Source organism: Neomonachus schauinslandi, chromosome 5 (genome assembly GCF_002201575.2).
Source record: "Neomonachus schauinslandi chromosome 5, ASM220157v2, whole genome shotgun sequence".
Classification (NCBI taxonomy): Eukaryota; Metazoa; Chordata; class Mammalia; order Carnivora; family Phocidae; genus Neomonachus; species Neomonachus schauinslandi.
Window position 1 is genome coordinate 161,616,217 of NC_058407.1, and position 71,479 is coordinate 161,687,695.

General features: G+C 43.9%; 2 protein-coding genes across 3 annotated transcripts; both read left to right on the plus strand.

Moving 5' to 3' along the window:
• The first annotated feature begins 7,628 nt into the window (after positions 1–7,628).
• On the plus strand, positions 7,629–42,527 carry TMEM248 (transmembrane protein 248). 2 transcript variants are annotated; one of them, XM_021700367.1, is made up of 7 exons: positions 7,630–7,891; positions 29,094–29,270; positions 33,591–33,876; positions 35,365–35,515; positions 37,483–37,666; positions 39,082–39,225; positions 39,802–42,527. In XM_021700367.1, the coding sequence occupies exons 2-7, from the start codon at positions 29,112–29,114 to the stop codon at positions 39,820–39,822; spliced, it is 945 nt and encodes a 314-aa protein (XP_021556042.1). In that variant the 5' UTR covers positions 7,630–7,891; positions 29,094–29,111; the 3' UTR covers positions 39,823–42,527. The 2 variants fall into 2 exon arrangements, with proteins under 2 accessions (XP_021556043.1, XP_021556042.1); XM_021700368.1 differs by lacking the exon at positions 39,082–39,225 and having other exon boundaries at positions 7,629–7,891.
• On the plus strand, positions 31,958–32,254 carry LOC110589764 (non-histone chromosomal protein HMG-14-like). Its single transcript, XM_044915698.1, has one exon. It carries the CDS (start codon positions 31,958–31,960, stop codon positions 32,252–32,254), a length of 297 nt encoding a protein of 98 aa, XP_044771633.1.
• Positions 42,528–71,479: the final 28,952 nt, after the last annotated feature.

A 71,479-nucleotide genomic window follows, 5' to 3' on the forward strand; every position in this document is an offset into this window, starting at 1 on the left:
CCACCAATTTATATACTAACTCTTCCCAAGATCTCAGAGAACTGAGAAAGGAGAAAATGGTAGGCATTGGAGCTTTAGTCCTTGGATGCTGGGAAGATGAGATTTGAGAAGTTCTTATTAGGGACAATATGAAAAAGAGGAGAGGATGCTTCAAGTGGGGTGTGGCTGTTAGGTCGTCAGTTATTGGGAGATTAGGATGACAGCATTTCAAGCTACAATATTTTATTCACGTTTTAACAATGTGTCAATTCGGGTGCCTGGGTGGCTCAGTTGGTTAAGCAACTGCCTTCAGCTCAGGTCATGATCCCGGAATCCTGGGATCGAGTCCCACGTCGGGCTCCCGGCTCGGCGGGGAGCCTGCTTCTCCCTCTGGCCCTCTCCCCTCTCATGCTGTTTCTCTCTCTTTCAAATAAATAAATAAAATCTTTAAAAAAAACCCCAAAAAACAATGTGTCAATTCCTGAGCAGCCATGAATTTCTAGTGGACCGTAAGATGCAACAGAATTGCCCTGAGTTGGCCACAGCCTAAAGCAGGGGTCAGAAAATATGGCCTGCAGCCAAATCGGGCCCACCACCTGCTTTTGTAAATAAGGTTTTATTAGAATACAGCCACTCCCATTCATTCTGTGGCTTTCACAGTACATGGCAGAGATGAATAGTTGCAACAGAGACCATATGGTCTGTAAAGCTTAAAATATTTTTTTTTTTTTTGCAGAAAAGTTTGCTGACTTCTGGCCTAATGTATTACAGTGATTATTATTTTTTTCTTCTAAATTTTTATTTTGAGAAATGTCAAATCTACAGAAATATCGCAAGGATACTATAATGAATATTTATATGCCCTTCTCCTTGATTCAACACTTAACATTTTGTCACATTCGCTTCCTTTCTCTCTCTTAGGTGCAGATAACTCAATCCTTCTATTTTGTATAGATCTAAATATATATATATTACATTAGTATGTATCTCCTAAGAATAAGGACAGTCTTTCTTTTTTTTTTTAAAGATTTTATTTTTTATTTATTTATTTGACAGAGAGAGACACAGAGAGAGAGGGAACACAAGCAGGGGGAGTGGGAGAGGGAGAAGCAGGCTTCCCACTGAGCAGGGAGCCCGATGCAGGACTTGATCCCAGGACCCTGGGATCATGACCTGAGCGAAGGCAGACGCTTAATGACTGAGCCACCCAGGCGCCCCAAGGACAGTCTTTCATGTAACCACAGGAATTTAACATTGATGCAATAAGCAGACCATATCCAAATTTTCCAACCCAGGGCCCCCACTCTTTTTATGTCTTTTACTTTTTATTGTGGTAACAACACAACATAAAATTTATGCGCTTCACAAATTTTTACGTGTGCATGGTTCCTGTGCAGGATTAATCCTTGCTTTTAGTGGTCATGTGTCTTTAGTGGTCTTTAATCTAGAACAGTTGCCCAGCCTTATTTCTTTTTTTTCTTCAGCTTATTAAGATATAATTGACAAATAAAACTGTAAGATATTTAGAGTGTACATCATGATGACTTGATATACATCATGGAAGGATTGTTTCCTGTTTTCATGAGATGGATGCATTTGAAGAGCATGGACTAGATATTTTACAGAATGTCCCTCATCCTGGATTTGTTTGCTCATTTCCTGAGGATTAGATTAGGGTTTTAGCATTTTGGCAGGAATGCCAAAGAGGCGATGGATGTGTCCTTGTCCCAGTGCAGTCCATCAGGAGCCCAATGATTGTTAATGAAGCCAAACCGCCCGGATGGCGGTAGTCAAGTGGGTTTGACTTGCTCAAGACCCAAAGTGACAGGACTCAACGTGGCGATGCTCACAAATCTACAGTTTATTCATGGAAAGGGCACAAAGGTGGCGACAGCATTAGAATAAGGAAATGTATCACAACCAAAGGCCGTCTTATTCCGAGGATCTGGAAAAGCCAGGTGCAAGGTCCTATTACCCCTCTCTCGGTTCAGGAACAACCTACATGTGCACAGAACACTCTGGAACAGGCACTCTGTTCATACAGAGAATTCGAGTGTGCACACAGATTCCAAATGTTTGCAGTAATTTGGGGGGGGTGGGTTGGTACTCATTTAGAGAGCTGATCCATCTAATAATACTACAAGCACAAACATTTTGTACTTGATAATTCTTTTCCTCCCTGCTCAATGACTATCTGTACTTTATGGCATACTTCTGTTGACTAACCCATAATTAATCTATTTTTTATTATTTTGTCCCTTCCAAGAAAATCTACCTTTTCTCATGTACCATATCTTATTTCTCATAGGAGTATAGGTCAGAGGCCTTGTCTCTATTATTTCATGACCAAATGTGAAATGCCAACGGAAAGACAGCCACATTCCTATTCTTCCTTGTGGTCACACAGACTTCACAACTGTTCACCGGTTGTGAGGACATAGACCATGCCCAGAAGGTCATTAGGTTGGATATTGTCAGCTCACTTATTTTTTTTTAATGTGATGAAATATTTACAACTTAAATTGACCATTTTTACGTGTACAATTCGGTGGTATTAAGTACATTCACAGTTCATGCAACAATCAAACAAAACTATCCATTTCCGGAAGTAGCTCATCATCCCAAATAGAAATTCTGTAGCATTAAACAACTCCCCATTCCCTCTTCCCCGCACCCCCGGTAACTTCTATTCTACTTTCTGTTTTAATGAATTTGCTTATTCTAGCTGCTTCATGAAAGTTAAATCACAATATTTGTTCCTTGTATCTGGCTTATTTCATTTATCATGTTTTCAAGGTTCATCCATGTTGTAGCATGTATCAGAATTCCATTCCTTTTAAAGATGATATTCCTTTGTATGTATATGCCATTTTGTTGGCCTATTCATCTGTTTCTGGACATTTGGGTTGTTTCCACATTCTGACTACTGCAAACAATGGTATGATGAACGTCGATATGTAAGTATCTGTTTTAGTTCCTGCTTTTAATTCTTTGTGGTGTGTATACCTAGGATTAGAATTGATGGGTCACATGGTGATTCTACGTTTAACTTTCTGAGGATCTGCCAAGCTGTTCTTCATAGTGCTCAGGTCACTTGTTGGCTCTTCAAAGAAGAGGAATTTTTGGCAAACAGAGTTCTTTGCTCCAAGGACCATCTGAGTCAAAGCTAAGAGACCATATTTATTCTCTTCCTCTAAGTTTCTCACAAGGCATGGAAATTTGGTGAGATTTTCCCTTTTAACAAGCTATTCACTCCCTTTCCCCTCAGGGAGCAATCTCATCTTCCATATATCATTAATCTGAATCCAGTCCTTTCTGAAGGAAGGTCCTGTGGTTCCCCACTATGCACGTAGTCCTGTTAGTAGCAACGGGAGATGGGGAAGAGCCTCCCCTTCAGTTCATCTTGAGGGTCTGATTGGATCAGTGCAGAGAAGTGCAACTATCCCATCCACCAGGCTGCAAAACATCTCAGCAGTCAGCTCCACTGCGGCGGGGTGTGGGGAAGGGACAGTCCGTCCTGTCTATCTCTTTGAAATCCTGCAATTAGGTCCAAATCTATGGACATGATATCTTGTTGTGGAATATTTCCAGCCTCTGGAGCCCTTCACTGAAGTTCCAGTGCAGACACGACCAGGTCCAGTATTGAGGGAGGAAAGGGCACAGTAAGTAAGACCCCTGGGTAGGTCCTCTGCTCGGGCCCCTCCCTTCTGCCCTGACTCCACCACAAAAACATGGCAGGTAAGGGAGACACCCACCACAGCATACATTTACAAATCACATATTCCAAACAAAACAAAACAGAAATCACATATTCCAATTTTTTTAAAAATAGATTTTTTCTTTCTTTTAAGAATTTTTTTTTTTTTATTTGATAGAGAGAGACACAGCGAGAGAGGGAACACAAGCAGGGGGAGTGGGAGAGGGAGAAGCAGGCTTCCCGTGGAGCAGGGAGCCCGATGCGGGGCTCGATCCTAGGACCCTGGGATCATGACCTGAGCCAAAGGCAGACGCTTAACGACTGAGCCACCCAGGCGCCCCTAAAAATAAATTTTATTTATTTCAGTGAGAGAGCGAGCGAGCACGAGCAGGGGGAAGGGGAGGGGCAGAAGCAGAGTGGGAGGAGCAGAGGCAGAGAGGGAGGGCAGAGGGAGAAGGAGAAGCAGACTCCCCACAGAGCAGGGAGCCCGATGTGGGGACCGGTCCCAGGACCCTGAGATCGTGCCCTGAGCCAAAGGCAGATGCTTAACCAACTGAGCCACCCAGGCGCCCCAACATATTCCAACTGTTGACCAGATTTTAATTTTGGTCCCTTTCACAGCAGCATCCCCATGGCCCCCTGAGTTAATTCTGTTGCCCCTAAGGGCTTGTTAGCAGGCCTAGGCAATACTGCAAATGTGCTCCTGTACCCAGGAGACCTACAAAAGTTACCTCTCCACCCTTGGCCATTCCACCACGTGTTGGCCTTAAGAACCACCCTGGGAGTTGGGTCAAGAGACCCCAGCCTTTGTGTCAGTCTTCTTCCTCCATTATGGCCTTGATTTTTTTTTTTTAATAAGGAATGTCCTTAAATTTAAAATTTGAATTTAAATTTTAAATTGAAATAATATTGGGCGCCTGGGTGGCTCAGTTGGTTAAGCGACTGCCTTCGGCTCAGGTCATGATCCCAGGGTCCTGGGATCGAGTCCCACATCAGGCTCCCGGCTCAGTGGGGAGCCTGCTTCTCCTTCTGACCCTCTCCTCTCTCTCCCTCTGCTTGTGCTCTGTCAAATAAATAAAATCTTTAAAAAAAAATTTTTTTTGAAATCCTCTGTGTGGTAGTTGGGGTAAAGGATTTTGCCTCTTTTACACCCTCCTGTGGTCTCAATAGCAAAGTCATATATGGTGCCAGTGCTGGTGGGACTCGGACCACAGCGTCGGTCGTAGCCTGGGTGAGGGACATCCCATCAGGAAGCTTGATTCTGTCGTTATGCGGGGAGCTCAGGACTGCCTACACCTGCAGTGTTTTTGAGGCTTCAGCAGGTGTTGACAAGGGAGGGGCACTGATATTGCCCTTCTCTTAATCCATTCTAGAAGTCTAGGGGCTTCCCCTTGAACCATCCCCACAAAGGTATTAGCTGATATTTGGTGGGCCCAAATATTCCCCTTTAGTCAGAAGTGTTCAAAGCCCTCGTTCTAAAATTCTCAGGAGTCCTTTTAACAAAGGTTTATTAGAATGATGTCTGTAATGATCTAGAAGAAAATGCTTCAGCTCCTTCACTGAATAACCCCTTATTTCTAAATTTTTTTTTTTTAAGATTTTATTTATTTGCGAGAGAGAGAATGAGAGACAGAGAGCATGAGAGGGAGGAGGGTCAGAGGGAGAAGCAGACTCCCTGCTGAGCAGGGAGCCTGATGTGGGACTCGATCCCAGGACTCCAGGATCATGACCTGAGCCAAAGGCAGTCGCTTAACCAACTGAGCCACCCAGGTGCCCTAATCCCTTATTTCTATGGTTTCTTGCCCTCATCATCTTGCCTCACTTGAATTATCTTCTTTGTTGTCATTCACAGAATTAGCTGATTCATCAGATATTACAGTGCCAGCTCCAAGGGGCAGAGCTCACCGGAGGAAGATTCCAAACTTACTTTCATCTTGCTGATGCTCAAAGCAGCAACCACAGAACTGAATTTTTAGCTGACCTGACAGCAGTTTGCAGTTCCCTTCTGGTCCATTTTTCTGGCTCCTGAGGTTCAGATTCTTTCATTTCCAGATTTCACTGAAATGTTTTACTGCTAGTGTCTAATTTCAAAGCCTGAGCTACTTCAAACCAAGAGTAACTTGTTCATTTTGATCCTCTTTATCAGAATCACCCTTTTTCTTTCTAGTAATGCCCTAGCCATATTTTGAGTTAAGAGTGAGTTAGGGTTTTGTTGTTGTTGTTGTTGTTGTTTTCAGTAAATCCTATATCTGACACCAGCTTCTGAGATGGTTTAACAGGCTTTAGTTGCTAAAGAAGATTCCCAGGATGCTAAGTGACAAATACTAACAAGTCTAGTTTATTACAGGAAAAAAAATACAATATAGAAGTAATATCTTTTTTGTTCTTTTTCCTCAGTCTACAAATTTAATAACATTCATTTTAAATATAGCAGTAATCTTTAAATAACAGATAATGCGTCACAGCCAAAGGCTGTCTCATAGCAAGAGGCCTGCTAGAAACGCCAAGCACAGGGGTCCGTTACCCTACTTCTGTCTGAGCCAAGACAGAACTCACTTTCACTCCTGGAGCAGGAACCAGCGACATGTGCACGGAACACTTTGGAGCAGGGAGCCCAAAAGAGAGTCTCTGCTAGTTTCTTTTTTAATATTTTGCTGGTCACACAGGCATATTCCTGCTATGTAACTAGCCCCAACTGCAGAACCCTTTGGCTTTTATCAACGAATAAAGCTGAGAAGCTCACATAAACTACTCTGAAGCTCCTTGAACCCATGGATTACAAAACAATACTGTTAAATCAGTGTGCATCATACCTTGACCAGGGATCAGTACCCTGCAGGAACTTTGACAAACAGCTCAGGTCCTACCACAGTTAGCTCTCACAGCACATAACTTCTCTCTGGATAGTGCTTTACAGTTTACAGAGCAGAGGATTTTTACCAACTTGACTAAGCTGGTATTATCATCCCCATTTCAGAAATGAAGAACATGAGGTTCAGAGTAATTGTGACTTGCTCAAAGTACCTTTGAAGTACCCTGTGGAGCTCCTTCCCCATTCTAGTCTCTTAACACGGAACATGAGGTTTGCGCATCTTTTTCTCATGGGTTTCTTTTTTTTTTTTTTTTGAGTGCTACCAGTTATGCATGCATCTCTAAACAATATGCTGATTAGATTATGTTTGGGGGATTTTATATAATGGAATTATGCTGCAATGTATCATTTTGTAGCTTGCTCCCCCAGCATATTGTAGCCTTAGGGTGAACCTGGCTGTTGTCAGCTCTTTTCAACAATTTTCATTGTTGAAATTGATTATGTAAGAGTATACTGAAGTCTTTTTTTACATTTGACCGTATGGGCATTTGGTTTTTTTCCCTCAGTTCTTAGTGACTACAAACAGTGGTGCTATAAACATTCTTTATTATGTCGTGTGCAGATGTGCCATTGTTTCTCCAGGGTAACAGATTCTCCCGAAAGGATGTACATCTTCCAGTTTACTGGATAAGGCCAAATTACTTTACAAAGTCACCGCATTAAATTATACTTTCATGGGCAGTGATTAATCCACGAGCACAGACACACAGCATACACACCTATGTATGCACACATCCTATACTTAGAACCATCACACACCATACCAAACACGCGCACAGATCCACCGACGTGCACAACACGCGGCCTTCACAGAACGCACACCGACACACAGGTTCACACACGCGCACCCCGCACGCACGCTTTCCACAACGCCACTCTTACGACACTACGTTCACACACAGACACAGGAAAGCACGGCACGCACTCCACGTCTGGACGCACACAGCCCTCGTACTCACACGCAAGCCCCTCCTCACGTGACCCCACAAGGGGGCGTGGTCTCTGCCGCCCGCGACTAAGGAATCTTGTCCCGGCCGCGCCGCCGTCGGGCGCCAGGTGTCGGAGGTCACGGCAGCGTTGGCGGTGGCGTTTTTTCTACCCGGAAACCACGGCTGCCGGACCCGGAGACGAGTCTGTGTCGCCACGGCGTGAGCCGGACTGGCCTTTGGTCCTCGCCTGGGCCCCGCGGAGCCCGACGCCGCCCCCGGCGCGGCGGGGAGGATGGTGCCGAGCGGCCCCGGGCCCGCCGCGCGCCGCCGCGAGTGAGCTCTGAGCGGCCGCGGGCGTCTGCCGACCAGCTGGCCCGGCTGGGCCCGGGGCGCGCCGCTGCCCACCGGGGCGGGGTGAGCCGGGGCCGGCGGGCTGGGGTCGGCGCTGAGCGCGGGGCCGGGAGGGGGACGCGCTGGTTGGGAGCGGTCCTGCTGGCCGGGTATCTTCACCGCCTCTCGGGGCTGCAGCCCCCGCCCCAGTTGCCGGTGGGGGTCGCTTCGCATTAGCCCAGGTCTGGCCTGCTCCGCCGGCCTGGGCCTGGTCACCCGCCACCGGGGTGCCCTGCCGCCCCCGAGATGGCAGGACTTCCCACGTATGGACCTGAGGTTGGATAATTTGGATTTGGCACGGGGAACATTTTGGTAGTTTGCCATTTTTTGACTTTGGGTCGTGTTTGCCTTACTTCTCCATTTGCGAAGTATACACATTTCAGAAAGAAGATGGGAAGGAGAGATTCGCCTATGTGCAAAAACTTTGAATAGTGGTATTTTATGTTTCAAGCTTGGTAAATACGGAGAGATGGGGCGGATTATTATCTTCACTCATATTTTCGTAAATTAAGGAGTGGCTTCGGGGTAATTTAGAGGCACATAGTTTTGTTTCTCTTGATAAGCACCATTAGGAATAAAACCAAGCCTGTTGTGCTGTTTTGAATTGTGTGAACAGCGTAACCGGGGGACAGCTGGTGAGGGGGCCTTCGTTGAAGAATCCGTTGCCTGTAGTTTAGTTGTCAACTAGCGGATTACAGCCCTCGGTGATGAATGGGGAGCTTCTTTGCAGCCTGCTTTAACGCAGGAAAGATTGCGGCTCCTCCTGAACTGCTACTTTCCTGCCTCCAAGGTGAGCCGCTGTGGGAGGTAGTGGGAGGAAAAATTCCAGTGCTGGAATTTGATTAATTTGATGACGAATGTTTAATAAATTGTTTTGTCCCTGAAGCTCTCTGGTCAGCTTGGGGTCTGAGCATTTGTGTGCTGTCTGTATATGAAATTGCTTGAAGGGTAAGAACACTTTCCAGCTTCCCCATTTAAGAAAAGGAAATTGACCTGTTGTGCAGCTGAGATGTACTTCATGACTCCAAGCATGTTTTTTTCCTAGGATAAGGAGGCATTGTGTTGACTTCCTAGTAAAGGTGTGGGAAGAATTTCTGTGGCCTAATTGAGGTGGACTGGAAGCGGGGCTGCCACCGACGTCTGGGTACTGAGATCCCCAAATGCTGATTGAGCTCACCTCTATCTGGGCTGTAGCTGCAGCTGCTGCAGGGAAGAGAGGCAAGACCTTGGTGCAAATTGTTTCTGCCCTCAGGGAACATACTTAGGGAAAGCAATAGGCTATAAAAAGTGGCAGGACGCGGGGTGCCTGGGTGGCTCAGTCGGTTGGGCGTCTGCCTTCGGCTCGGGTCATGATCCCGGGGTTCTGGGGTCGAGTCCCACATCGGGCTCCCTGCTCAGCCGGGAGCCTGCTTCTCCCCCTGCCCCTCCCCCTACTCGTGCTTTCTCTCTCTCTCTCTCTCAAATAAATAAATAAAATCTTTAAAAAAAAAAGTGGCAGGACGCAATTGCCATATGGAGATAACAACTATTAGGGGTTTTGTTATGGTTAAGCTTCATAAAGGAAGGTGGCTGGACAGTGGGAGCCTAGAATCATTGGCAGGGGAAGTCGGTTAAGGGTTAAATCCTTTTCTTCTTTTTTTTTTAAGATTTTATTTATTTATTTGACAGAGAGAGACACAGCAAGAGAGGGAACACAAGCAGGGGGACTGGGAGAGGGAGAAGTGGGCTTCCCGCGGAGCAGGGAGCCCGATGTGGGGCTCGATCCCAGGACTCTGAGATCACCACCTGAGCTGAAGGCAGACGCTTAACGACTGAGCCACCCAGGCGCCCCATGCTTTTCTTATCCTTATTCTTATTGTTTTTTTTTTTTTTAGGATTTATTTATTTGGGAGGGAGGGAGAGAGAGTGGGGAGAGGGAGAGAATCCTCACGCATACTCCCGGCTGAGCATGGAGCTCAACTCAGGGCTCCATCACAGGACCCTGAGATCATGACCCGAGCTTAAATCAAGAGTCAGATGCTTGGGGCGCCTGGGTGGCTCAGTTGTTAAGCGTCTGCTTTCGGCTCAGGTCATGATCCCAGGGTGCTGGGATCGAGCCCCACATCGGGCTCCCTGCTTGGTGGAAAGCCTGCTTCTCCCTCTGCCTGCCACTCCCCCTGCTTGTGTTCCCTCTCTCGCTGTGTGTCTCACTGTCAAATAAATAAATCTTAAAAAAAAAAAGAAAGTCCGACGCTTAACTGACTGAGCCACCCAAGTGCTCCGGTTAAATGCTTTTCTAAGGTAAGACAAAAAAAACACAGGCTACCCAGTCTGGCTTCTGGTAGATTTCTGGGTTCTAAAGAATTGTTTTCATTTGGTGGGTTTCTTTTGTTCTGTTATGCAGCCAGTGACACAAAGCAGTGCTTAACTTATTTTAAGGACAATGAAAAAGATGCTGATTGTGATTTATGTCTGGTATTAACAATCAGGAAATTAAATTTGGTGTCTGCAAGTTGTTTCCGTGCCTGTGTTTAGTTCGCAAGAACACAGCTCTAGTATGGTCTCTGCCACTCTGGCAACAGCCAAGTGATGGATGGCAAGCTCTTTAGCCAGTTCCTGAGTGTGTCTACTGACATCTAGTTCACTTCACAGACATGTGGTTTATTCCTCTTACCCAGTATTGTCAGGAACCTTTGAAGCCATTCAAGTAGGATGCCATGTAATTGCTTCGCAACATTATGACTAGTCTCAGGACCTCACTGGCTTATCCTTTTCTTTAAACATGCTCAGGACTGCACCCTCTTAACTTTTTAATGCTTCTTTTAGACTCTTCTTCCATCTCTACCCACTGCTCTGTCTCCTCGTTATAGATAAGCATCTGAAAAAGAGTGGTTTTACCGGGGGCCACAGCATGACATTAGTCCAGGGATGGACAATCTGCATGATGTTTTTTGTCAATAACATGCTGCAGAATTCTGTTGTCATGTAAGAGGGTTTTTAAAAAGGTAACTTACTATGACATTCCAATTAAAATGAAAAAAAAAAAAAAAAGAATATGTGGAACTTAAGAAACAAAACAGATGATCATAGGGAAAAAAGAGGCAAACCAAGCAGCAGACCCTTAATTATGGCGAACAAACTGATGGTTACCAGAGGGGAGGTGGGTGAGAGGATGGGTGAAATAGGTGATGGGGATTAAGGAGGGCACTGTTTTTGATGAGCACCGGGGGATGTAAGTGTTGAATCACTAAATTGTACACCTGAAACTAATATTACTATATGTTAACTAACTGGAATTTAAATAAAAAACTTAAAAAAATAAAATGAGCACAGTATCATAGTGATAAAAAAACGAAATGGAGGAAAGAGAGTTTTTAACAAATTGATTTTCCATGTTGGATTTATTTTGATAAATATGGAGATCTTTAAATTACTTTTCCCTGGTACAAATTGAATAAATTTGACAAGAGGTCTGTAGTTTGTGTATAATTACAGACCTAAGTGTAGTCCTGGGGACCATACAGCAACCTTTGGCAATGAGAGTCTGCAAAGTAGGGTCATTTGCCAGTTGGACTTTTATGCTGTTTGGTTAAAAGTGCTGTTTTCACAACATCTTCCAGTCATTATACTGAATTTGGATGTTATAATTTCATATTGCATGTTTAGTGTTGATTTAATCTTGTCGTCACTCATGATTTATTTTTTTAAGTATCTGTTAATTAAACTCCCAAGTCATTAAACTTTAATATGGGGACTTTTAATTTGGTTTTTAAGATGGTCAGCAGTGGGGCGCCTGGGTGGCTCGTTAAGCATCTGCCTTCGGCTCAGGTCATGATCCCAGGGTCCTGGGATCGAGTCCCACATCGGGCTCCCTGCTCAGCGGGAGGCCTGCTTCTCCCTCTCCCACTCCCCCTGCTTGTGTTCCCTCTCTCGCTGTGTCTCTCTCTGTCAAATAAATAACAAATCTTTAAAAAAAAAAAAAAAAAAGATGGTCAGCAGTTTAAAGAAATTAAAGAAAAAAGATAAATTATTTTCCACTTTGGAACTATGGTGAATTAATTTTTTTTTAAAAGGAAGAGGGACATATTTGAGTTTACCATGATTTTTATATTATCACTTTGAAAATGGAGCCAACCACTCATTAATTATAAGTGAGTGGAAGTACAGCCTGAGTCCGAATTTTGAAAATAAGTCTGGTTACAAACATGTAATTATGTCAGCTCATGTTGTTCCTTTTCTTTTTGTCTTTGAGTACTGGTGTTGCCTAAAATGCACGCTTAGTAACTAAAACTTTATGCTTTCTATTGTAATTTGTCTTTTGATCATTTAAACTTGTGAGTTAATGTGAAAGTTTTTTCTACACTATGAATTATATTAGCTTGAGAAACAAGAAGCCATTGACAGAAGATTCTACTCATCTTTGCTTTATACTCTAATTGATGAGAGTTTTGAGATACGAATTGCCTTGCTTATAGAGATGGAAAATAAGTTAACCATTTTAAACTTCAAAAAAATCGATCTTGTGCTTTGATTGAAGTCCATGACTAAAAACACTTTATATATCCATGGCATAGGAAAATTTTGTTTGTTTCTTTTCAACTTGGCATTGGACTTGACACCTACCTATCAGCGTGGTATTGTGATTGATGACACAGCTTTTGAGGTCAGATGAATTAAGTCAGAGTCGATCTCTGCCACTTATTACCTTGCACAAATTACTTAACCTCTTTTGACTTAGTTTCCTCTTCTGTAAAATCAGGATAGTAGTATCCACCTAGCATTGTTGTGAGCATTAAAAAGTACCATGTAGGTAAAGCACTTGGCATGGTACCTGGCACAGGGCATGTTTTAAGTAGTTGCTGTTAAAAATGATACTCTCTCCTTAGCACTTTGTAGTCTGGTTGTTTCTTCCTTCCTCACATCACCATAGTGAAAGGACTTTCGCTTGTATCACTGCTGATGTCTTAACCACAGAATTGTATGGATACTCTTCGGTTTTTATCTCATTTGTTGGGGGTTGACTAGGGTTGACTCTACCCAAATCCATAACATTTACTGGGAGGCAGTAATGTGCCTAATGGTTAATGCGCTGGCTCTGGAGGCTGACTGGATTTGAATCCTGGTTCATTTACTACTGTATGGCCTTGGCTAAGGTAGCTAACTTACTCAGGCCTTAATTCCCTCATCTGTAAATACAGATGTTGTGAGGATCATATACAATATGTGCAAAACTCCTAGAACAGTGTGCCTCTCACGTAAGCAGTGGGCGGTCGTGTCAGATGTTCTTGTTCAGCGTCTGCTCTGTGTGAGGCCGGGCCTGCCGTAGGGGCTGCAGAAGCATCAGAAGCGGGGCAACACGGGCAGGATACATTCAGCTTTCAGTTTGGCCGAAGGAGGCAGAGCAACGGCTGCTTGTGAGCGACATTTACAAGGCGGGAGCTGCTAGAGTGGTGACTGTAAGGGGGGGAGAGACCCCGGAACGGCTGACAGTGGTCACTGGGTGGATGGCTGCGTCTGTCATTATGAGGAGGAGCTGATTTGTAGAAGTTTTGGCCTGGTTGGCTCAAGGTAACCTGTGGGCCAGCTAAGTAGAGAGCTCCCGTAGGTGGATGTTTGGATCTGGGGTGGGAGATAGGTGTGGAAAATTGACGGGAAGCTGTGAATGGTGTGTCTGCCGTGAGGAGGACAGGGTGGCCAGATCTGAGCAGAAGGAACTCCCTGGCCGTGTAAGACGTCGTGCCCCAGTGTGTCACATTCTGCAGGGAGGTGCGTGCGGACTGCAATTCCGACTTTGGCTTTAGCATCTGAGACCTCATTGGACGCCTGGAAGTGTTCCTTTGTCTTCATCGCTACTTACTTGCCTCTCTTGAGGGTCTGTTCTGTCTACACTCGCTGCTTCTTGGTAGGGGAGGAAGGGTGGTAGCTGGGTGCTTGAGATCGCCCAGGGTTTCTGTGATGCCAGCAAGTGCCCTCCTCTCTGCTAAGTGTTGGATGATCTGGTATCACATCCATGAATGCTCTTTATTAGGCTCAGGATATTTGAGGAATGCTACTTTAATTTTTACATTCAAAGCGGGCCCCTCTCCCACGTCCAGGTGAGTTCCTGCTATTCTCTTAGCACAGGAGCAAGGTATTTCCTGGGGTAGGCATACAGAACAGGCTCTCCAAGACTCCCCTCTCATCCTCCCTGTGGCATCCCCCCGCCCCCGCCCCCGCCAACTCCTAGTCTCTTCCAAACTTTGAAAAGGACGCGACGTTATAGAAGAGGTTTAAGGAATTTCCCATTTAGCTTTAGGCCAAAAATCTGGTTTAAGGTGAACGGTGGTTTTGTTGTTCACGTAGAGTGAACTTTTTGGTCGGGTCACAGGTTGTCGTTTAGCAGATCTTAAGTTCTAGTTTTAGATTATAGTTTTAAACTTGAGCACATAGCTCTGTGGTATACTTGGGAGAGAGGGAGACCCTGTGAAAGGGCTCGTTATCTGGCATAATCAATGTTAATTTCCTTTCTTTCTAATAAAATGCTAAATCAAGATACAAAATTACATATTTCAGTGGCACTGGTCCCTTGGGCAGCCACCTTCTTTGAGTAGCTCCTTTCTCTTGTCGATTTCCTCACTTCTGACCCTATCACATGTCCCCTTCATTTGAAGCAGTGGTGTTCACCTGTTGCCTGTCTCCTCATCCTTGTTCTTATCTCCTTCCCATTTGATTTCCCTCTGCCAGAGTGTGGTTTTAAAGGTCACCAGTGATCTTGCCAGGTGGAGGATTATGCAAGCCCAGTTTCAACTAGGTACTTTTTATTTATTTATTTATTTTTTAAAGATTTTATTTATTTGACAGAGAGAGAGAGACACAGTGAGAGAGGGAACACAGCAGGAGGAGAGGGAGAGGGAGAAGCAGGCTTCCCGCCAAGCAGGGAGCCCGATGTGGGGCTCGATCCCAGGACCCTGGGACCATGACCTGAGCTGAAGGCAGACGCTTAACGACTGAGCCACCCAGGCGCCCCATCAACTAGGTACTTTTTTTTTTTTTTTAAAGATTTTATTTATTTTTTTGACAGAGAGAGACACAGTCAGAGAGTGAATACAAGCAGGGGGAGTGGGAGAGGGAGAAGCAGGCTTCCCGTGGAGCAAGGAGCCCGATGCGGGACTCGATCCCAGGACCCCGGGATCATGACCTGAGCCGAAGGCAGACGCTTAACCGACTGAGCCACCCAGGCGCCCCAACTAGGTACTTTTTAAAGCACAGAGAGACTCAGATCCTTTCTTTTCTTACTCCTTATACTTATTCACCTCTCAATACCTGTTCCTTCTTGAAGCTCTTCTCTCCTGCCTTTCAAGACACCTTACCATCCTGGGTACCTCTTTGGCTCATGGTCACCTCCTCCCCTCTGTGCCCTCCACTGGCCTCTCAATCTCTGCCCCAATGGAGGAGCCCACACTTGTCTGGAGAACCTCTATGCACCACCTGCCCCAGGAGCCCACAGTACTGGGTTGTCTGGAGGAACCTCACCTAAATATTCTTTCTTCATTTATTTTTGGTTTCTTACAGATCCCTCTGAGCACAAATCACTGCAAGTTAAGCTTTGCCTTTCTTTAGCACTGGGACGTATTGGAGGACCATCCTGTTTTCTATTTATTTTTTTTCTAGTTTGGTTTTAAAAAGTTCTGTTATTTATCCTATTTATCACCTTCATCATTTTTTAAAGAATTTAGTTTAGAGAAAGAGAAAGCATGAGCGGGAGGGGTAGAGGGAAAGGGAGAGAGATGCTCAAGCAGGCTCCACACCTAATACGGAGCCTGACACGGGGCTCAATCCCACGACTCTGAGATCATGACCTGAGCTGAGACCAAGAGTTGGACTCTCAACCGACTGCGCCATCTAGGCACCCCTACCTTTATTCATGAAGAAAGTGAATAGAATTAAGATTCAGTGAAGTTTCGGGGCACCTGGGTGGCTCAGTCGTTAAGCATCCACCTTCGGCTCAGATCATGATCCCAGGGTCCTGGGATCGAGCCCCACATCGGGCTCCCTGCTCAGCGGGAAGCCTGCTTCTCCCTCTCCCACTCCCCCTGCTTGTGTTCCCTCTTGGTGTGTCTCTCTCTGTCAAATCTTAAAAAAAAATCTTAAAAAAAAAAAAGATTTAGGGCGCCTGGGTGGCTCAGTTGGTTGAGCGACTGCCTTCGGCTCAGGTCATGATCCTGGAGTCCCTGGATCGAGTCCCGCATCGGGCTCCCTGCTCGGCGGGGAGTCTGCTTCTCCCTCTGACCCTCCCCCCTCTTATGCTCTCTCTCTATCTCATTCTCTCTCTCAAATAAATAAATAAAATCTTTAAAAAAAAAAAAAAAAGATTTAATGAAGTTCTGTTTTGGTCATGAGAGCAGCAGGATCTATTGAGGATTATTTATATTTATAAATTTTATTATTAGAAATTATTACAAAGGAAATACATATTCATGATGGAAAAATTTTTTAAAGATTTATTTATGTAAGAGAGAGAGTGCATGCATGCGTGAGCGTGGGCGGGAAGAGGAGAGGGAGAGAGAATATCCAGCAGATTCCCCACTGAGCGGGGAGCCCGACATGGGTCTCGATTTCATGATCCAGAGATCACGACCTGAGCTGAAACCAAGAGTCGGTCACTTAACCGACTGAGCCACCCAGGTGCCCCTCATTTGGAAATATTTTAAAAAGAAGAAGATATATGTAATCTCAGCAGCTAGAGAGAACCATTTTGAGGATTTGTTGTCTTTTTTTCCCCATATGGGTGCTTATGTGCACATATACTCTCATACTTAAAAAAACCTGAATAGCCTTGTTCTGTGTATATTATTATAGATCCTGTGTGTCTAATGACTATAGTGTTTCTGCTGGGGATATATCATCCCATAACCATTTCCCTACTATTGTTGGATATCTGGTTTTTCATTTTTTACCATTTTAAACACTCCTAAGATAACTATGTTAGTTAAATCTTTGTTTTCAGCAATGAGTATTTTCTCAGGTGAAGTTTGTAGAGATAAGAGTGTGCTGGGTTTTAATGCTGTTGATGTGTGTGGCCAGGTTGGTCTCTAGCAAGTTTAACAGCCCTTTTCCTCCCCTTTTAAAGTGACTGGTGTTTCTCCTAACTTGCGGGATGCTTGAGGTAACTCAGCGATAATCTTAGCCTTTTGCCTACTTAAATTGCCACCTGATGTTTAGTGTGGTCATTGAACTCGTTTCAGAGCTCTAGGTACTTTGTCAAAAGACCTTAATCACATGCTTGTGAAAATTGCCTTTTGCCTGTGTTCTGAGTGCCTTAGATCCCTAGACTTTGCCGGGAGGCAGCGTCACAGCCCTGGTGGTTTCTCGCTTTATCTTTGTGCAAGTCGCTCATTGAAGTTGGGATGAATTTAGGGGAGGGGGTCAGAGAGTGTGCGTTCTCTCTCATCTACTTTTCGTATCCCTGTACAGAGCTTAACTTATTTAATTAGCGGTGACATTTACTGTGGTGAAGGTTACAGAAATGGCATTTTTTGCAGAGAAATAAATTTGTTTAGCTTTTGTTAACTTTGTATTTGAAAACACTTGTAGGAAAGGAACTTTTAAGTTTGTGAAGTATTTGGGGCGCCTGGGTGGCTCAGTCGTTAAGCGTCTGCCTTCGGCTCAGGTCATGATCCCAGGGTCCTGGGATCGAGTCCCATATCGGGCTCCCTGCTCGGCGGGAAGCCTGCTTCTCCCTCTCCCACTCCCCCTGCTTGTGTTCCTGCTCTCGCTATCTCTCTCTCTGTCAAATAAATAAATAAAATCTTTAAAAAAAAAAAAGTTTGTGAAGTATTTGGACGTTTTTTTTTAAGATTTTATTTATTTATTTGACAGAGAGAGACGCAAGGAGAGTGGGAGAGGAGAAGCAGGCTTCCCGCAGAAGAGGGAGCCTGATGTGGGGCTCGATCCCAGGACCCTGGGATCATGACCTGAGCCGAAGGCAGACGCTTAACGACTGAACCACCCAGGCGCCCCGTATTTGGACTTTTAATTGTTTTATTAAAAAATAAAAAAAGCTTCGGGCGCCTGAGTGGTTCAGTCAGTTAACTGTCTGACTCTTGATTTCAGCTCAGATCATGATCTCAGGGTTGTGAGATTGAGCCCTGCATGTAGGGCTCCATGCTGGGCATGGAACCTGCTTGGGATTCTCTCCCTTTCTGCTCCTTTCCCGCTCTCGCTCTTGGGCTCTCTCTCTAAAGAAAACAAAATAAAAAATAAAAAAGCTTTCACTTTTAAGTGAATACAGTTGGCCTCCTCTGGAACTTTGTCTAATTAAATTAGCTATGTTGATGTTGTTTGCTAATTTGTAGGTATTTATGTTGATACTTATATAAGTGTTTACATTCTGGTGTGACATGGTTTTAATAGACAGTTTTCTCTAGAAGTGAACTTACTAGATTTTTCTATTTTTCCAGATGTTTCATAATTGTAGTTCCAGATGTTTATTTTTATATATGATTCAGATTTTGTTCTTTCTTAATAAACTCTTTATAAACATATAGAAGAGGCTTATAACTTTAAACTTACAGAACTCTAATTTACTGTTGATGTTTTTGTTTCTGAATCTTATGACTCTTAACCTAAGTAGTGTCATTTCTAGATTTTTATTTTTTTAAACTACTCAAGTTTAGGGCGCCTGGGTGGCTCAGTCGTTAAGTGTCTGCCTTCGGCTCAGGTCATGGTCCCAGGGTCCTTGGGTCGAGTCCCACATCGGGCTCCCTGCACTGCAGAGAGCCTGCTTCTCCCTCTCCCGCTCCCCCTGCTTGTGTTCCCTCTCTCACTGTGTCTCTCTCTGTCAAATAAATAAATAAAGTCTTAAAAAATAAAATACTCAAGTTTATAAAAGCAGTTTTAGGGTCACAGCAAAAATGAGAGGAAGGTACAGAGATTTCCTGTAAAACACTCTGTCCCCACATGTGCCCAGCCTCCCCCATTGTCAGCATCCCCCACCAGAGTGATACATGTATTATAATTGGCGAACCTAGGTTGACACATCACTAGTATTTAGAGTCCATAGTTTACATTAGCGCTCATTTTTGGTGGTGTATATTCTAGGGGTTTGGACAAATTTATGATGACATGTATCTACCATGATAGTATCATACAGAGTGTTTTCATTGCCCTACAGATCCTCTGTGCTTCACCTATTTATCACTCCTTCCCTCCCCCCTGCAACCTCTGATCTTTTTACTGGCTCCATTGTTTTACCTTTTCTAGAAGGTCATATAGTTGGAATCATATAGTATGTGGCCTTTCAGATTGGTTCTTTCATGTAGTAATCTGCATTTAAATTCCCCCCTTGCCTTTCATGGCTGGATAGCTCATTTCTTTTTAGTGCCAAATAATACATTCCATTGTCTGGATATACCACAGTTTATCCATTCACCTACTGAGAGGTATCTGGGTTGCTTCCAAATTGTGGCAGTTATGAATAATGTTTCTATAAAAATCCATGTGCAGATTTTTGTGTGGACATAAGTTTATTTCTGTTTGTTTTTAAGGGGCGGGAGAGGGAGAGAGAGAGAATCCCAAGTAGGCTCTATGCCCAGCATGGAGCCTGAAGCAGGGCTCAGTCTCACAACCCTGAGATCATGACCTTAGCCGAAATCAAGAGTCGGGACCTTAACTGACTGAACCACCTTAGCCTACCTATGTGGACATAAGTTTTAAACTCCTTTGGGCACATACCGAACAGTGCGGTTGCTGGATCTTATGGTTAAGAGTATGTTTTAGTTGGGATGCCTGGGTGGCTCAGTCGGTGAAGCGTGTCTGCCTTCGGCTCAGGTCCTGATCCCTGGGCCTTGGGATCAAGCCCCGAATTGGGCTCCTTGCTTAGCAGGGAACCTGCTTCTCCCTTTGCCTGCCGCTCCCCCTGCTTGTGCTCTCTCTCTGACAAATAAATAAAATATTGGGAAAAAAAAAAAGGAGTATGTTTTAGTTTTGTAAGAAACCACCAAACTGTCTTTCAGAATGGCTGTACCATTTTGCATTCCTATCAGCATTGAATGAGAGTTCCTGTTGCTCCACATCCTTGTCAGTATTTGGTATTGTCAGTGTTCTGGGTTTTGGCCATTCTAGCAAGTATAGTGATATTTCATTGTTGTTTTAATTTGTATTTCCTGGTGATCTATGATGTGGGGCATCTCTTTGTATACTTATTTGCCATCTGTAGATCTTTTTTATTGAGGTGTGAAGGTCTTTGGCTAATTTTTAAATTGTGTTGTTTTCTTACTGTTTTAAGAATTCTTTGTATAGGGGCGCCTGGGTGGCTCAGTCATTAAGCGTCTGCCTTCGGCTCAGGTCATGATCCCAGGGTCCTGGGATCGAGCCCCGCGTCGGGCTCCCTGCTCAGCAGGAGGCCTGCTTCTCCCTCTCCCACTCCCCCTGCTTCTGTTCCCTCTCTCGCTGTCTCTCTCTGTCAAATAAATCTTTAAAAAAAAAAAAAAGAATTCTTTGTATATTTTGGATAACAATTCTATATCAGATATGTCTTTTGCAATATTTTCTCGTCTGTGCTTGTCTTCTCATTCTTTTAACAGTATGTTTCATAGAGCAGAAATTCTTAATTGTAATGAGCCCAATTTTTAAAAAGTTTTTATTTAAATTCTAGGTAGTTAAAAAAAGTTCTGGTTAGTTAACATACAGTGTTATATTAGTTTCAGGTGTACAATATAGTGATTCAACACTTCCATACAGTACCTGGTGCTCATCACAACAAGTGTGCTCCTTAATTCCCATCATCTGTTTCATCCATCACCTGTTTCATCCATCCCCCATCCCCACCTTCCTCCCCTCTGGTAACTGTCAGTGTGTTCTCTATAATTAAGAGTCTGTTTCTTGGTTTTTCTCTCTCTCTCTCTTTCCCCCTTTGCTCATTTGTTTTGTTTCTTAAATTCCACATAGGAGTGAAATCATATGGTATTTGTCTTTGTCGGACTGACTTATTTCGCTTAGCATAATACTCTCTAGTTCCATCCATGTGGTTGCAAATGGCAAGACTTCATTCTTTTTGGTGGCTGAGTAATATTCCATTGTGTATATATACTGCATCTTCCTTATCCATTCATCAGTCAATGGACACTTGGGAGGTTGCCGTAATTTGGCTATTGTTGATAAAGCTGTTGTAAACATCAGGGTGCATGTATCCCTTTGAATCAGTATTTTTGTATTCTTTGGGTAAATACCTAATAATGCAATTGCTGGATCGTCAGGTAGTTCTGTTTTTCACTTTTTGAGGGAACTCCATACTGTTTTCCAGAGTGGCTGCACCAGTTTGCATTCCCACCAACAGTGTAAGAGGGTTCCCCTTTCTCTGCATCCTCCCCAACACCTGTTGTTTCTTGTGTTGTTGATTTTAGCCATGCTGACGGGTATGATATGATCACTCATTGTAATTTTGATTTGTATTTCCCTGATGATCAGTGATGTTGAGCATTAATGAGGTCCAGTTTATCAGTTTTTCTTTCATGCATGGTGCCTTTGGTGTTCTATCTAAAAAGTCATCACCAAACTCAGGGTCATCTAGGTTTGCTTCTGTGTTATCTTCTAGGAGTTTTATTGTTTTGCATTTTACATTCAGGTCTGGTCCCTTTTGAATTCATTTTGTGGAGAGTATAAGTTTGTGTCTAGATTCTTCTTTTTTTTTTTTTTTTTTAAAGATTTTATTTATTTATTTGAGAGAGAGAGTTAGCGAGAGCAGGAACAGAAGCAGGGGGAGTGGGAGAGGGAGAAGCAGGCTTCCCGCCGAGCAGGGAGCCCGATGTGGGGCTCGATCCCAGGACCCTGGGATCATGACCTGAGCTGAAGGCAGACGCTTAACGACTGAGCCACCCAGGCGCCCCTAGATTCATTTTTTTAATATGTGGATGTTCAGTTGTTCCAGCACCATTTGTTGAAAACGATGTGTTATTGCTTCGTTGTATTGCCTGTGCTCCTTTGTCAAAGCAAGATCAGTTGACTACATTTATGTGGGTCTATTTCTGGATGCTCTGTTTTGTTCCATTGGTCTATTTGTTTGTTCTTTGGCCAATACCACGCTGTCTTGATTACTGTAGCTTTATAATAAGTCTTAAAGTTGAGTAGAGTCAGTCCTCCAAATTTCCTTCAGTATTTCTTTTATTCTGGTTCTTTTGCCTTTCCATAGAAATGTTAGAAAAGTTTGTTGATATCTACAAAATAACTTGATGGGACTTTTGACTGGGATTGTGTTGAATGTATAAGTCAAGTTGGGAAGAACTGACACTTTGACATACTAAGTTTTTCCATCCACGGACATGGAATCTCTCCGTTTATTTGGTGCTTTGATTCTGTTCATGAGAGTTTTGTAGTTTTCCTCACATAGATCTTGTCATATTTGTTATATTGATACCTGAGTATTTAATTTTGGGGGGTGCTAATATAAATGGTATTGTGTTTATAGTGTCAAATTCAGCTTGTTCCTGCTGGCATATATAGGAATGCAGTTGACTTCTTTATATTAGCCTTGTACCCTGCAATCTTGTTCTAATCATTTTCTAAATTATTTTTTAGTTTATGTTTTTTTTTAATCTTTTTTTTTTTTTAAAGATTTTATTTATTTGACAGAGAGAGACACAGTGAGAGAGGGAACACAGCAGGAGGAGAGGGAGAGGGAGAAGCAGGCTTCCCGCCGAGCAGGGAGCCCGATGTGGGGCTCGATCCCAGGACCCTGGGATCATGACCTGAGCTGAAGGCAGACGCTTAACCACTGAGCCACCCAGGCGCCCCAGTTTATGTTTTAAGTCTGGATTTATTTGATGCATTTAATGAACTTGCACATTTAAAAATTGCCTATTTTGTGTCTGGATATTGATTATGCAGAGACAAGTAAAACATTGTATCTGTCGTTGAGAGGCTTACAGCTTGGTTGGGAAGATAGATGTATACATACACAACTGCAGTGAGGTGTTTCAGTGTCTCTGTGAGAAATTTGCAGAGTAGAGTGGGGGCATATAAATGAAAGTGGTCACTTCTCCCTGAGGGGCTGGGTGTGGGGAAGGGCCAGGAAGGGTTCCATAGAGAAGGTGTCCCTTGAGTCTTGGAAGAGGAGGGTGAAGTAGCGTGATGTGGTTCATGAAGGTCAGGAGGACCAGCGGACTGAAAGGCTTGAAGCTATAATATTGTCTAATATGTTCAGGAATTGTAAGCAGTTAGACCGTTGAGAAGTAGACAAGACCTAGCTCATGGTGGCTTGCCATTCTAAGGAGCTTGGACTTCATTCCTTGGTTGTTGGAGCTCTGAGAGATTTAAGCAGTAACATGTCTAGATTTACATTTGGAAAAAATAACTCTCACAGCATGTGGAGGATAGATTATTTAACTGGTATAGGCAGATCCAGTTGAGACTCTTAGTGATAGTTACAAGAAAAAGATGATGAGGGCCTGAACTAAGGGCAGTAGCCGAGGAGTATGGAGAGGAAGAGGAAGTAAGAGATAATAAAGAGAATCTTTAGCACTTAATAATTGCTTGGATATAGTGGGGAAGGCACAAGTATTCTAGGATGTTTTCCAGAGTTATGTATTGAGATGGGGAATACAGGGAGAAGAGTCATATTGGCAGGAAAGCAGAGGAGTTCAGTTTTGGACATGTTGTGGAATGTGTAGGTATAGAGATACTCACTGAGCTCTTGGATATAGAGGTCTTAGGGCTGTGGAGAGCTGATACATCTTCACACGAAGATGGGGGAAAGTGGGTGAACCTGAGATATATTTTGGAAAGAAAACAAGATTAGCGAATGGATTAGATTGGTGGTAGTGCTGAGGGCGTGAACATAATTTAGGTAAAGAAAAGGAGTATGTTGAGGGAAATTTTTATTCTGAAATGCTTACATTAGAAAAGAAGAATAAAAATTCTGAGGTAAGATTCCAGCTGAAGAAGTTGGAGAAATTGAAGGGTTTCTCTGAGTAAACCCAGAGAAAGCAGAGGGAGAAACATAATAAAAAATACATGTAGAAATGACTGAAATAGAAAACAAATTATTTGGACCCAGTCTACAAAACCAAATACTGGTTCTTGAAAACATCAGTGCAATACAGCTGTGGAGAGACTGGTTAAAAAGAGGAGAAGGCAAACACACAAAAACATTTGTAGTGAAAAAAAACCATAAGTACAAGTAAATAAAATAGTGAACAAATCACAAAATTATACTGTGTCTAGAAGTATTAAAAACCGATATCAAGTGGGTAGTTTCCTAGAGTAACACATCTTACCAAAACCGACTCAGTAGAAATAGAAAAGATAGACCGACCATCATTAAAACCATGATGAAGCAGTTAAGATAACTCACCCAGATATAAAACCAAAGAAAAACTTGGTGAATCCAGGGTTTTTTTTGGTCAAGGTCTGTTAAGCTTCAAAGAAATAAAAGCTAATATCTTATACACGTTTTAGAAAGTGCATGTCGGGACAATTCAGTTAATTTTGTGATACTAAGATGACTTAGTTCTACTAGTCAAGGAGAGTGTGATCATGGCTGATCATTTTCTTATCTCTTACGAATAGATATTAAAAGGTCCAGATAAAATGTGGCAAACATAAACCAGTCATGTAGTTTTAAAAAATCGTGATCATGTTAAATTATCCAAGGAATGCAAATATTGAGTCAGCATGAGAAAATCAACATAGTTCATGTCAATAGATTAGAGAGAAAAAATTGATAAGAAGTTGCAGATAAGGGGCGCCTGGGTGGCTCAGTCGTTAAGCGCCTGCCTTCAGCTCAGGTCATGATCCCAGGGTCCTGGCATCGAGCCCCGCGTCGGGCTCCCTGCTCAGCAGGAGGCCTGCTTCTCCCTCTCCCCCTCCCCCTGCTTGTGTTCCCTCTCTCGCTGTGTCTCTCTCTGTCAAAGAAATGAATAAAATCTTAAAAAAAAAAAAAGTTGCAGATAAAGCATTCATTAAAATGCAACACTTGTTTATAATGAAAGTCTCTTTGCAAACTTGAAATGGAAGTGTACTTCTTAACTTGAGGGTTTTCTTTCAGAAACCTTTAACATCTACTGTATTTAATAGTGAAACATTTAGAGGCAATTCCTTTAAAGGCAGGAATCTACTATTGCCACTTCTATTCATCATTTCACTGAAGATTCTAGTCAAAGTCGTAAGAAAAAGAAATAGGGGCTGGAAAGGAAGAAATACTTATTAGCTTGCAGTGTGACTGTCTACACAAAATCCAAGAGAAGCTACAAATAACCCAATTAGAATTTAAAAGATTTCAGCAGTGTGTCTGGAATCAAGATCAATATACCAAAGTCTGTTGCTTTTGTATACATTAACAATAGAAAATGCAATTTTTAGGAGATGCTCTCAGTGATAGCTGCATAAATCAGTATATCTTTGAATCAGTCTAATAAGATGCATAAGATACAGTTAAAAAATTACTGAAAAAGAAAAGTGGACCCAAATAAATGGAGAGAGATACCCTGTTCATGGACTAGGGAACTCAGCGTTCTACAGATGTCACTTCTTCCCCAAATTAATAGTCTGTTTGGGACAATTCCAGTTTAAATCTCAACAAGATTTTTCTGGGAACTTTACATTTGGGACCTAAAATTCATATGGCAGGGTAAAGGGCCAAGAAGAGCTAGGACAGTTTTGAATAAAAGTAAAATGGTAGACTTCTTGTATTAGATGGCAAAATTTCAGACAGCATGGTACTGAGGTGGGGAAATGCAGATATCATGATGGGACACGAGAAAAAGCCTAGAAACAAACCTACATTAATTTGGGAGCTTGGTATATATGAGAGAGAGCATTACAAATCCATGGGAAATCCATGTTCAATATAAAACCATGTTCAATGAATGGTATTGGACAATTGGCCACCTATATAGAAAAAGATTAAACCAGAAGCCTATTAGATTCTGGAATCCCAAATCAATTCCAAGTAGATAAGAGACTAAAAAATCAAACTATAAGACTTGTAGAGGAAAATAATGAAAAGAATGTTTTTGACATATAAAGATACCAAGGGATTCTCAGATAATACATACATACACATAATCATAAAAGGAAAGGGGTGATAAATACATTAAAATCAATAACTTTAGGGCGCCTGGGTGGCTCAGTTGGTTAAGCGACTGCCTTCGGCTCAGGTCATGATCCTGGAGTCCCGGGATCGAGTCCCGCATCGGGCTCCCTGCTCGGCAGGGAGTCTGCTTCTCCCTCTGACCCTCCTCCCTCTCATGCTCTCTGTCTCTCATTCTCTCTGTCTCAAATAAATAAAAATTAAAAAAATCTTTAAAAAAAAAATAAAAAAAAAAATAATAAAATAAAATAAAATCAATAACTTTATAGCTATCGAGGAAATGCAAATCAAACCACAGTGAGTTACCACCTCACACCCATTAGGATGACAATAATGAAAAAGGCAATAACAAGTGTGGGTGAGGTGGTGGAGAAATTGAAACACTCACTATACAGCTGGTGAGAATGCAGAGTGGGGCAGTTGCTTTGGAAAATAGCCTGGCAGGTTCTCAAAAGGTTAAGCATGTGGTTACCGTATGACCCAGCAGTGCCATTCTTAGGGTATATGGGACAGATACAGCCGAGAGAAATGGACACCTATGTCCACACAAGATGTTACACATGCATGTTCATAGCAGCATGTTTCATAATAGATAGTAGAAACGTGTCTATCAACTGATGAATGGATATGCAAAATGTATGAATAAAATATTTCGTACAGTGGAATATTTTTGGCAGCGAAAACGGATGAAGTACTGATACATGCTACATCATGGATCAGCCTTGAAAACATCATGCTGAGTGAAAGCAGTCAGTCACCAAAGGGCACGTATTCTGATTCCATTCATTTGAAATGTCTGAAATAGGCAAATCTATAGAGACAAGGTGTATTAGTGGTTGCCTTAGGGCCGGAGGGACTAGGGGGTTACTGCTAGAGAGTATGGGGTTTCTTTATGAGTGATGAAAATGTTTGAAAACTGATTATAGTGAAGGTTGCCCAGTTCTGTGAATTGATTTGTACATGTTAAATGGGTGAATTGTTATGTGAATTATATATCAATAAAGTTTAAAAAAAAAATAACCTTTCGTATGGTAAAAGATACCATAAACTATATTAAAGAAAATCCACAGACTTGAAGTAGTTACATATAACATAAAAAACTGGAAAAGGCTTAGGATCCAGAACATAAAAAGAACTCCTGAACATTAACGAACATAAAAAGAACTCCTGAACGTTAACGAGAAATAGACAAACAACTGGTAAGTAGTCAAAAGATTCAGGCAGTTTACCTAGGAAGAATCTAAATGGCTGATAAAGAAGTGAAAAGATGCTCAGTGTGAGGGAGATGCAATTTAAAATAATGATGAGATAACATTTCACATCAGTCTTGTTGGTCCAAATCAATAACATTGCTTTAGAATATCAAGTGTTCAAGTGTTGGTACGAATGTTGGGAAATGGAGCGAGCCCTTTCGTCGCTGGTAGGACTTCCTTGGAGAGCCATCCGACATGACCAAATCAGGTTGCTGATGCGCCTACCCTGTGACCTAGAGCCCTTCTTGTGTGTGCTGCTGCAGGGCCTAGGTGAGGGAAACTGGGAAGACCCTCACTGGGCTCCTCAGTCCAGGAAAACTCAGCTACAGTTGCATACTATACAGCTGGTAAATTCAGTAGACTAGATCTACGTAAATCAACAGATAAATCTCAGAAACAATGTGAATGAAAATAGTATAAGAATATACTCAATATATCATTTTCCACGTTTCCATATGCAATACCAGTAATTGTATCTGATTTTATAGGAAAAATACACAAAACATGCATGGATGCTGCTCTGGGAAGAGCATAAAGGATATTATTTTCCATCTCAAAGGACTCTGGTGAGGACGAAGGAACACACAGCCTGGCTTATTGCAAGTGGTTGCTGTTAGTTCTTAGGGGGTGTTGATGCAGCTTTTTCTCTCAAATTTAAAAGCTGTTACAGTTTTTTTTTTTAGTTGCTTTTTTTAGTGTTCATGTATATAATTGCTCATTATGTGTCAGCTCCTGTTCTAGGGGCCAGGAACCAGGGCTATAGCAGTGAACAAGATTGGCAAAATTTCTGTTGTCATGGAGCTCAGAACCCAGGGGTGAGAGACAGCAAACAAGTAGAAAATTAACTGTACTCTTGACTAAACAGTGTGAAAGAATTAAAGCAGGGCACTGAGAGGCGGGGGGTGGACGGTGGTCAGGGAAGGCCTCTCTGAGGAGTTGACTGTTGAGTGGAAACCTGCATTTTAAGAAGAGCAAGCACCTGGAAATTTGGGAGAAATGCCTTCATATAGGAAATGTTCAGAAATTCTAAGAAGAATGAAATACTTAGGAATACATTTGGCAAAAGAAGTGTAGACGTATACATTGAAAACCACAAAACCTGTTGGAATAAATTGAAGAAAACGCAAGTAAATGGGAAGGTTCATGGCCTGGAAGCCAGTATTGTTAAGAAGGCAGGAGTATTCCCCAAACTGACCTACAGGGTCAGTGCAGTCCCCATGCAAGTCCCGGCTGACTTCCTTGCAGAAAGTGACAAGCTGATCCTAGAAAATCGCAAGGCCAGCGTTGCCAGAGCCCCGTGAGGGAGGAGAGGAAGTTCCTGGACATATGGTCATTGAGGTTGGTAGGGCTTCTGCAACATGAAACCCTGTGGGCCTTGGTAGAGCTGTTCCTGATCTTCTCCTCGGTCTCGTGGGAGGCCTTAGGAGGGCTTTAAGCAGGGGAGTGGTACAGTTACACATGTATTATGTGTCTCTCTGCCAGTTGCTGGGATGGGCATGAGGATGGCAGGGAACAGGACAGAATGTTGAACCTTTCAGTGGTAGGAAATGAGAACATCCTCAATTTCTTTTTGTACGTGTTGGCATGTATTTATATCCTATTATGGACCTACTTCAGCATTATCTTAAGTGGAAATAGCAAGTGCTATTATTAGTAGTCCTTATGGAAACAGCAAGTGTTCATTATAGAATAATTAGAAGATTCAAACAGAAAGAAATGCATAGCTTTTAAGATCTTAGCACTTTGACGTAGTGACAGTTCACATTTAGTGTTTCTTCTAGTCTTTGGAGTAGATTTATGATTAAACGTTCCTCAAGCTCAATAGTGAGTGACCTCACCCCCCAACACCAGGAAATGAAACAACAGTGGAGGGATCATAGGGTTTCTTTGGGCGAGTCAGTCCATGAGTCTAATGATTAATCCCTTTCAGGTGGAGCTGATCAGAATAATGTTCAGCATCAACCCCCTGGAGAACCTGAAGCTGTACATCAGCAGCCGGCCTCCCCTTGTGGTCTTTATGATCAGTGTGAGCGCCATGGCTATAGCTTTCCTGACCTTGGGCTATTTCTTCAAAATCAAGGAGATTAAGTCACCGGAAATGGCAGAGGTATGGTATATTCTAAGTTCTCTCAGTCTGGCCAGACTTTACACAGTAGAACACCCTTGGGCTCTCCACACACCTTTCTTTCTAACCTAGTGAGAAAGCAGCCTTTTTTTTCACAATCCTGTCTTCCATCTTCCTGTGATTCACTTTGTTTGAAAGTATCTAGTCAGACAACTATTGATTTAAATAATGTTACCAGTTTCAGTTACACTGTTTCAGCAATGAAACGTGTTTTGGAAAGTATATTTGGAAAGTGTGTCAAGAACATAGAGAACTACCATATTTGCTATTATTAAGTTAATAAATCATAAATAATTTAAATTTATTATTAAAGTCTTAAATTGGCTCATTGCTGTTTTTAAAAACTAAGCATTTGTTATTTTAAAGCCATATGTCATATGGGGTTCTATTTAGCTGTACTGATAGCTTTTTCGTTGCCTGAGAAGGGACGCTAAAGAAATAGAAAGCTGGATCTTATTTCCAAATATATTTGTCTTTTTTTATTAAGCAGAACTTCAGTTATCTACAAATTTGCCTTCTAGATTTTACGCTGTGGTCAATTTAAATAAATTATTAGGGTATTGCTCTTTAAACCTTAATCTAGGCAAATAATAGTCTGAACATTCATAATACAGATTTTAAAAGGTGTATTTTTGCATATACAAAGAAAACAACACAAAGTTAACAATTCGTATTTAATAGAGCTGAATGATAATGTACCTATTAATAAATGTATTTTACGTGTTAGAAATTATGCTGAATTAATGATATGGTAAATTTACTTGTGGATATGGTTTCTTTTAGGATGAATGAGTTCCTGCCTTAGTTGATTCCTGGAGTGCCTTCTCTTATCCTTTTTCTTCCTGAGTGTGTGCCTTGGTGGGAGTGGGAATGGGGCGGGGTTTGAGATCACACTGTTCCTGCCTTGTGATGGAGAGGAGGGTTCTACTGGGGTAATGGGGATCATGGCTTCTCTGTGCTCTGTGCTTTCTGATCCTCGAATACCTTGGCCGGAGGGGCCACCTTCACAAGTGAACTCTCACGCAGTTTAGGTAACAAGTTTTAGCTGTTTTCTGCCATGAAACCCTTTCAAAGAGTTTCTAACCAAGAAACAGACTGGCTGGCTCAGTTCTCCCTCTGTTCTGACTCTGCCTGAATCCTTAAAGGTTGTGCAAATAGGCTGCACCCACATTAGGGCTGAAAATGAATATTCTAGTCACAATCAGGCCTCTGCAGCATCCTGGCATTGCTTTCCCTCGGAGCCCAAGGCCATGTTGAACACTTGGCCAACACAAGTGATTAAGAGGCAGCCTGGATAATTAGTCCTTAATAATTGAAATGGGGCCTGACATTGGCTTTGGCTGACTGTTCAGAATGGACTCGAGGTCTGCAGGAAAGCAGTGCCAAGCTGCTGCAGAACTTTGGTTATGATTAACTTAGTGATTTTATTTTCAAATGAGGACCTTAGGAATATGGGAAAAGTTCGGGGCTGTGAATCAAAAAACCTAATCCTGCTTCTGCCTTCAACTGTGGAATGTAGAGAGTCCATAAAGTTGCTCTGGGCTTCAGTTCCCTCATGTCTGGAATATGAAGGGATGAGACTAGAATGTTCATTTTCAGCCCTTATGTTTTTGGTCTGCTGAGTTTGTCGGTGTGGGGAGAATGTAATTTGATACATCCAGTTGCAGTCTTAATAAATGCCATGTACTGATAGACTGATGCTCTAAAGGTAGACCCGCTTGACTGCTTGAGGATTGCTCAGATGGCTTTTTTTTCTTTTCTTTCTTCTTCCTTCCTTCCTTTTTTTTTTTTTTTTTAATGCAGCAAGGAAAGGGTTTTTTCAAGAGGTAGCCTGATGAGGGGACAAGAGAGTAAGCCTCAGCTCTACCTCCCTGGAGGAGGGTCAGGGATATCAAGTGGCATTTTTAGTCAAGGCTAGTGTTAGAGTAATTGGAAGTGTAACCTGGTTTGTCTTGACATTTGGCAACTTTTTGTAGACTCACGTTGCTTGGTGGAAGAAGTTATATGTGACAGCCTAGGCTAGTTTGTTGTTGCCATTTCAGCCTGAGTTCATCTTTGCTTTTCTGTGAAAATTAAATTAAAATAGAACCAGGTGGGTACTTCACTATGTTGGTTTCAGTTTAATCATGACATAACCAGCTGTATGTATTTTTAAAATTACTTATGATTTAAACCATCAAACAGATATTAAGAGATGCCCGAAGACATCTTTTCTCCTCCTTTTTGAAATCGTTCCTGTTTTAAGGTGGTCATGTTTCAAAGTCCATGACAAGGGGGAAAATGGACCGCATGAATATTGGTATTGACTGCGGTTTTGCATTCTACAGAGAGAAAGCAAGGTGTATAGAACTGACCTTTTGAGGAATTATTTTAAGGCAGCCTTATGTATTTATTTTTTTAGTTTTATTTATTTACATAATCTCTGCACCCGAGGTGGGGCTCGAACTCACAACCCCAACTGAGATCAAGAGTCACATGCTTTCCTGACTGAGCCAGCCAGGAGCCCCAAGGCAGCCTTACTTAAAAAAAACCAAACAAACAGGGCGGGTCCCAGCAGCTTGGGCGGCGGGAGGAGCGGCAGCGGCCAGCCCAGCTTCGCGAAGGCTCTCAGTGCGCCGCGGCCCGCAGGGGCCCGCAGGCACCCAGCCCGTGCCCGCCCCGCTGCCTCAATGCCCAAGAGGAAGGTCAGCTCCGCCGAGGGGGCGGCGAAGGAGGAGCCCAAGAGGAGGTCGGCGAGGTTGTCAGCTAAACCTGCTCCTGCAAAAGTGGAAACAAAGCCAAACAAGGCGGCAGGAAAGGATAAATCTTCAGACAAAAAAGTGCAAACAAAGGGGAAAGGGGGAGCAAAGGCAAAACAGGCTGAAGTGGCTAACCAAGAAACGAAAGAAGACTTACCTGCAGAAAACGGAGAAACTAAAAATGAGGAGAGTCCAGCCTCTGATGAAGCAGGAGAGAAAGAAGCCTAGTCTGATTAATACCATAAACCATGTCTTATCAGTGGTCCCTGTCACCCTTGTACAATCCAGAGGAATATTTTTATCAACTATTTTGTAAATGCAAGTTTTTTAGTAGCTCTAGAAACATTTTTAAGAAGGAGGGAATCCCACCTCATCCCATTTTTTAAGTGTAAATGCTTTTTTTTAAGAGGTGAAATCATTTGCTGGTTGGTTTATTTTTTGGTACAACAGGAAATAGTGGGATATTGAATGTGGGAGGCTTTGATTGTCTTGGGTGTCAGCTCAACATTCCATAGATGGGGTAATTTTATATCCTATAATACCAAGCATACTAAATGGCAGTTTGGAGTCAGTTGTGCATTTACTATGTCTTGAATATTTTAAATTACTTCTATTCCCACGTTGTTTTTGGTAGAATTGTTTCCTAAAGGAAACCACTCCTAGATCTTGGCTCTCCTGGTCAGAATTCTTGTGCACTCTGTAACATCTTGGTTGTGGTAGTCCAGTTTTCCTAGTAACCCTGTTAATGTACTGTGCAAGATTGAGAATTTGAGTATGTAGTGTATATGATATTAAGTTGTGAATTAATGGGACTTAACAATGTAACAGTGTATCAGCATTTGAACATCTTGGTACTTGATACACTGTTAAGGAAAATTTGCCTCCAAATTTTAAGCTGGAAGGTCACTGGAATAACTTTTAGAAAAGAATCACAACTACATGGTTTTTTTAGATTTTCGGTATGTACGTTAAGAATTGTGTACAAATTGAAATGTCTGTACTGATCCTCAAAACAACCAATAAAAACTCAATTAAGAAAACAAACAAATAAAAAACTAATCATGGGGCACCTGGCTGGTTCAGTCGGTGGAGCGGGTGACTCGATCTCGGGATCGTGAGTTTGAACCCTACGTTGGGTGTAGAGATTACTAAAAATAAAGTCTTAAAAAATAATAACTAATCATAACTGCTAAGTGAGTTTGGATTAATGCTTTTAATGTTTTATTACTTTCATTCAAGCTTTCTTTTCAAGTTTGGTTCTGAAGCTAGATCATTTTCTGCAAGTATAATATGCTATTTTTTGTTTTACACATTTTCTTGAATAAGTTGGTTTAATCACCTAGTTTAATATCTCATGCCAATGAAGAGTTCACATTTTAGATGGTTTGGAAAACCAGCACTAGGATGCCAATGCAAGAGGCCGCTGGCTGGATCATCACTGTTACTTTCAGTGCTGAGCTCTGTGGCCCCGCGACCCCACCCGGCGGTCATGGCCATGGAGTGCAGTGACAGACCGCACTTCCAGACCGCTCATACTTCCTTCCCTCTGTTCCTGTCACCGCAGGATTGGAATACGTTTCTGCTGCGGTTTAACGATTTGGACTTGTGTGTGTCAGAGAACGAAACACTGAAGCATCTCACAAATGACACCACAACTCCGGAGAGCACGGTGACCAGCGGGCAGGCTAGAGTGTCCACCCAGTCCCCGCAGGCCCTGGAGGACGCGGGCCCAGTGAACATCTCCGTCGCGATCACCCTAACCTTGGACCCGCTGAAACCCTTTGGAGGGTACTCTCGCAATGTCACCCATCTGTACTCCACCATTTTGGGGCATCAGATTGGACTTTCAGGTATGTGAGTGTAGCCCTTTTCCGTTCAGATTTTCTTAGGCAGCAACTCTTCCAAGACAGAGTATTAGTACTATGTGGTTTTTACTCATCAGATTATTTTTATATTTACGTGTCTCCCCTTCTCTTGAGTTTGAACTAAGTGAAGCCAAGAAGGAACTGTTTCTGCTACATCTTCGCTTAAAGTGCTGGGTAAATAGTAGGCTCTCAATAAAAGTGACTGAGAAGAAACTTTGAGGCGTACTCTGGTTTTAATATTTACAAGCGCAAAATTTTTATTCAGGTTTTTCATCTTAGAGTTTTCAGTACATACTACAGATATTGTTACTAGTCTACAGATTTTCGAATGCCCATGTTAGCTCAGCGCTGTGCTAGCTGCTGGGAAGAACTAGAAAAAGCCTAAGATCTGGTCTTGTCAATTGGAATTTTAGGATTATGGCAGAGAGAAGGATAACATGAATTAATATTTATCAAACACTTAACAATAGTTCCCGGCACAAAGGGAATGCTATATTAAGTGCCAGCCCCCCTCTCAGCGGGGAGCCTGCTTCTCCCTCTCCCTCTGCCACCCCCCCCCCCGCTTGTGCTCTCTCCCCCTCCCTCAAATAAATAAGTCTTTAAAAAAAGAAATAACATCTATAGAACATTGAGCACTGCCTTTTGACCTGTAGTACCCTCTGACCAGGACAGACTGTAAGTGATTCAGGAGAATGCTGAGAAAGTAGCAGAAGCTGGAATAATTAGGAAAGGCTTCCTACGGAGGCCTAGACCTTAGAAGAATAGTCTTTGGTTCTTTGTTACCAAGAGCCTCTCAGTCCTTAGAGGAACTTGGGAGTGCCTGGCAGCCTCCTGCTGGCTTTTATGGGTGAGAGCTGTTCCCACGGGAATGAGGCAAGTGTGACTTCTGGGCAGCAGGTGGACCTTCTCCTGCTGTTACTAGAACACCTTGGTTTTCATTTAAGCTTTTTTATCCCTTACCAGTTCCCTGACCTTCCTGAAGTCTGTTAGACCCCTTGATCTTCAGTCTGCTCATATGTGAAAGGGGAACAGTATCGCTTCTTTGGTCGTGTTTGTGGGATAGCGGTATGTTTTATGTGAAAGGATACATATAAAAGCAATTTGGAAATGGCACAAGTGTCACACAGATGCTAAAACAGTGGTGATAATGACTCACCCAGCCCCCCGCTTTCTGCCTGGGCACTGGGGGCCCTCGATGCCTGCCATCTCCAGGCCCTGGCTAACAGTGGCCCCTTGCCATTTGCCACACTGTGGCTCTCCCAGGTGAGCAGGCCTCAGCGTCTGGCTCAGAACTCTTGTTCCTCAAATCCCACAGAGGCAGATGTCTTGCTTCTGTGGGCTGATAGGGGATTCCTGGGTGGGTTTGAGTCCAGGATTCATTGATATCCCAGAGCATAATAAATATATGAGTTCTTAACCTTTATTTACCAACGCCTCTCCCTCCCCCTGCCCCCCCCCATTTCTCTTTCATAGGCAGGGAAGCCCACGAGGAGATCAATATTACCTTTACCCTGCCTACAGCTTGGAGTTCAGACGACTGTGCCCTTCACGGTCACTGTGAGCAGGTGGTGTTCACCACCTGCATGACCCTCACAGCCAACCCTGGTGTGTTCCCCGTCACCGTGTAAGTGTTTTCCTGACCCTGGTGGATGCGCGTCAGAAGCTCCATTTACCATGAGTGTGAGTGGGGTGCTTCAGCAGATTCTCAGGATGCTTGCAGTAAATTACTGTGTAGAATTGTCACAACTGGACCTGTCTAAAGGATTATTTAAGTTGAATTCGGAATCGTAAAGGTAGAACCTTTGCATATAAGTATCAGAGAGTGAGTGAGTGCTTCAGCAGGTAGTAAAAGCATCTGGTTTCGTTGTACGTTCTTAGGCCGCCTGTCCTGTTGGTAGAAGCCTGCCACAGAGAAGATAAATAAGAGCTGATCCTATGACCAGAATGATTTATAAATGAAGCCTCCTGAAAGATGAAGTTTTATTCATCTCCATTATTCAGACAGTTATTTTGTAAATCGAGAGCATAAATGAATCTTTCCACGAAAGTTTTTTTTTTAAATGCCATCTCATTGTTCCCATTTGTATTTATTTATTTATTATTTATTTATTTTTAAGATTTTATTTATTTATTTGACAGACAGCGAGAGAGGGAACACAAGCAGAGGGAGAGAAAGAGGGAGAAGCAGGCTTCCCGCTGAGCAGGGAACCCGATGCGGGGCTCGATCCCAGGACCCTGGGAGCGTGACCTGAGCCGAAGGCAGACGCTTAACAACTGAGCCGCTCAGGCGCCCTCCACAAAACAGTTTCTGTTGCTGAAACTTACGTCTCATATTTTTTGAGCAGCTATCCATGTTACCACTTGGCTTTCTAAGGGTTGTTTTTGTTTGTTTGGTTGGGTTTTTTTTTGCCTCTTTTCTCTGTAATGGAGATAATGATCTATAAATATATGAAATACACAAGATGTAGCCTATTTAAAAGAATTCTATGATGAATTCTTCTTAAATAAGAATAATTACCCTGGGGGGGCACATGGGGGACTCGGTTGAGTGTCCTACTCTTGATTTCAGCTCAGGTCATGATCTCAGGGTCGTGAGATCAAGCCCCACGTCGGGCTCTGTGCTGGGCATCGAGTCTCCTTGAGATTCTCCCTCTGCCCCACCCTGTGCGCGCGTGCACGCACTCTTTCTCTTTTTTTTTTAAAAAAAAAAAAGGATACTCTGGGATTTCTGTTTTAGATATTTGGAGGTTTGTAGGACAAGAGCAGATAAGTATTATTTGCTGTTGGTTATAATATCTGAAGAAGAAGTTTGTGTATAAAACTTTCAGTTGTGACTAAGAATTTAGATAATTTGCAAAAATGGGCTTAAAAGGAGCAGGCCTCTCTGGGTACATCATAGGCAAGAGAACCATGGGTTAGTTGACGTGGGAAGGCAAAGATCTTAACAACCAGACTTCCAAATGTTGGATGCCTATTTCTTATTCTGTTATGTGTTTGTGAAATTAAAAAGAATCTGTGAACGGGGTGCCTGGGTGGCTCAGTCATTAAGCGTCTGCCTTCGGCTCAGGTCATGGTCCCAGGGTCCTGGGATCGAGCCCCACATCGGGCTCCCTACTCAGCAGGGAGCCTGCTTCTCCCTCTCCCACTCCCCCTGCTTGTGTTCCCTCTCTCTCTGTGTCTCTCTCTGTCAAAGAAATAAATCTTTAAAAAAAAAAAAAAGAATTGGTGGATCTGGGGCGTCTGGGTGGCTCGGTCGTTAAGCGTCTGCCTTTGGCTCAGGTCATGGTCCCAGGGTCCTGGGATCGAGCCCCGCATCGGGCTCCCTGCTCGGCGGGGAGCCTGCTTCTCCCTCTCCCACTCCCCCTGCTTGTGTTCCTGCTCTCGCCGTGTCTCTCTCTGTCAAATAAATAAATAAAATAAATAAATCTGTGAACTAAAAACACGATGGTCTTCATCTCAAAGAAATGTATGTCTCTTATTTCTCTCTTCCACACAGATGGCTATGCTCAGTGTTGTGCCCAGGCTGTGGGTGAGACCCGGGTAAAAGTCTCAGGCCACTGAGCCCGTGTCTTTTCCTCTGTTCCCCTGCAGACAGCCGCCACACTGTGTTCCCGACACGTATAGCAACGCCACGCTCTGGTACAAGATCTTCACAACGGCCAGAGACGCCAACACAAAATATGCTCAAGATTACAATCCTTTCTGGTGTTATAAGGGGGCCATTGGAAAAGTCTACCACGCTTTAAATCCTAAGCTTACAGTTATTGTTCCGGACGTAAGTGAGAAAAATGGTGTGTGTGTGTGTGTGTGTGTGTGTGTCTGTCTGTCTCCCGGTATCTGGGCACTGTTATGTAGGCCCTCTTTACCTCCTCGCATTAGCTTAGCCCATGCCGTTGTAGATGGCATGGGCTAAGCTGGGAAGCTGGGCCGGGAGACTGGGTGTAGTGGAGGCTCGGAAAAATGTGCCACCCTGTTAGTTAAGGAAACTCTGCATCCGTTCTTCCTTTTCTGCTTTGGTCACCAGTGGTTACATTTGTCGAGCAGCCGCCCTGTGCCTGACTCGTACGGGTCACAAGGGATGCTCTTACCGTCTGCTCATTCACACGGGCACTCAGGAAATAGCTGGTCATTGTCAGTATGAGCAGTAAATAGTTTGGAATTCCAGAAAGGTAGAAGTAGGTCGGAGGAGATCAGTCTTTGGCTAGATATTGAGGGCTGGATAGGTTTTACTTAATAAGGAGGAAGACCCCATAATCTGGACCAGTGGAGGATTGGCTCATTTGGCTTCCTGCTTAGACTTGAACCCATTTTTAACAGACTGCACTGATTTTTGTAAATGTCCGTACTTTTCTTCCTGTCAGTATATGGTAGGTAGATTTCTTCTTGCCTGATTGTTTTCTCTTTCTAGTATCAAGTTGTAGCAGTTGGTGGGCTGGGGGCCTGTGGGAGTGAGCAACAGAGATCAGGCTGGATGCTGGGCAGAGGCCAGGGTCCAGAAGGCCGTGTGTGAGGCACTTAGACTTCCTGCGTTTGGGCAGGAAGGGTTTTTGTAAAGCAGGGTGTGCGGAAGACTGGTCTGCCCACCTGATGATGCATTTATGGGATGGAGCCCAAGGCTGATGTTTCGAGGCCTGCGTGTGTGTGTGTGTGTGTAGGAAAAGGAATGGAAGCGTGGCTGGGATGCAGCACCTGGCAGGCCTGGTGACTGACCGCATGTGGGAGGTCAGAGAGGAGTGAATCAAGGGCTTGGAAAGTGAGGGAAAGACAAAGAAGGATTAGCTGCCCATGGGGAGAGGCCTTCTTGGTGGCGGAGTAACGAGGAATTGGGAACAGAGGCTTGGGCTGTCAGAGGAAGAGGACGGAAGAGAAGGGTAGGGGTTGAAGCCTCTGGGTCTCTGGGGCTTTCTGGGGAAGGGGGGACCTGGGGGCAGGGTGCTCTTGGGCAGTGTGGGAGTGAAGAAGCCAGGGCAGGGGGCTCCCTTAGGAAGGAGTGGGTGGCCCCAGGAACACCGTCTTTACTTAGATCTAGTTTTAAAAGTTTAGAAGAGAAAAAGAGAAACCACTCTCCTTCCAGTTTAAGAATTAAAGTTGAGGCGAGTCTGGAGGTTATGAACCCTGTTTCCAGAAACCTAGCATTAAAATCTTCCAGTAACTCAGTGCAGATGTTTCTGGTTTATTCTCTTTATTCAGGATGACCGTTCATTAATAAATTTGCATCTCATGCACACCAGTTACTTCCTCTTCGTGATGGTGATAACAATGTTTTGCTATGCGGTTATCAAAGGCAGACCCAGCAAATTGCGTCAGAGCAATCCTGACTTTTGTCCTGAGAAGGTGAGCAGTGGATGGGTGTGGCCCAGTATTTTGCTGGAGATCTCTGTAGACAGAAAGTCCAGCTTAGTCCTTATTCCCTTTATTGCTGGTGGCTCCTTTCCTCCAGAGAAATTAGGTCTTGTCTTTTTATCAGAAGTAGTCTGCCCTCAGCCTAAATCATGGTGTTGGATTTTCAGCCATACACCCACTTCTTAGCTGGTGAAAGGTACTGAGTGGGAATTGTTCTCAAAGTCCCATGGGAGAGCAGTGGATCCTGAAGGGCTGCTTCCTTCGGTTTCTATCAGCTTGAGAAATCATCTCAGAATCCTGATCATGGTTTCAAATCCGTTAACTCTGTCTCAGCATGGGGGTTCCGCTGGATCGGCCGCTTCCTGCAGGAGACTTTTAGATTTCTCTTCATTCCCTGCTAAGTGAGATTTTTTTTCTTAGGGATTTAGTAATTCCTCTGCTCGATAGATGCATGCCCTGTAGCTCCCTGGTGTTTGGTTGGAGACCGGAACCCAGTAAGGGTGCTGGTGGGGCTGAGTTACCTGGGCTTTGCTGTATGATGGGTTTGCTCATCTTGTTCTCTTCTAGGTGGCTTTGGCTGATGCCTAATCCCACAACTGCCCGTTTTCTAAGAGAGACTGAGAGAACCATAATCATTGCCTGCTGAACCCAGCCTGGGCCTGGACGCTCTGTGAATATATTATCTTGCAATGTTGGGTTATTCCAGCCAAAGACATTTCAAGTGCCTGTAACTGATTTGTATATATTTATAAAGATCTATTCAGAAATTGGTCCAATGATGCACGTGCTTCGCACTGGGTGCAGCCAGAACCCTCAGCCTCCCCTGTGGACTTGGTGGGACGACCCTGTGCAGCGCTGGAGAGGATCGTGATCTCAGTGCCGCAGGGCAGACCATGCTGTCTTCACCAAGGTCACGGGGGCATTTCATTGCTGGCGGGGTTGAGGTTTGCTTTGGTTCTTGTTTCAGCCCGATATGTACAGAATGTTCGAAACAGTCTGCACCTTTGATGTGATATTGCATTTCCAAAGCCACCAGTCCATTTTGTGGATTTTATGTGTCTGTGGCTTAATAATCATGGTAACAACAATAATCCCTTTTTCTCCGTTTTGCTTGCAAGGAAACATGCCTATCTTTCTTAGTTTCTTGTTTTGTTTGTTTTTTTCTTTGAAAAGAAAAGTAAAATAGTCACATTTTAATACTACTCTAGTTAGGACAGACTTGTGCTTTTATCTTGAGTAAAAAGTTAACTATTGAAAAATCACCTACATGGTAAAGATCTAAGTTTCATTTTCCATATGGATGGTGAGGAACCTGGTCTTGTGTGAGTTGAGTGGGCACAGAATGTTCCACTGTCGTCTCCTCCTCTCTTGTCCCTTCCCTCCATTATAAAAGTTGAAGCAGCGTCCTCACTCAAAAGAGCTTAAAAATTAAGTAAATGGCTCTAGAGTAGAGTAGAAATTAGCTGTTCTGTTTTCTGGAATGCAGATGGCAGTATGGAAAAAGAAAGATGATTCAGTCTAATAGTTGTGCAAGAGTTTCTTGTCTTCTTTGAAGAGGGAGTGGATTTTCTTTCTTCCTTTTACTTTTTGCATATATTTGTGTGCAGTGAACATATCTTCAAAAGGAAAATGGCAACTGGTAGATCAGTGACATGAAATGATGCCTGTGGAATTGGAAGGAAAGCAGCTCTGATCTGCCATGTATGAGGAAAACCAAAAGCATTTTTCTTTCCTGTGGCATTTTGATGATCTAGGCCCTTTATCCCTTTTTCCTTCTTCTCCATCTTCTTGTAAAAAAAAAAAAAAAATTGCGTTTTCTTTTCTAGTCCTTTCTTGTTACTTATATTCTTACTGTTTTTCATAATAGCTCTTTGCCTTAATAACTCATTGTCATTACTGACTTCTGTGTTTTCCCAAGCAATGTTGTAGAGCAGAAGGGCAGTTAAGACCTTGGACGTCAGCACTTCTTTCCCTCAACTCCAGGTCTGTAGTCTGTTCCAAATTAGAATCGGTCCTGGAGTCTGAAATAATTGGCCTAGAACATGTGATCCCAGGCATTCTTGAACGGAAAACAATTGTGGGCTCTTACTGAAGATTGTTAAAGTAATCACTGTAGTAATTTAATACGTTAACATCCCTTTTTTTTTTCCCTTTTGGTACATTTCAAGCACAGTAATCATACTTGTCTATCCAGTTTTATGAGTTGCTTACATGATGCATGGCTAACCTGTTCATTTAGTTTTCTCTTTAGAGACTTTGAGACTTTTACGAGACAAGATGGAGAAAGAGCCATTTGGCTTGGCCTTTAGAAACACCAATATCATAAGACCACCAGATTTTAGGTTAAGCTGCTACTGAATTAATAATATCCCAGTGAAGTGGAGTTGGAGAGATTTAGAACTGGCAGAGTACCCTAAAAGGAGACCCGTGAAGAAAGTCAATTTCACTGGTTTGTTCAATCCAGCTTGTTGCTAATATCAGTTACCCTTGTTTTAATTACAGGGAATGGCTGGACTCTGTAGCCAGGGGAGGAAGGACTCTATTAGACATGAGGGAAGGAAGTGCCAAAAATGCCTGGACAGTATGACTTGTCCTGAGGCCGGGACACACACTTTAAAATCCAGCATTCACTCTAGCAGGTAATTTCTCAAAGATCTTACGGAAACCCAGAGTCAGGTGTCTAAAGGAAGGCGGGGAAGAGGAGAGGCCGTGGACCTGGGTGAAGAGGTCTAGGAACCGAAGAGACTCCCGTGGAATCTCAGGAAGCGCAGAGTCCTGTTCATACCCAGGCACTTGCAGACAAGGCCCAGTCCTCCGCCACATCTTGCTGAGGGACCTCAGGATTAGGAGAGCGTCCCACACAGGGCCCAGGTGCCATTCCAAGTGACCCCGCACGGGAGCCCTGGCGCGTTCTCAGGCATCTTGGACTGGAGGTCCAATCAAAGGTTAGCAACTTACTATTAAATGGTTGTTTCAGATCATATTGATCTCTTTCCTTTTTCCTTTTGTCCTTTCACTGTATGACTTGAATCAGTTTTGATTCTATTTGTAAGTTTTTCTCGTCACTAGGAGCCTGCGTTTCGGTTGCAATTTCTTTGGCAGTCTGTAGGGATTCAGCATCCTGGTTTTCAACCCTCCTGCAGGCACTGTGGGGTTACGAGGGCCAGAGGACCCATCTCACTTACCTTGCATGATGGTCAGTAGCTGATCTGTTATGGCATTCACTCCCAGATTAATTTTCTGTGTTTGAAATATGTGCATATGTGCTTTACAGAATAAAACCTCTGAATTTATTTGCCGTGTCTCCCGTTTCCTGCCATCTGAGGGGTGTTTTCTAAGGGAAGAACATCTGCGATAAGTAATTGAGGGTGTTTTGCAAGCTGTTCTCTCCAAGTGTCCCCAGTCCTCAGGATGTGCGGTGGGCCGCGTTTCCTACTCAGCTGGCTTCAGCAAGCACCCGGGTCGTCTCCCCGAGAGTACAAAACCTATTTTAGTGCACTGGATCAACAAGGTCCTCACCGGCGTGGCCCTAATCCTGCCCAGAAGTAGATAAAGTAAGGAATACAGGCCACTAGGGAGCATTTGAGTAGCTATGGGCTTTTGAAGACCCCCTTCTCAGTTACATAAGCCCTTCGCATGCAGTTGGCCCGAGTTACGAGAAGCAGACTTCAGCCCGCTCGGCCTTCTCCTGCTACAGAGCTCCCACATGTGCTGGGCTTCCTTTGCCAGGACGCTGTGTCCTTGTCCTCTGCAGTTCTTCGTAAAGGCGGATCGTGTTCACTGGTGTGAATTCTTCCCTCTTGCAATGGGCGGGGGCTCTGTGGGTCTCTCGTCCCTCCCCACAGGTGCCAGGGTGGTAGAGGTCAGCTTCTAGTCACTCTGTGGGACAGGACACCGCCACAGGCCCATTAGTTTCTACCTCCTTCACCTTTCTGGCCTCCTCTCTCTCTCCGGGGCCAAACACTCTACTCACAACACTGTACCACTCCCCGCTCCCTCCCTGTTCTCGGAGATTCATGTGTTCTGCTTCTTTGGCACAGCACAGATGAACCAGAGTCCTTGGACGAGGAAAGCTCACATCCTCCTTCTGTCCACTCTCTGTGAAATTTGACATGTGCCAAGTCCTCAAGTCAGGTTAGAGATAGTGCTTTGAAACCATTTCATGTCCCGGGGGGCACACGGAGCCTGAAGTTGCTCAGAAGCCCAGACAAGCACAGAGCACAGAAAAAGCAGAATGAACCCACAGACCTGGGGAACAGGGTGGAGTCTGGTCAGGGTCTTTGCGAACTTGCTCAAAGAAACTTTCTGTCCCTCGAGAGCGCCTTTTTTCCTTCCTGCTCACCTCTGAAAACCCCAAACTCCTCCTCCCGCGCTGGTTGTTGATTATGGGTGAACCAGAGTGGTTGAACCATTGTAAGAACTGCTGGCAAGTGCAGTGCTATGTGCAGGGGGCAAAGAGGGGCGAGTTGTGCTTTTGGTTTTATGCAGGCTCTTCCCTCCAAACTCTTGCTCACTCAGTAACCGATATTTCAGATTACAAATACCTCCCTGTTCCAGGAGCTGGAGGTACAGCAGCGCCCGGATAAAATCCTTGTCCTTTTTTTTTTTTTAAAGATTTTATTTATTTATTTGATAGAGACACAGCGAGAGAGGGAGCACAAGCAGCGGGAGAGGGAGAGGGAGAAGCAGGCTTCCCGCCGAGGAGGGAGCCCGATGCGGGGCTCGATCCCAGGACCCTGGGATCATGACCTGAGCCGAAGGCAGACGCTTAACCACTGAGCCACCCAGGCGCCCCAATACTTGTCCTTTTGGCGCTTCCTTCTAGTTGGCGAGACCGTTCTTAAACAAGTATTTATAATCTAATGGCAGATAGTGATGAGATACAGAGGCTGATGACCGTGAGACTTCGGGGGGGTCGCACGTGGATGGCACCTTGGAAGAGGCCCTGGTGCTCCTTGCTGGGTGGAGAGGGGTGGCCTGCGGGGACTTCTGTCCCCTCCCAAGGACAGGATTCCTCTGGGCTCTTGCTAGAGAGGCCCCGCAGGGCTGGCCTGCCAGAGGCCACGCGGGGAGTGCTGCACCCCCGTCCAGTCCGGGAAGAGGGTTCTCAGACCGGAAGTCCAGCGTGGCAGGGATGAGGCCCGGCTCCAACCCCCACATGCCGGGCAGCTCTGGCTCTGTGGCCAGCTTTCTCATCTGTGAATAAGGATAACGGCACTAACAGGTGCAGTGGGGATACAGCAAGTTAATACCAAGGGCTTCGACCAGTGCCTGGCGCTCTGTAAATGCTGATTATCACCAAGTGCTGAGGGGGGAGGTGTGCAAGAGTGAGGCTGGCGGGTCAGCTCCGGGGCCGCAGGGCTGCCGGCGCTGGGGCTGCTGCTCACTGGATGCCCGAAAGCAAGTTACATAATGGAAACGAGCATCATGACCCACGGCGATATTTTTAAATTTTAGTTCCTTCTATTTAATTTAAAAACTGAGCTTGACCACTAAATTGATTACACAGCCAACTAATGGAAGGCAGCCTGCAGTTTCAAAACCACCGACCTGGATAATTTATGAGAGCCCTTACGGCAGAGAGATTCCAGAGTCTGAACTGCACGATTCTAGCGAGCAAGAATCCGTTTTGCCGTTTTGAGAAAGCTCCAATCTCTCTGGGTCCCCAAACTTGGGAGCCTGACATCTTGAAATCACATTGACCACACCTTCATTTTAAAGATGAAGTAGCTATTAATCTGAAAAAAATAATTTAAAAGAATGCAAAGGCAGGAGCGCCTGGGTGGCTCGGTCGTTAAGCATCTGCCTTCGGCTCAGGTCATGATCTCGGGGTCCTGGGATCGAGCCCTACATCGGACTCCTGACTCAGCGGGGAGCCTGCCTCTCTCTCTCCCTCTGCCTCTCCCTTGCTCGTGCTCTCTCTCTCTAATAAATTAATAAAATCTTAAAAAAAAAAATACAGAGGTGCGCAGAAGGGGCTAGGGAGGATACGTCCAGTGAAAACCTTTGTGCCCTGAGGTTCTCTGTCAGGCGTCATTCTCCTGCTCCTTCATCTCCAGCCCAGCTCTTCTAGCACCTCCTGAATCTGGACGACTTCCTTCCCAAAGACACCTGACTCTCCCCATCCTCTGTCCCTGTCCTTCATCCGAATCCGGCTGTCTGCCCTGCACCACGTCCATGACCGTGTGACTGGTCCACGTGCCTCATCCGTGTACAGGCACGGTAATCCACCTCCTCGGCATGGGGGTCCCCGCGCCGACACGTGAACACTGCAGCGGCCTGCCACCTGGCATGGGACCCCTTCCTTTCCCTCCCGCCCAGGCACCCGTTCCAGGCTCGGCCTGGCCGCCTTCCTGCCCTGTAGCTCTGCCCAGGGGCCCCCCGTGCTGGGGCAACTGACGAGTGGAATCAAGGTCACGCTAGGGCAGCAGGGACCCCATGGCTTTCTCTAGCACCTTGAGCTCAACCTGATCAGTCCGAATGTTTTCTTTTTACAAATTTTACTATCCTGAAAAGAGAGGTCATACCATTTATCAACATGTAACTTAAAAATAGAGGACTAACTGAATATAAATAAAAGGAAAGCAACATGTCATGAACTCGGGTGCATATTAAGTAAAGGTCTGGGCACAACTACCCTGGAAATGACGACAGTGGGATTAGGTCTTGTGCCTGCGAGTGGATGTCTGTGCTCGGAGAGTGACAGGCGAGCTTCAGATGGGACGCCCCGACTCCCGCAGCAGGGCTGCCGGAGGTGGGATTTTTGCTCAATTTCCCAACAAAACAAAGTACTCTCTTCCCTCAGTTTAGTTGCATTCCTAGAACAGTGTGTGTCTAAAAAATATTTGCGCAAAACAGAGTTAGGTCCCAGGCTCAAAGGATTCTAAGCACGTCTCATCCCCACATGAAGGATGGAGCAGACAGCAGAAGGCTTGTGAAATGGGACAGGTCTTTGCCCTGGCCTGTGGCTGGCCTCCGCATCCGAGGCGAGGCCCCGTTACTGCGGTAACCAGAAACATCCCCTAAACAAAGTGTCCCCTAGGGGTGGTGTCACCCTGTTGACAACCAGGGCCCAGGCATATTGACCCTGTGCATTCTGCCCCAGACTGAAATCTCCCCGATGCCTCAGCTTTTGGCTTCCAACCAACCCTGGGCCCTTGGAACTGCTGTCATTCCCTGGCCCCGACAGTCCAGGTCCACCAGACTATGATCTGTGCTTCTTCCTGGTTTGCCTGACTGTGGCCCACACTTCAAGGTGATGCCAGGACTGGAGAGGTACTGCCTTGTTCCTGGTCCTCCGAGAGGAAGAGGTTGGTCCAGGAGGGCGGTCCTATGATTTGCCTCCTGCCTCGAAGATGTCCATCTGGCCACTCATGAAAGCCAAGATGCCACTCAGGCAGGGAATTGGGAGGGGGGACCAAGAGGTGTACTTCCTGTCCCCATCCCTCCTCCTGTGTGCGCCCCACCCCCACGTATGCCCCCCCCCCCAGGGCACAGAATACCAGGAGAGCAAGAAAAGGGAGAAACTGATCTTTAAAGATTTTTTAAAATTTATTTGACAGAGACAGCGAGAGGGAACACAAGCAGGGGGAGTGTCAGGCAGAGGGAGAAGCAGGCTCCCCGCTGAGCAGGGAGCCTGATGCGGGGCTCGATCCCAGGACCCCGGGATCATGACCTGAGCCGAAGGCAGATGCTTAACAACTGAGCCACCCAGGCGCCCCGGGAGTAGCTGATCTTAACCCACATTGATGTATGTACATTTTTGCTATACCCAGATAGAAAAACGAGCCTGTAGCTCTAAGATGTAAGAAATGTGCCCATAGGGGCATTTGGGTGGCTCAGTTGGTTAAGCAGTTGCCTTGGGCTCAAGGTCATGATCTCGGGGTCCTGGGATTGAGTCCCGAGTTGGGCTCCCTGCTCAGCAAGGAGTCTGCTTGTCTCCCTCTCCCTCTGCCCCTCCTCACCACCCCTGCTTGTGCTCTCTCTCTCTCTCACAAATAAAATCTTTAAAAACAACAACAAAAAGAAATTAGCCCATGAAGTTGCTGGTGCAACAGAAACATGCTGTATATTGGACTGTGGGGGAGGGGGTTGGATGATTCGTCGGGTAGAAGTAGTATGAACAGGAAACATGTCAGAAATACACAGTGAAAAACCAAGAATTTGGCTAGAACTGCACAATACCTGGAGAATGTGGGATATGCAACTCTTAGTGGTAATGATGTTAGAAATTTTGGCCTGGGTTGGACTCTGAAAAAATGAGATGTCAAAAATCTAAGCAGGGCAGGCAAAGCAAAGAAAATCTTTGAGGTGGTCTGCCCAGAATTTGAACATATTGGCAACCAATGGATGAACCAAGATGCGTGTGTGGGGGTGTGTGTGGTTTTTAGACGGGGACCCTCCAGAGTACATCTTTGTGTATCTTAAGCCCCAACGCTAAGCCTGCAACACGCATACTTTATTTAGAGCAAATGATTGTGCATATCCCTCTGGTAGCTGTTCTAGCGACCAGCTCATGGACAGATAGTAGCCCCTAAGGAGGCAGGAGAACATAACAGGTGGGAGGTTGGGTTTAGGATTTGTTGCCTAATTAGGATTGTCTGGCTTCCAATTCTGGCACTGCCACCTCACTCTTGGGTAGCCTCGGGCAAATCTCATTTGTACTCTGCCTCCATTTCCTCATCTGTAAAAATAATGATTAACAATAGTATTTATTTTCTAGGGTTCCAGAGAGGATGCAGTAAATTGAAATATGTGGAGCCTGAAGATGATAAATGTTAGCTGTAATTGTGGAGACCTGGAGTCAGCCTGCTTACCTTATACCTTGTCCCTGCAGGGAATATGGCGGTTGTGCCGGACAGCTCTTGGGGGGTGCGGGGGCGGGGTAGTCCGTTGGTGGAGACAGGACCAGAGCTGAGCCCATAAGCCCTGCCTGTTGTCCTTGTCACACCCTTACTACTTTGATCCCTGGAAATGTTTAAGGTTACCAGTCCAGTTCCACAGAGATCTGCTCCTTGTCCAGATGACACTCTGTGACAGATGACATTTCTCGTGACTTCTCTGATTGGATGGAGATGTGAAGGACTAGGAGGTCGACCACCTGGAGTCCTGAGTCCCTACTGATAAAGCAGGTTCTCTGGATTGGGGTAGAGGAGTGACAGCGGGCTGCAGGGCGCCGTCTGCTGGTTATGTATTGAGTTCTCGTCCTGCAAGTTCTGCCCCAAAGCACATGACACCTGACAGGAGCCGAGAGCATTTGGGACTTGCCCCCCGCCCGTGGCAGAGTCCCCAGCTGGTACAGTAGCATGCGTACTAACGTGGGATCCCAGTGCAAGAGTGTCCCAGAGACCGGTGGGACTTTATCTCTCACCTCTAGTGGTAGTGAATTTTACTGCACACACTGGATATGAATTTGCTTAGAATATTATGTACATGCACGACTCATGTACCTAATACACATAAAAATAGAAACACGGACTCCAGCAGTTTAAAATGCTTTGACAGTGTGATGACATCATGGTGCCCATTAGCTAGTATCTCAAGCCATATCTCAAACCTATAAGTGGTTTAGGGTGAGATTCATCGCTCAGAATTTGTGAATCTCTCTTTCAAATTGTGCTTATTAATTGGGCATTATTTTCTGGATGACTTCTTGTCAGATCTAATGAAGGCATCATTTGAGCTCCTAAAGGAACCTCAGAAGCCCTCCCAGGAGTAGGAGAAGGAGTTGACTCTGCCATCATCTGTCATTTGCTTGTACTTAAGTATTATTTTCAATCAGTGATTTATTTGAAGGAGGGTTTTTGAACCCATTTGTCCATGTTGTGGGTGTTACTTTTAAACCAGTTAACGAAAGTCATGACTCCCCTTAATGGTGTCCATATACCTTGCAGTACTTCTGGATCAGCTGAAAGTGGGTCACGTGAGGGCCCTTCCCTCAAGGCAGCCTGCAGGACTGGGCGCCCCACACGTGACACATCCAATGGACAGCCCCAGGGAGGGTGATGCTGTCAACTTGTATACTTAATCTGGGTGGAGCCTCATTTCAGTCTAATTTTTATACTGAAGTTTTTACACCCTTATGAATCGACTGGTACCATCCCTTCGTCTGAGTTGTGTGTACCCCACTCTGGAGTTGCTTCTCCCTCTCTCTCTCTGCCTGCCTCTCTGCCTACTTGTGCTCTCTATCCTTCTGTCAAATAAATAAATAAAATCTTTAAAAAAAAATGTGGTCTGGGGCGCCTGGGTGGCTCAGTTGGTTAAGCGACTGCCTTCAGCTCAGGTCATGATCTCAGGGTCCTGGGATCGAGCCCCACATCGGGCTCCCTGCTCAGCGGGAAGCCTGCTTCTCCCTCTCCCGCTCCCCCTGCTTGTGCTCTCTCTCTGTGTCAAATAAATAAGTAAAATCTTAAAAAAAAAAAAAAGGTGGTCTATTTTCAAGTCTCTCCCAGCTTTTACTTTCCCTAGACTGTGTTGGGACCTCTCAGTAGCAAACCTGAAAAATCCTGAGCCTTACCTCACCAGCAGAGGGAGATGTGCATTTGAATGGAGCGCTCCCCTTAAAGAAGGCTGATTCACCCGCCGGAGCTGGGAGGGTGGAGTCTGGACCCCAGTTGGATCCCAAGGTCTGTCCAGGGCTGGAAGGTTCCGGGATGGATATCTCTGGCAAAGTATTAGGCAACTACAAAACAGGACAAAATTGGCAAAACCAACCATTTCAGGGCTCTGGAAGTTGACCAAAATAGCAAGTAGACGAAAAGTTGAGGAGCATCTATTTATGGAAAAACTGAACTTTTGGAAAGAGCAGTGGGAGTCTTGCCTGGAGCTGTTTCCATTTCCTCCTCCATCCCCAACTTCTAATGCTAACAGGCTGAAGGTGTCTTTGAAAACTAGCAGTTTCATTGTTGGACTTGCTTTGGAGGGGAGGGAGAAAACTCCATGCTCAATGGCATTGTCGGTAAAAGTAGCAAACTCAGTAGGAAACGATAGTTGAAAGCCCACAGCTTTGGTAGCCTGAGGTTGCAGATGCACTTGGGGCAGGTGGCAGACCAGTGGGCTATACAGAAATTTACCAGGGAAATCCCAGAAAACAGAGAACCAGAGAGAGCTGATCAAGCTTTCCACACATCCCAGGTTGAATGGGAGGTTGTGTGCATGCACAGGGGAGACCCAAGAAGTTTCAAGCTCTGTGGTGGAAAGTAAAAGCTGGGAGAGACTTGAAAATAGACCACTTTTTTTTTTTTTTTTTAAAGATTTTACTTATTTATTTGACACAGAGAGAGAGCACAAGCAGGGGGAGCGGGAGAGGGAGAAGCAGGCTTCCCGCTGAGCAGGGAGCCCGATGTGGGGCTCGATCCCAGGACCCTGAGATCATGACCTGAGCTGAAGGCAGTCGCTTAACCAACTGAGCCACCCAGGCGCCCCAGACCACATTTTTTTTTAAAGATTTTATTTATTTATTTGACAGAAGGATAGAGAGCACAAGTAGGCAGAGAGGCAGGCTCCCCCCCTGAGCAGGGAGCCCGATGCGGGACTTGATCCCAGGACCCTGGGATCATGACCTGAGTCGAAGGCAGACGCTCAACCGACTGAGCCACCCAGGTGCCCTGAAAATAGACCACATTTTGAATAGGCTCCCCCACTTGGCAAAGGGTGAGAGCCTCACTGGCTCAGGTGTTTGAGCAGAATCTCTAACCAGTCATTACCTGACCACTCTACTAGGCAGACTCCGGGACAATTTCTAGGCAGATTTTATTTTACAAAAAATGAAAATATAAATTACAAAGCTGAGTAGAGATAATTATGAGTGTGTACCACTGGAGAGGCGGATTCCAAAGATTGAGTCTAGGCAACTTACTAAAAATAAAACAGTAACAACAAACTTTAAAGGAAAAAATCAGAATCCACAGTTGCTATAATATGTTATGTAAAATGTCTGGTGTTCAGGGCGCCTGGGTGGCTCAGTCGGTTAAGCATCTGCCTTTGGCTCAGGTCATGATCCGAAGGTCCTGGTCAGCGGGGAGCCTGCTTCTCCCTCTGCCCCTTCCCCTGCTCGTTCTCTTTCTCAAATAAATAAGTAAAAGCTTTAAAAAAATGGTGTTCAACAAAAAATGGAAACCAAAATGAAAAATACAGTAGCATTTACAACCACTTAAATATACTTAGGTATGAATCTAAAAAAGCGTATATAGAGCTGATGAAAGAAATCAAAGCCAAATAGATGGAGAGGCATACCGTGCTCGTGACCGAAAGACTCATAGTAAAGATGTCAATGGTTGCCAAATTGATTTAAAGATCTAATGCAATCCCTATCAAAATGCCAACAAGGACTTGTTTGGTAGACATAGATAGGCTTATTATAACATTTGTTAGAAAAGGCATAGGCTCTAGAATATCTAAAATATTCTTTTTAAAAACGATTTATTTATTTATTTTAGAGAGAGAGCGGGTGTGCATGTGTGAGTGAGGGGAGGGGCGGAGGCAAGGGGAGAGGGAGAATCTCAAGCAGACTCCCCCCTGAGTGTGGAGCCAGAGGTGGGACTTGATCAAGACCCTGAGATCTTGACCGGAGCTGAAACCAAGAGTCAGATGCTCAACCAGGTGCCACGGAGGCACCCGTGAAAAAAGGTAGAATAAAAGGCGTAGAATCACTGTGCCCAACATTAAGGCTTACTAGATAGCTACGGAAACAGCATAAGTCCTGGTGAGAGGACAGAAGCAGGGATCAGAAGCAGAAGAGAGAGCCCAGAAATAGACCCACACAAGTCTGCCCATTGGATTTTTTTTTTTTTTTTTTTTTTTACAAAGATGCAAGAAACAATTCAGTGAAGGAAGGATAGTCCTTTCAACAAACGGTGCTGGAACAACTGGACGTTCATAGAAAAAAAAATGAACCTTGGCCTAAGTCCCACATGTCATGCAAAAATTAACTCAAAATCCTTAGACATGACCCCGCAAACGTAATCCATAAAAGGGAAAATTGACAAATTGAACCTCATCATAATAAAACTCTCAATGCATGAAAGACACTGTTAAAAGGATGAAAAGACAAGCTACAGACTTGGAGAAAATATTTGCAAACCACATACCCAACAAAGAACTATGACTGAGAATATGTAAGAACTCTCAAAACTCAACAGTAAAAAAACTGAACAGCAATTCAGTTAGAAAATGAGCAGAAGATATGAACAGACATTTCACTGAAGAGATTTCAAATAAGCAAATAGAAAGATGGTTAACATCTTTAGCCATTAGGGAAATGCAAATTAAAACCACAACAAGATATCATTACACACCTATCTGAATTGTGAATGAATGAATAAAGAGCAAAGAGAAACTGAATTACTCATATATTGCAGGTGGGAATGTACAATTTTACACCCATTCTGGAAAACCAGAAATTTTTATGAAGCTAAGCATGTGACTACCATACAACCCAGAAATTGTACTTTTGGGCATTTATCCCAGAGAAATGAAAAATAAATGTTTACACAAAAACCTGTACATGAATGTTCACGGCAGCTTTTTTCATAATAACCCCAAACTAGAAATGACCTCAGATGTTCTTCCTGCCGAGCAGGAAGCCCGATGTGGGACTCGATCCCGGGACTCCAGGATCATGACCTGAGCCGAAGGCAGTCGCTTAACCAACTGAGCCACCCAGGCGCCCTCTCTGTATCATTTCTTAAAACTGCATGTGAATCTACAATTATCTGAAAGTAAAAATACTGATTAAAAAAAATCTGAGCAAAGACCTCAGTCTCCTTCACACTATGGAGGGAGATACATTTCACAGATGAACTTCAGCAAGTTACTAAAAACAAAACAATAGCAACTCTCGGGGGAAATTCAGAATCCCAAGTTGCTACAGTATATTATCCAAAATGTCCCATTCTCAACAAAAAAGTATAAGGTGTGTATGCAAACACAATAAAATCCATATTTGGTGGAAAACCAGTCAGCAGAAGCTGTCTCTAAGTAGACCCAGATGTTGGATTTAACAGACAAAGGCTTCAAAGCAGCTATTCTAAACACACTCAGAGAATTAAAGGAAAATATAATTGAAGAATTGAAGCAAAATATAATTACAACTAAAAAACAGGGAGTCTCAACAAAAGCAATGAAAAATATAACAAAGAACCAAGTGAAAATTCTAGAGTTGAAAACTGCCATAACTTCGATGAAATATTTACTATACATGGTCTTAATAGTAGATTTGAGATGGTAGAAGATTCAGTGAACTTGAACATAGATCATAAAAACTACCCAATCCTGAGCACTAGAGAGGGAGGGAAAAAAAAGCAAAAACGATTGGATTGAAGAAAATTGAACAGAGACTCAAGACCTGGGGACAGCATAATAACCATACCAACATAGAGAAATGATAGTCACAGAAGAAGAAAAGAGAAGGAAAAGGACAGGAAAAATATTTGAAGAAATAATGCAATTAACAACCCATCTCTCAACGCTGTGGAGGAAGACAGTGGGTGTGGCATATTCAAAGTGCTAGAAGAAAAACTGCCAGCCAAGATTTTTTTTTTTTAAAGATTTTATTTATTTATTTGAGACAGAGAGAATGAGAGAGAGAGAGAGCACATGAGAGGGGGGAGGGTCAGAGGCAGAAGCAGGTTCCCTGCCGAGCAGGGAGCCCGATGTGGGACTCGATCCAGGGACTCCAGGATCATGACCTGAGCCGAAGGCAGTCGCTTAACCAACTGAGCCACCCAGGTGCCCCCAGCCAAGATTTCTATAAGCAGAAAGATTACCCCTCAGATATGAAGCTGAAAGGCATTCCCAGGTAAACAAAGCCTGAGAGAATTCATTGCTAGCAGATTTGCTTTATAAGAAATACAAAAGGAAGTTCTTCAGGCTGAAGGAAAATGACAACACACAATAACTTAAATCAACATGGAAGAAACGAAGAGCAACAGAAATGGCAAATAAGTGGGTAAAGATAAGTTTGTAAAAAAGTATATATTTTTCTTAATTCCTTTGAATGACATATGATTATTTAAAACACTAATTATAACACTGTATTTTGAGGTTTAAAAACGTGGGGCTCAAGGGGCGCCTGGGTGGCTCAGTCTGTTAAGCATCTGCCTTGGGCTCAGGTCATGATCCCAGAGTCCTGGGATCGAGCCCCGCATCGGGCTCCCTGCTCAGCGGGAAGCCTGCTTCTCCCTCTTTCTCTCCCGCTGTCCCCCCCCACTCGTGCTCTCCCTCTCTCTCTCTCAAATAAATAAATAAAATCTTTAAAAATAATAATAATAAAAAGAAACATTAAAAAAATAAAAATGTGGGGCTTGAACTTACAATCCCAACATCAAGAGTCGCATGCCCAAGACCCCTGAGTGGCTCAGTTGGTTAAGCATCTGCCTTCTACTCGGGTCATGATCCCAGGGTTCTGGGCTTGAGCCCCACATCGGGCTCCCTGCTTGGCGGGGAGCCTGCCTCTCCCTCTAGCCTGCCACTACCCCCTGCTTATGCTCACTCGCTCTCAAATAAATAAATAAAATCTTTAAAAAAAGAAAAAATGAGTCACATGCACTACTGACTGAGCCAGAGCCGTCCCAAGGTTTATAACATATATGGATGTGATACATAGGACAATAATAGATCAAAGGAGGGGAGAATGGAACTATCCTTAAAAAGCTGCCATGTTTTACCAGAATGAAGTCAGCTTTTTTTTTTTTTTAAGATTTTATTTATTTATTTGACAGAGAGAGAGAGTGAGAGCAGGAACACAAGCAGGGGGAGTGGGAGAGGGAGAAGCAGGCTCCCCGCCGAGCAGGGAGCCCGACGCGGGGCTCAATTCCAGGACCCTGGGATCATGACCTGAGCTGAAGGCAGACGCCCAATGACCGAGCCACCCAGGCGCCCCCAGAATGAAGTCAGCTTTAACCCAAAGTAGAGTGTGATGAGTTAAGATATATATGGCAATCCCTAGAACAACCATTAAGAAAATAACTCCAAAAACATCATTGAAACTTCAAGAGAGGAGTTAAAATGGTACATCAAAAATATTTTTTAACATAAAAGGAGGTAGTAAAGAAGGAACAGAGGGTCACACGCACAGCAGAATGACATGTGTAAACCCACTAGATGTGAATGAATCAGACACTGTAACTGGAAGGCAAAGATTGTCAGACTGCATACAAAAAGCAAGATCCAACCATAGCCTGTCAAGAAGAGACACGTTTCAGATTCAAAGCCACAAAATAAAAGAGTGAGAAAAAGATGGACTACTCAGCTATCAAAAAAATTGAAATCTTGGGCACCTGGTGGCTCAGTTGGTTAAGCGACTGCCTTCGGCTCAGGTCATGATCCCAGGGTCCTGGGATCGAGTCCCACATTGGGCTCCCGGCTCAGCGGGGAGCCTGCTTCTCCCTCTGACCCTCTCCTCTCTCATGCTGTTTCTCTCTGGCTCGCTCTCTAATAAATAAATAAATAAAATCTTTAAAAAAAATTGAAATCTTGCCATTTGCAATGACATGGATGGAACTAGAGGGTATTATGCTAAGCGAAATAAGTCAATCAGAGAAAGACAATTATCATACGATCTTGCTGATGTGTGGAATTTAAGAAACAAATCAGAGGATCATAGGGAAAGAGGAAAAAATAAAACAAGACAAAATCAAAGAGGGAGACAAACCATAAGAGACTGTTAACTGTAGGAAACAAATGGGGGGTTGCTGGAGGGGAGGTTAGTGGGGGATGGGATAACTGGGAGATGGGCATTAAGGAGGGCACGTGATGTAATGAGCACTGGGTATTATATGCAACTGATGGATCACTGACCTCTACCTCTGAAACCAATACTACGTTATATGTTAATTGAATTTAAATAAAAATAAATTATTTAAAAAAAAAGGGAAAAAGATATATCAAACAGCAACCAAAAGAGAGCTGGAATGGTTAGCTTAGTATCAGACAGAATAGACCTTTAAATTTTTTAAAAGATTTTAGTTATTTATTTGACAGAGAGAGAGAGCGAGAGAGGGAACACAAGCAGGGGGAGTGGGAGAGGGAGAAGCAGGCTTCCCGCGGACCAGGGAACCCGATGCGGGGCTTGATCCCAGGACCCTGGGATCATGACCTGAGCCGAAGGCAGACGCTTAACGACTGAGCCACCCAGGCGCCCACAGAATAGACCTTAAAACAAAAAATATTCCTAGAGACAAAGAAGGACATTTCAAAATAATTAGAAGATGAGTACATTAGGAATGTAACATATATATTTAAATGTATACACAAGTAACAACAGAGCACTAAAATACATGAAACAAAACCTGACAGAATTGTAAGGAGAAACAATTCAACAATTATAACTGGAGATTTCCATACCACACTCTCAAAAATTGATAGAATAATTAGACACGAAATCAACAGAACGTAGAATAACTGAATAACACTATCAACCAAGTTAACGCCAACCAATCCCAGCAGATTACACATCCTTTTCAAGTGCACTTGGAACGTTGTCAAGATGTTAGGCGAGAAGACCGAAATCATTCAAGGTGTGTTTGATGACGGAATGGAATTAAATATGGAAATAAATTCAGCAAATCCCCAAGTAAAGGAACAGCTTTAGAACAGCTGATAGAATGTTCTAGGGGCGCCTGGTTGGCTCATTCAGTTAAGTGTCTGACTCTTAGCTCAGGTGTTGATTTCAGGGTCGTGATTTTAAGCCCCGTGCTGGGCTCAACGCTGAGTGTGGAGCCTACTTAAAAAAAAAAAAAGTTCTAAAACTGGATTGTAGTGATGGTTGCACATCCTTATAAATTTGCTAAAAATATCATTGAATTGCACACTTGCAGTGCATGAATTTTATGTGTGTAAACGATACCCAGATAAAGCTGTTTATTGAGTACTGGAGGAGGGGAGAGTGGTTGATTGCAAAAAGCCACTCAGGTAGGATGACCAGCTTGTCCTGGTTTCCTAGGGACTTTTCTGGTTTCAAACCTGAAAAGTCCTGCATCCTGAGACCCCTCTGCAGTCTCAGGGGAACCAGAAAGGTGGTTACCATAGGCACAGGGAAATTTCTAGTGTGGGCACTGAGGTAGTTCATGCATGAGTCCCCGCATTTGTCAAAACCCATACACAGCTTTGCTGCGTGCAAATTTTTAAAAAATCGACCAAGATGTCATGAGACCCAGAATGGAATGCTGGGACTATGACAAATTAATCTGTCTTACATATGACATAACCTCCATGAAGGCGGTGGAGAGAAAAGGAACTGATCTAAGTAACTTTGGAAAACCATGTTTTGACGAGATACTCTAAAGACAAAGAAGGACTGTATGTAAATACTATCCTCTAGTTGGTAAATTGTTCCTCATGGAGTGTAGGTGGGCAATTCTGAAACTACTTTGTATGTGCACTAGGAATGAGCAAATGCATAATAGATGGTAGATGATGGGGACCAGGTTACAAATAAGCAAGGGTTGGAGTCAGAGCTGTTAGTATGAACTCATGTTTCCTTTGACATATGCAGATGGGTGCAGAAAGAATTACAGATGTGCGTATACATATGGGTTAGAATACATACATACATTTCCAGACGCTGTCCGCCGAGAGGGCCCTGAAGCAGAAACACTCCGGTAGCAAGAAGCACGCCTACTACCCAGATCTCAGGTTCTAAATACCATTCTCCAATAAAAGAAACCAAGGCTCCTTGGGAAAGTGGCTGATTCTAGGACTGGGGCAGGGAATATAAGATAAGTTTGCAGCATCTTGTGTCAGAAAGTAAGAAAGTGTTTAAAATGAAGGAGGGGGGAGAGGGGGAAGGGGGGAGGAGGAGGAAAAGTAAGAGAAGGAGGAGGGGGAGGGGAGGAGGGGGAGGAGGGGGGAAGGGGGAGCCAAAGCAGAGCAACAGAAATAATGACCATGTTGAGTTGTGACCCATGAGTCCATACTGATGTAAAGAAATGGTTGAAATGAAAAAAAGTTAAATTAAAAAAATAAATCATTGAAATGAAGAAAGGGAGAAGAAGGGGCAAATCTTCATGCAGAAGAATTCCAAACAATATGTGTAGATGCCCCCTGCCCCCTTCTGGGAGGTGGAGCTTGAATATGGTCTGGGCTGAGTGATCCACTTCCAAAGAATAGAGAAAAGGGAAAATAATAACGGTACATACACTGGAGAAATCTGGCAGATGCAATCTTAACCAAGTGATGAAGGTTACTATCACCATCAATGTCCTGCTGACATTGTGCGCCCCTAAAACATGCATTGAGAAGGATACTTCACCCTGTGGTATTCTTCCCCCAAACCTATAACCTATTCTAATCATGAGAAAACATTGGGGCGCCTGGGTGGCTCAGTCATTAAGTGTCTGCCTTCACCTCAGGTCATGATCTCGGGGTCCTGGGATCGAGCCCTGCATCGGGCTCCCTGCTCCGCGGGAAGCCTGCTTCTCCCTCTCCCACTCCCCCTGCTTGTGTTTCCTCTCTCACTGTGTCTCTGTCAAATAAATAAAATCTTTAAAAAAAAAATAATAATCATGAGAAAACATTAGAAAAACCCAAATTGACAGACATGCTACAGAATACTTGGCCAGTATTCTTCAAATGTGTCCAGGTCATAAGAATTATGGAAAGATTGAGAAACTGTCACAGATCGGTAGAGACTAAGGGGACATGAAGATTAAATGTTATGGGTGCCCTGGGTTGTGTCCTGAAACAGGAAAAGGATATTAATGGACAAACTGGTGAAACTGGAAGAAACTCTGTAGTCTAGTTAAGAGCATACGACTTCTTAGTTTTGACAACATAGCTATGTTAGATGTTAATATTAGAAAAAGCTGAGTGCAGGATCTGTGGGAACTCCACTGTCTTTGCAATTTTTCTGTAAAACTAAAATTACTGCAAAGCAAAAAAAAAACCTTTTTTTTTGTTTGTTTGAAGAATGAGAAACATGTCTATGTAATGATATGGAGAAAGCTCCAAGACGTAAAGTGAACATATCAAAGTGCAGAATTTTAGGTGTAGTTTGCTCTCGTTTGGTTGTAAATGCTGAGACCCGTTTCTGGAAAATTCCCCAACACTGGTAAGAGAGTTGCATCAAGGGAGGGTAATTGAGTGGGTTGGGGCCAGGAGTGGGAGGGAGACTTTTTGCTCTGGAACTTTCCTACTTTCCCGATTTTGGACCATCTGCAAAAAAAGTAAATTAAAAAATGTACATAAAATTGCCTTTGGTCAAAGGTACATATATGAATTCCTTAAATTATCCAGGATTAGGAAAAAAAAAAAAAAACCATTGAAAAAAATTTGAGCTCCCAGAAGGAGCAGCTGACTTGACTGTAGGAGCCAGGATAAATTGCTCTCCGTGCTAAAGCTTGTGAGCAGGGCCACCCTGAGAAGCTGTGGGCCTGAGGCTGGTAGGGAGCAGGTTTATGCCTCAGGGATAGACACCACAATCCTCTCTTCCGTTTCTCTGCCCCTCATTCTTGCTGGCTGTTTTCCTCCTTATCAGGTTTGCCTGCATTCCCTTACTGCCCCTACCCTGCTTTGCTTTTCTACGTAACATACATTCCCTAAGGCACATACTGCCTTATATAATGACTTGCTCTGGGTAGATTCTGCTGCATAACAAACCATCCCAAACTCACGAGGTAACAACCATTTCATGAGGCTCGTGGATCCTACGGGTCGGGAATTTGGACAAGGCACAGCGAGGATGAATTGTCTCTGCTCCATGAGGCCTGGGGTCTCCGTCAGGGGCGATGCCAATGACCGGGGGCTAGAATCACGTGTCTGCCTCCAGCATCGGGATGGTTGGAAGAAGATGCCACTGGGGACTGTGAGTGGAATGCCCCCATAGAGCCTTTCCAGCTGGTTTGAGCCTCTTAGAGCATTTACACGTGTGTCCTAGAGAGGCGTGAACCCCCACTCTCTACTGGCTGAGGTTCAAGGGGAAGGGGTGTCGGCCTCTCCCTTGGGAGGAGCACCAAGGAATGTCGCCCGGTTTTAAAACCACCACACTTGCTTATTTTCTGCTTCCTTTCTGTGAGGACGGGGACTTCCTCAGTTCTGTTTTTGGCTGCAGCCCTCAAAGTCACACCAAGAGACGTTGGCTGGATGCTGTATGGTGATCATGTTAAGAAAATGTCCCTTTATTCCCAGTTGTTTCTTTTTTCTTTTTATTTTAAAGATTTTTATTTATTTATTTGACAGAGAGAGAGACACAGTGAGAGAGGGAACACAAGTAGGGGGAGTGGGAGAGGGAGAAGCAGGCCTCCTGCTGAGCAGGGAGCCCGACGCGGGACTCGATCCCAGGACCCTGAGATCATGACCTGAGCCGAAGGCAGACGCTTAACAACTGAGCCACCCAGGCGCCCCTCAGTTGTAAAAGTTTCTATTCAGAAAACTTCTCAAACGGCAAGAGCATCTTCTCAAATGTCTGGAGACAACCAGAGGGCCCACCCTCCTCACCTCGTCTGAATTCACAGCCCCTGGAGCTTCCCAGCACCGTGTCCTGCTGGCACCTACAAGCTGTTTGAGGTCCCCTCACATTGCAGTGTCCAGCAAATGAGGGCCCCCCTGGGTTTGCAGTGCCCCTGGCTCTTCCCGACCCCGCCGGCCGTCCATGCCCAACCCAGGAGCACGAGTTCCTGGGACCCCACAAGTTGAAGGAGCTCAGAGACCTTCGGAGCTGAGCATGTCCCCTCATAGGAGGACTCACCTCGACCCTCACTGAATCCCGGTCCTTTTGGCCAAGACCCTGAGCTTCTCCACACATCCTGGTGCTTCCCGAAGCAGAACGAGAATTTGTCACGTTGAGGACACGCAGGCCTTCCCGGATGATCACACATCACTCCACTCTGGCAATGCCTCTCCGCCATTGTGCGCTGTCTTCTTGGGGTGGCAAAGCCAAGTCGCTTGCCCTCCTGCTACAGTGACTAGGGCCACCCATGATGGTCCCTCCACTGGCCACTTTCTCTCGCCTCCCCCAGCTTCCAGGGGCCAGACTTGTGACTTGTGGAGCTGCTCAGTATGTCTGTGGTGGGACCATACATCTCAAGGGCAGTGACATAGGGTGGAAAAGTGTCTAAAGCCTTTCTGGAAGTAACTCCCACACAGGACTTGGTGAATAGCTCCTAGTATCGAGGCCCTGTCTCTTCCTCCTCTCTGTAAGCCTGTGGCTTCCCCCACCCCCTCTCACAACATTCCTGTTGCTTGGACTGGGCTCAATCTGGTTGTTCTCACCCAAGAAAGCTGACTGAGGTGCTATGGCCAGAATCATCAGGGACCGGGCTGTAGCTTCGCTATCGCCCTAGGGCTGGTCCCAGCCTCTGGCTTACTAAGGGGGTTATGAACCAGGAATGTGGCTGTGGCCTTCTGCGTCAATACCAGAAAGCATCTTTTTCATTGCTGCATAGTATTCCTTTGGGTGAATTGGCCACACTTACTTGTTCTACTGTTGTGGGGCATTCAGGAGTTTTCTATTGGGGGCCTGTTAGAAATAATGATGCTACGACTATTACAGTACACGCAGGGTACCTTCGTGGCTCAGTTCGTTGAACATCCGACTCTTAGTTTCAGCTCAGGTCATGATCTCAGGGTTGTGAGATCGAGCCCCACGTCTGGCTCCCTGCTCAGCACAGAGTCTCCTTGAGAGATTCTCTCTCTCCCTCTCCCTCTCCCTTCCCCTCTGCCCCTCCCCCCACTCATGCTCTCTCTCTCTTTCATATAAATAAATAAATAAAAATCTTTAAGACATTAAAATGTCTCCTTAAAAAATATTACAGTACACCTATTTTGTTGAACATATGTAAACATGTCTGTCACGAACCCAAGATCAAGAGTTGCATGTTCTACTGACTGAGGTTGAGCCCCACATTGGGCACAGAGTTTACTTTAAAAAAAAAAAAATGGGGCGCCTGGGTGGCTCAGTCGTTAAGCGTCTGCCTTCGGCTCAGGTCATGATCCCTGGGTCCTGGGATCGAGCCCTGCATCGGGCTCCCTGCTCTGCGGGAAGCCTGGTTCTCCCTCTCCCACTCCCCCTGCTTGTGTTCCCTCTCTCGCTGTGTCTCTCTCTGTCAAATAAATAAAATCTTTAAAAAAAAAAAAAAGGTTAAAATTTTGTCTTTTTATATTTTAGCCACTCTGGTGATTGTGTTTATTCACCATTTGAATATTCTTTGTTTTGAAGAGCTTATTTTAATATTTTGCCTATTTTAAAATTGTGTTGCCAATATTTATCTCATTGATTCCTTTATATATTTAAGATACAAGTCATTTGCCAGGTAATATATGGCAAATATCTCCTCCCACTTTGTGACTTGTCTTTTCAGTCTCTTAGTGGTGTGGTTTGATAAGCAGAAATTTTTAATATTCATGCAGTTTAATAGATTCAATTGTTTCTTTTATGATTGCAGTTTTTGTGTGCTGTTTAAGAAATCTCTTCCAAAACCCATATCAAGAAGATATCCTTTTAGGTTTCCTTCTAGAAACTTTGTTTTACCTTTTCACATTCAGACATGCAATCTATCTGGAATTGATTTTACGTATGAGATAGGAATCAAATATTGATGCAAAACCATTTGTAACTAGACCAACCTTCCTCACTGAAATGTGTCATAAATTCCATTCTGTTCCACTGATCTCTATCCTTGTGTTCATATCACACGAATTTTACCCCCAATTTTTTTTTATTGTGGTAAAATACACATAACATAAAACTTACCATCTTAACCATTTTTTTAGAAGATTTATTTATTTATTTTAGAGAGAGAGAGCACAAGTTGGAGGGGCAGAGGGAGAGGGAGAGAATCTCAAGCAGACTCGGTGCTGAGCGCTTAGCTGGAGATGGGGCTCAGTCCCAAGACCCTGAGCCGAAACCAAGAGTCTCACCCTCACTGGACTGCACCACCCAGGTGCCCTCATCTTAACCGTTTCTGAGGGTACAGTTCGGCGGTATTAAGTACCTTCATATTGTTGGGCAACCATCACCACCACCCATCTTTTCCAGAACTCTTTCCTCCTCTCAAACTGAAACTCTGTACCTGTGAACCAGTAACTCCCCGTTCTCCACACCCCCAGCCCTTGCCAGCCATCATTCTACTTTGTCTCTATGGTTTCAGTTATTATAAATATCTCCTATAAGTAGACCCATACAGTATTAGTGTTCTTGTGACTGGCTTATTTCACTTAGCATAATGTTTGTAGTCTATGTCAGAATTTCCTTCCTTTTCAGATGATTAACATTCCATTGTATGTGTTTGCCACATTTTGTTTATTCATTCACTTGGACACTTTGGGTTGCTTCCACAAATTTCCCTGTCCCAGAGTCTCAATGCATAGGAGCATTTAAGTGTTCAGAGATGTCTAGGAGTTAAGAAACCGTGTTTTTAGATTTTAAACACAGGTCTGTGTATAGGCAGGGACAAGAACTGCTCCTCCTTCCCTTCTTCCTTCTTTTTGTCTTCTTCCTCCTTCTAATGTTTTAAACGTATCTGCTCAAGACCCTGCCCTGCCCTCTTCTTTGTATTTATATGTGGGATAAAGCACATAACAACAACAATAACAACAAAAGCACATAAGTTTACCCTCTTAACAATTTTTAAGTGTGTAGTAAAGTATGGATATTGTTGTGCAACAGATATCTAGAATTTTTTGTATCTTGCATAACTGACATTCTGTACCCGTTGAACAACTAACTCCCTGCTTCTGTCCCTCCCAGCCCTTGGCAACTGCCATCCTAGTTTCTGTTCCTATGAGTTTGATGTCTTTATACACCTCATATAAGTGCAATCATACAGTGTTGGTCTTTTTGTGATTGGCTTAATTCACTGAGCATAATGTCCTCGAGGCTCATCTATGTTGTAGCCTGTGACGGGATTTCCTTCTTTTTAAAGGAGAAAAATATCCCATTTTATGTATATGCCACAGTTTCTTTATCCATTAAACTGACAATGGACACTTGAGTTACTTACTTGTATATTTTTAGCTTTTCACGTGTCCATGACACATTTTGAGTTTTGTGTGGGAGGAAGAGGTCCAGATTCATTCTTTTTTTTTTTTTTAAGATTTTATTTATTTATTTGAGAGAGAGAGAGAGAGAGCACATGAGAGGGGGGGAGGGTCAGAGGGAGAAGCAGACTCCCCGCCGAGCAGGGAGCCTGATGCGGGACTCGATCCAGGGACTCCAGGATCATGACCTGAGTCGAAAGCAGTCGCTTAACGACTGAGCCACCCAGGCGTCCCTGTGTTGATTTTTCTATGTCACTTGAAGTTCTGTATGAATTTTAGATCAGCTCGTCCTTTTCTGCAGGAAAAAAAGGCATTTAGAATTTTGATTAGGATTTTATTGAATCTTTAGGTCTTCTTATGGAGTATTGATTGCCACCTTAACAATATTAAGTCCTGCAATCCATAAACATTTCTTTAGATCTTTAATTACTTTCAACAACGTTTTATAGTTTTCAGTTTAGAAGTCTTAAAATACTTAGATACAAATTTAACCAAAGAATTTTATTATTTTTGACGCTATTGTAAATGGGATTGCTTTCTTAATTTTGTTTTAAGATTGTTCATTGCTAATGTATAGAAATGCAACTGAATTTTTTATATTTATAGCCTACAATTTTGCTGAACTCATTTATTAGCTCTGATAGGTTTTTGTAGATTCGTTAGGGTTTTCTGTTATATAAGATCATGTCATGCAAATGGTTTCACTTCCTTTCTAATCTGGATGACTTTACTGGTTTATTTAATTTATTTCTTCTTATCTAATTGCCCTCGCTGGAACCTCCAGTACAGTAGAAGAGAAGTGAATAATATAGTTGAATAGAAGGTGAAAGCAGGCATCCTTATTTTATTCCTGACCTTAAGGAGAAAGCTTTCAGTCTTTCACTATTACGTATGATGTTAGCCATGGGCTTTTATAGATGCCTTTTATCAGACTGGGAAAGTTCTTTTCCATTAGTTTGTAGAATGTTTTTATCATGAAAGGGTGTTGGATTTTGTCACATGCCTTTTCTGTGTCTACTGAGATGATCTTGTGTCCTTTCCTCCACATGCTCCATCCCCGTTAAAAAAATTAATATGGTGTATTACATAGATTGATTTTTGTATGTCAAACTAATCTTGCATTCTTTTATTTATTTGAGAGAGACAGCACACGAGAGGTGGGGAGAAGCAGAGGGAGAAGGAGAAGCAGGCTCCCCACTGAGTAGGGAGGCTGATGCGGGGCTCAATCCCAGGACCCTGAGACCATGACCTGAGCAGAAGGCAGATGCTTAACCGACTGAGCCACCCAGCCGTCCCCCTAATCTTGCATTCTTGGGATAAATCCCATTTGGTCATGTTTTATAACCATTTTTATATACTGCTAGATTCAGCTAGCCAGTATTTTGTTGAGAATTTTTGCATCTATACTCCTGAGAGTCTATAGTTTTCTTTCCTTCTGATTATCTTTGTTTGGCTTTGGTATGAGGGCAATAATAGCCTCACAGAATGAGTTAGGTAGTATTCCTTACTCTTCTAGTTTTTTAAAGTGTTTGAGGGGGTGCCTGGGTGGCTCAGTTGGTTAAGCGCCTGCCTTCGGCTCAGGTCATGATCCCAGGGTCCTGGGATTGAGCCCTGCATTGGGCTCTCTGCTCAGCGGGGAGCCTGCCTCTCCCTCTGCTTGCTACTCCCCCTGCTTATGCTCTCTCTCTGTGTCAAATAAATAAATAAAATCTTTACAAAAATAAAAGACAGTGTTTGAGAAGGATTGGTATTAATTAATGATTGGCAGCATTCATCAGTGAAACCATCTTCCTCTCCTGAGTGTTTCTTTGTTGGAACTTTTTGGGCTACTAATTATATTTCTTTACTTGTTATATGTCTATTTGGACTTTATTCTTGGGTCAGTTTTGGTAGTTGGTGCGTTTCTGGAATTTGTCCATTTCATCCAGGTTATCTAACTTGCAGTTCTTCATAGTATTCTCTTACAGTATTTTTTTTTTTATTAATATAAGGTCAGTAGTAATGTCCCCAGTTTCAATCCTGATTTTAGGAACTTGAGTCATTGCCCATTTTTTCCATGGTCAGTGTAGCTTATCAATTTTGTAGATCTTTTCAAAGAATTCTTGATTTCCTTGTTCTTCTCTATTGTTTTTCTTTTTTTTTTAAGATTATTTATTTATTTATTTGAGAGAGAGAATGAGAGAGAGAGCATGAGAGGGAGGAGGGTCAGAGGGAGAAGCAGACTCCCCGCTGAGCAGGGAGCCCGATGCGGGACTCGATCCCGGGACTCCAGGATCATGACCTGAGCCGAAGGCAGTCGCTTAACCAACTGAGCCACCCAGGCGCCCTCTATTGTTTTTCTATTCTCTATTTCACTTATGTCCACTTTCATGTTATTATCTTCTTTTTACTATTTATTATTATTTTTTTGAGATAGAGAGCGCGTGTGTGCGAGTAGGGTTGCAAGGGGGGTAGGGACAGAGGCAGAGGGAGAGAGAGAATCCCAAGCAGGCTCCACGCCTAGTGCGAGCCTGACCTGGGGCTCCATCTCACAACCCTGAAATCATGACCTGAGCTGAAATCAAGAGTCAGACACTCAACCGACTGAGCCACCCAGGTTGCCCCCCTTTTCTTCTATTTGCTTTGGGTTTAGTTTGCTCTTCTTTTTCTAGTTTCTTTCTTTTTTTTTTTTAAGATTTTATTTATTTATTTATTTATTTATTTATTTGACAGAGAGAGACACAGCGAGAGAGGGAACACAAGCAGGGGGAGTGGGAGAAGGAGAAGCAGGCTCCCTGCCAAGCAGGGAGCCCGATGTGGGGCTCGATCCCAGGACCCTGGGATCATGACCTGAGCCGAAGGCAGACGCTTAACCACTTGACTGAGCCACCCAGGCGCTCCCAATTTTTTTCTTTGGTTACATTTACCCTCATTGATTTTATATTTGTATCTCCTTTCTCCTAATCTGAAAATCCCAGTTCTCACTGACATTAGTGTATTTGCAAATTTGCTCTGTCCCACAATACAAACTCAACAATCTCTGGATAATAATACTCTCACATTACCACTAACAATATGATTACTAAAAAAAACAAAAAACAAAAACCAAAAACAACCCAGGGCGCCTGGGTGGCTCAGTTGCTTAAGCAGCTGCCTTTGGCTCAGGTCATGATCTCCAGGTCCTGGGATGGAGCCCAGCATTGGGCTTAGTGCTCAGCGGGGAGTCTGCTTCTCTCTCTCTCCCTCTGCCCCTCCCCACTGCTTGTTCTCTCTCACTCAAACAAATAAATAAAATCGTAAAAAAACCCCCCAAAAACCCAAAACAAAAAAGCTATCTTCCAGTTCATTTTGTCCTGAGGGCATACCTCATCAGGAATGTGCAATCACCTCCATATATTGTGTTTTAAGTCACCTGGAATAGCTCTTTTTTGTGTGGTTATATCATTATCCAGATATTTAGTACATTTATTTCATCTTGGTTTTGATTTTTAGACATTGCTTTTTTTTTTTTATTTTTATTTTTATTTTTATTTTTTTTTTTTTTTTTAAAATTATTTATTTATTTATTTGAGAGAGAGAGAGAGAAACAGCATGAGAGGGGATAGGGTCAGAGGGAGAAGCAGGCTCCCCGCCGAGCTGGGAGCCCGATGCGGGACTCGATCCCAGGACTCCGGGATCATGACCCGAGCCGAAGGCAGTCGCTCAACCAACTGAGCCACCCAGGCGCCCTGCTTTTTTTTTTTTTAAAGATTTTATTTATTTGAGAGCGAGAATGAGAGACAGCATGAGAGGGGGGAGGGGCAGAGGGAGAAGCAGACTCCCCGCCGAGCAGGGAGCCCGATGCGGGACTCGATCCCGGGACTCCAGGATCATGACCTGAGCCGAAGGCAGTCGCCCAACCAACTGAGCCACCCAGGCGCCCCCCAAAATTTCTTTTTTTTTTTAAGATTTTATTTATTTATTTGAGAGAGAGAGAGAGAATGAGAGAGAGCACATGAGGGGGGGGAGGGTCAGAGGGAGAAGGAGAAGTAGGCTCCCCGCCGAGCAGGGAGCCCGACGCGGGACTCAATCCCGGGACTCCAGGATCATGACCTGAGCCGAAGGCAGCCGCTTAACCGACTGAGCCACCCAGGCGCCCCTAGACATTGCTTTTTAAAAGTTTAATTTTGATCTGCAATTATGTAAAACGTAAGTGGTTTCAAATTTGAACTTATAAAGCAAGATTTATTCAGAACAGTTAAATAGCTATTTCTATTCCCTGCATCCTATTTCTCGTCTTGCCCAATAGGTAACTTTTTTCTTTTTTACATTTTATGCCTTATCCTTTCATTGCTTAACTTGATGTAGTATTATGATCTCTTTCTTCTGACACCAAATGTTTGGTCTTCTGACACCAACTGCAACCAGTTCTTTAATTCTCTGACACCAGCTGGGTGTTCAACAATGCAATTCGGCTCTGCTATTAGCTCCTGAGGTTGGTGCAGACCCCCCAGGTGAAGGTCTTGGCCCCACAGGACGGCCTCCCCTTCGGAGGCTAGCCACAAACAGGGTTCCTATGATACCCTCCTCGGTTTCAATAATTTGCTAGGATGACTCACAAAACTTAGAAAAACACTTTACTTGTATTTACCAGATTATGATAAAGGATACAACTCAGGAACAGCCACATGGGAGAGAAGGCACAGAGAAAGGGAGGGGGCAGGGGGTGCAGGGCCTCCATGCCTTCTCTGCACGTGCCACCCTCCAACCTAGAAGCTTTTCTCGTATAACTATCTATACCAGATATCATCCCATAGCGGTGGATAGAGATGTACCTTATTCCTTTTTACAGCTGCAAAATATTTTATTTTATAATAAAATAAATAAATATTTTAGTTTAATCCTCTGCTGCTGGATATTTGGTTTGTTTCTAGTCTTTTGCGAGTACAAATAGTGTTGCAATGAATATTGTTGTGCCTATCTCTTTTCGCATTTTTGCCGAGGTATCTTTGGGACAGATTCCTAGAAATGGGATTTCTGGGCCAATCATGTGTAGTTTTTCTAGATATGGTCCAATTTCCCTTCACTTTGCGGTTTCTACCATTTGGCACTTACCAGTAACATGTAAGAGTGACTTTAACGGTGGTTTGTTTTTTCTTGTCGTGAAAAAGTTTTTTATTTCCATGTAATTAAGTTTATCAGCCTTTTCACTTACTTTTTAAAGGTTTTATTTATTTGTCAGAGAAACAGAGAGAGAGAGAGCACAGGCAGAGGGCAGGGGAGAGGGAGAAGCAGACTTCCTGCTGAGCAGGGAGCCCGATGTAGGACTCGATCCCAGGACCCTGAGACCATGACCCTGAGACCATGACCCGAGCCGAAGGCAGACGCTCAACCGACTGAGCCACCCAGGTGTCCCGCGTTTTGACTTATTGTTTCTATATTAAGAAAGTCTCCCCCATGGGGCACCTGGGTGGCTCAGCTGGTTAAGTGTCTGACTCTTGATTTTGGCTCAGGTGATGATCTCAGTGTTGTGAGACCAAGCCCCGTGTTGGGCTGGGCATGGAGCCTGCTTAAGATTCTCTCTCTCCCTCCGCGCTGCCCCGTTTCTGTGCTCGTGTGTGCGTGCACGCACGCACTCTCTCTCTCAAAAAAAATCTCCCCCAAAAGTTTTATTTACCCATACTTTCTTTTGTGCTTGTTTGATTTTATATTTTTATACTTATATCTCTGATTAATTGGAATTTTTCCTGGTATGTAATGTGAGGAATGCAGTCAACTTAATTTTTCCATGTGGCTATCCACATAGCACTGCTTATAAAAATGTCTGCATTTCCCCCATGATTTACCTTTATATGTAAGACATTTCCACATTCAAGTGGCCTTTTACTGAATTGGCCTGTTCATGCATCAATACAACATCATCATATATTGTTTAAATATGATAGGGGCTTTATAGTATGTTTTGATATTTGATAGGGCTATCTCTCCTTTATGCCCCTTTTCAAGGTATTTCTGGATTTTTGTGGCTGTCCAGTCCCAGAAAAAAATCTGATTATATTTTTACTGAAATTGTGTTAAATTTGTAAACTATCTTAGGGAAACCTGTATCTTTATGAGATTGAGTCCTCTTATCTAAAACCGTGATATAAATCTTTTCTTTTTTTTTTTTTTAAAGATTTTATTTATTTGAGAGCGAGAATGAGAGACAGCATGAGAGGGAGGAGGGTCAGAGGGAGAAGCAGACTCCCCGCCGAGCAGGGAGCCCGATGCGGGACTCGATCCCGGGACTCCAGGATCATGACCTGAGCCGAAGGCAGTCACTCAACCAACTGAGCCACCCAGGTGCCCATAAATCTTTTCTTTTATCCATGTCCACTTTTTTGAGTTTCAACAGTGGTTTTTTTAAAGTCTTTAGCTTTTATTCCTCACTCCAGATTTCTTCCACTTTAGTAGGATTTCCTCATTTTTAATGGCTGAGTAATATTCACTTGTACAGATATACCATGACTTCTTTGTCCATTCATCCATTGATGGACACCTAGTTATGCTTCCATATCTTAATGACTTCTTTGTCCATTCATCCATTGATGGACACCTAGTTATGCTTCCATATCTTAATGACTTCTTTGTCCATTCATCCATTGATGGACACCTAGTTATGCTTCCATATCTTAGCTATTGTAAACAATGCTGCTACAAACATGGGGATGCAGATATATTTCCAAGCTAGTGGGTTTTCCCCCCACTTTGGATATATTCCAGGAAGTGGAATTGCTGGATCACATTGCAGTAGGACTCTGTTCTTTTTTTTTTTTTTTTTAAAGATTATTTATTTATTTGAGACAGAGAGAATGAGAGAGAGAGAGAGAGAGAGAGAGAGCACATGAGAGGGGGGAGGGTCAGAGGGAGAAGCAGGTTCCTCGCTGAGCAGGGAGCCCGATGCGGGACCCGATCCAGGGACTCCAGGATCATGACCTGAGCCGAAGGCAGTCGCTTAACCAACTGAGCCACCCAGGCGCCCCAGGACTCTAACTGTTCTTAAGGGTTAACTTGCTTCAAGCTTATGTGCTGACCTAAACCCGGTAGTTTGCAGCAGAACTGATCTACTTTCCTTGAGATCCCACAGACTGCTGGCCTTGAGGAAGAAAGGACCAGACTTTCTGGGAGGTAAGGCCGACCCTCTCGAAAACAGCCACCACCGACCATGGTATCCTCAATAAGAGACACCTGGGAGCTTTGATTACTGGCAGAACGGAAGAAGCTGGAAGCCTTGCAAAAACAAATGATTAAGTGCTGAGCACCAGCTTCTCCTGAA

What these genes read in the sequence shown, in the direction of transcription:
- TMEM248 (XM_021700367.1), top strand. Translation starts at nt 29,112, where the DNA reads ATGTTCAGCATCAACCCCCTGGAGAACCTGAAGCTGTACATCAGCAGC. An exon ending in TTACAGTTATTGTTCCGGAC is followed by an intron (nt 37,667 to 39,081) that starts GTAAGTGAGAAA and finishes CTCTTTATTCAG; the next exon opens with GATGACCGTTCATTAATAAA. An exon ending in CTGACTTTTGTCCTGAGAAG is followed by an intron (nt 39,226 to 39,801) that starts GTGAGCAGTGGA and finishes GTTCTCTTCTAG; the next exon opens with GTGGCTTTGGCTGATGCCTA.
- LOC110589764 (XM_044915698.1), top strand. Translation starts at nt 31,958, where the DNA reads ATGCCCAAGAGGAAGGTCAGCTCCGCCGAGGGGGCGGCGAAGGAGGAG.